The 72,089-nt window shown below is 41.7% G+C and overlaps 2 protein-coding genes across 2 annotated transcripts in view; both read right to left on the minus strand.

The window, feature by feature from the left end:
* Positions 1-7,035, minus strand: part of coro1a (coronin, actin binding protein, 1A) — an 18,196-nt gene extending 11,161 nt beyond the window's left edge. Inside the window, exons 1-2 of the mRNA XM_060902264.1 lie at positions 6,843-7,035; positions 2,973-3,176 (exon numbers count right to left, since the gene is read on the minus strand). Coding sequence (XP_060758247.1) covers positions 2,973-3,170 — 198 coding nt within the window. The 5' untranslated portion in view covers positions 3,171-3,176; positions 6,843-7,035. The remainder of the gene's footprint in view (positions 1-2,972; positions 3,177-6,842) is intronic.
* A 27,140-nt stretch (positions 7,036-34,175) lies between these two features.
* Positions 34,176-59,456, minus strand: paqr4a (progestin and adipoQ receptor family member IVa). Its single transcript, XM_060902265.1, has 3 exons — positions 57,735-59,456; positions 45,166-45,384; positions 34,176-39,700 (listed from the first exon to the last, which is right to left on the minus strand). Exons 1-3 carry the CDS (start codon positions 57,922-57,924, stop codon positions 39,267-39,269), a joined length of 843 nt encoding a protein of 280 aa, XP_060758248.1. The 5' UTR covers positions 57,925-59,456; the 3' UTR covers positions 34,176-39,266.
* Between the last annotated feature and the right edge of the window lie 12,633 nt (positions 59,457-72,089).

The raw sequence follows: 72,089 nt of genomic DNA on the forward strand, positions 1-72,089 counted from the left end.
AACCTGCCAGGAATTTACAGTAAGAGTGAGACAGAGAGGGTGAGACAGAAAGTAAGACAGACAAGGTAATACATTGAGAGTAAGATGCAATAAAAAAGTGTGATGAAGAGCATGAGACAGGGAGGGAGAGAGAGGGACAGACAGACAGGGTGAGGCAGAGGATGAGACAGACAAGGTGAGGCAGAAATAGTGAGACAGGGAGGCAGAGTAGGTGAAATAAAGTGAGACAAAGAGGGTGAGACAGGAAAGGTGAGACAGAGAGTGAGACAGAGAGGGTGAGACTGAGTGAGACAGAGAGTGAGGCACACAGTGAGACAGAGAGTGACACAGAGAGGGTGAGACAGAGGGAGTGAGAGAGTGTGGCAGAGAGAGTGAGACACAGAAAGTGAGTCAGAGAGTGAGACAGAGAAGGTGAGACAGACAGTGAGACAGAGAGGGTGAGACAGAGAAGGTGAGACAGACAGTGAGACAGAGAGGGTGAGACAGAGAGGGTGAGATAGAGAAGGTGAGACAGACAGTGAGACAGAGAGGGTGAGACAGAAAGTGAGACAAATGGTGAGACAGAGAGAGTGAGACAGACAGACAGTAAGACAGAGAGGATGAGACAGAGAGTGACAGAGACGGTGAGACAGAGAAGGAAAGACAGATAGTGAGACAGAGAGGGTGGGACAGAAAGTGAGGCAGATGGTGAGACAGAGAGAGTGAGACAGACAGTAAGACAGAGAGGGTGAGACAGAGAAGGAGAGACAGACAGTGAGACAGAGAGGGTGAGACAGAAAGTGAGGGAGTTGGTGAGACAGAAAGTGTATGACAGAGTGGGGGGGGGGTTGCACTTTCATGAACCCTGGTTCTTATTTAAAGCAGAAGTTAAAGAAGCTGAGAAGCTGGGAAGTGTTCAGTGCGTGAACGTCATTTCTTTGCTTTAACACTGGATGCTCATGTATGCTATATGACCAAAAGTATGTGCCCCCGACCATCACATCCGTATGTTCTTGTTGACCGTCTCGTTCCAGATTTATTCCCCTTTTACTGTTACAATGAGCTCCACTCTTCTCTTTTGGGAAGGCTTTCCACTAGATTTTGGGGCGTGGCTGTGGGGATTTGTGATCATTCAGTTCAGCTATTAGTGAGATCAGACACTGATGTTGGGATTTTGAGATGATGAGGCTCCAGTTCCGGTTCATCCCAAAGGTGTTGAGTGGAGTTGAGTTCAGTCAAGGTTCTGTGCAGGACACTTGAGTTCTTCACTCCAACCTTCACACACCATGTCTTCATGGAGCTCCTGTGCTTTGTGCACAGCTGCACTGTCGTGTTGGAACTGGAACAGGTTTGGAGTCTGAGTTCCAGTGAAGGGAAGCAAAAAAGTTTCAGTGTACAGAGATGTTCTATACAACTGTGTGCTTCAAAGCCTTGGAGAATATGTGTGAACACAAAATATTTAAAAAGCATAGAATGACATCAAGCCCTTTTTGCTTTCTTTAAGTCAGAAGGTAAAGGCTATACACACACACACACACACACACACACACACTGAATTAAATTCACATGGGGAGAAAAATCTGATCATCAATATGTTTCCATGTTTAAGAAAAGTTTGATTGTTTTATTTCATGTTAAAAAATTTTGTGCTTAATCTTTTAAATAATTTCAGCTGTTAAAACTTTTGTCTCTGTTTCAGCGTTACATCAGTAACTGATGTGTGTTTCTGAAACAGGCAGCTGTCCTTCTCACACACTCAGTCTGCTTGCTTGCCATCACCACATCCTGTGCAGACGTGCAGATATACAAACTGCCCAAATATGGCAAAGAAAGCGCGCAACGTGTGTGTGAGAGAAGAGAGAAGGAAAAATACAGACGCGTGAAAGATCTGATGACACTTGATGAAGAAACCTGACTTCCTGATTTGCATATGATGAGTGATTCGGTCAGATGAGTCAAGTGATATGTCGACTCTTTTGACTTGGCTCTTTCAGGTGAAAGCTGAGAGCTGATTCACATACAGGAGCATCTTCTTTCTTTTCTTCATTTAAAAATTATTTTTTTGCAAATATAGTTAATGACATTCATCATCAAAATGCTCCCACCAAAATAACATTTTCAAGTTGTCACCTGTTTTCAGCATCTGTGCTGACTGAATGAATCAACATGAAAATGTAAAATGCAGTGCACTTAAATGTTATTTTGTGAATAAAAAAAAAGTAGAGTACGAAAATACAAAACAATTTCAGTTAAAGCAGAAAAAACACAACACCACAAAATTAGTTTTGTTTTGAAATAAATAGCAGTTAACAGAAAGAGTCGACTCACTGGTGAGCTGAATCAAATGATCTGATTCATTGAACAGAGCTGGAGCTTTTTTCAAATTCAAATGCTGACACAGAGAGAGAGAGAGAGAGAGATGTGCAGTTTTCTCAGATACAAAACTGATATGAGTTTAGTTTTTCTTTTAAATTATTTTATGAATGAAAAGTGCACTGGTTCTTATAAACTCTCCTTAGCACCTGTTTGTGTTTTTCTGCTTTAACAAACTCAGCTGATAAAAAGCTGAATAAAGAATCCATCAGGAAATGTGTCAAAGCAAGAAAAGACAGGAACAGCTGCAACATGAAAACGTGAGCTAGTCATCATCACAATTAATTGTTTGTTTGCTTGTTTACTATTTAATCAGGGCCTTTAAGATGGCTCCATTATGAAAACATAAATACATTAACTACAAAAGATTAAATAATACTTAAGTATTAATTCACTTCCAATGGATATTAGTATTAAAGATATTAATAATATTACTGATTACAAAGGAATACGATAATCCTCTCTGAATGCTACAGCTCTGTGAGTGTCTATTAATTCATTGCTGTGTTGCTGTGATCCCATCACAAGTTCACCTGTATTTGGTTTTTAATTTTGGATAATGTCTTATAACGTCTATTGCTATACGTTATTTTAACGTTCCTTGTTAACCTGGTGCTCACCTTGCTGAGCGGCAGGACGATGAAGGCTCCTCCTCCGCTGGCGTCCACGATCATGGCCACGAACTTTGGGTTGACGGAGCAGAAGTTGCTGTCCCACGTCATCTGAGAGATCCTGATGTCATCGTAGCACTGGTCCGCCTTCACGGCTTGACCGAAGACGTGACGAAATTTACTGGACCTAACGACTCTCCGGGACATGATGAGCTGCAGAGACGGAGAGGAAGCTGGAGCGTTAGCGAACAAATCTTTGTCCGGCGTCCTCAGATTTACAGAATTTCTACACTTTTCTAAGATGAGGATGAACTACGATTGCGAATTTAATCGTCTTTTATCCATGATCAGATTCAGACTCAACTAACTGACTAATCGACTTCATCGACGATAATGTTATGAACTATACAGGGTGTCGGTTTGGTTGCACACTGCAGAGGAAAATATATTTCATATATATATATATATATATATATATATATATATATATATATATATATATATATATATATATATATATATTTACTTACTTTACTTGCATTAGAAGATATTTTATCTCAGATTATGTTTCATGTGTGTGAATAGTGTGTTCTCGTCCTCGGTGCGGTTCTTTAGTCAGGTGGAAACACAATGATCTCATTCTGAATCTCAGTCCACTTCTGAGAAAACTCAAGTGAGAAAGTGATTCTGAATTGAATCACTGGATGAAGTGAATCAGTCATGCCATGTGTTTTGGGTTGTAGCATTAATTTACTTCTAAACTGAGCCAAAGGACAGAGCTGTAGTGCTGCAGAAACACCATGATTTCTGGAGATTTGAGAAATTAAACACAGGATGTGAAGCAGAAAACATTATAAACTCATTCTCTATATCACTAATGAATCATTTATTGAGCTCCAGCTCCATGTTTCCCACGATCTGGTGATTTTTACACGTATTTCATTTCATACACGTTTAGCTTTGTCTCATCAGCGTATTTCTGACCAGTGAAGATGTTTTCAGCTCTACATGCACCTCAGGCTAATTTTTATTATTATTATTTTTATTAGGTTAATTATGTGCAGTGTGAAACCAAACAAACCAAAAGAATCAATTTCACTCTGATTCAGATTCAGCAAATTAAATAGTTGTAGAAGCATTGTTATTCAGAAACTAGTCAGTCAAACTCTCACATTTTTTAATCTGATGAAGAAATACACATGACTGGAAGACCTACAGTTTAAAAAAAAACACTATACAGGGTATGAAGGGGAAAATAGTTTGTCAGTGAGGTGTGTCTATCTTTGGAACATCATTAACATGCACAGATGCTTTCATGGTTTATTGTCAAAGGTAATGAAATTGCAGCCCACTTCAACATTACAGAACCATTTGCCGCTGTTTTACCTTTGACTAAGTTCAAAGATTATTAGAAAGGAATATATTATGATGTGTGAAGCACCAAAGCCACTGGTGAATTCATTAAAAACAACAACAACAACAACAACAACACAGATTTGTGATAATAATCGCTTCTATATTTACATGCACTGAAATCAACTTGGGGAAAAGAGTTCTTCAAGGGTTATTTCAAGATATTTAAGGTTCATAGCTTCCAAAAATCAGAAATCAGTGATAAGGGTTCTGTGCAGAACCTTCATAAGCTTTCCTCAGAGGAACTGAAGGACAGTTAGATGAAGTGACTAAATGGTGGAACAGAGCAGGTTCATTTTGGGTTGCACATGCCCTGGATGCATGAAGGTGCTCTTTTTTTTTTTTTTTTGCTCAGTGGTAAAACTGTTAAACAGGAAATGTCTTAAAAAGGAAGTGCACTGTTCAAGATGGCAGACAAGAAAAAGGAGAATAGAGGGCAGAGTGATTTTATTTCTGCACTTTCAACACCAGACCGTAACAAAATAGTGCTAAAATGCACATACTGTAAATCCCGAATATCTCTAAAATCCTTCATAACTTTTTTAAAAATCTTTGAGTCTTTTTCATTTGAGTGTTATGAGTTCTTTATGCACAGAGCTTCATCCTGCATCATCACAACTGCATGAAATAGAGGAAGGAAAGAGAAAGAGGATGCTGGTGCATTTTATTTTGTCTTTTTTTTTGTTTTTTTCTTTGCATTCTCGTCTTTCTTTACTGTCAGAAAGTAGACTTTTGGCTCATCACGGTGTTAATCGAGGTCTTAAAGAAAATCTGATACAAAAGAACATTTGAAATTCACACTGGAAGTAAACTCATTCTGAGAAGGCTTACACACCCGCGTACACACACGTTTCTACAACGTTGCCAAAGTTCCAGAAGGTCTCGTGTTCTGAGAATGTTATTCCTGACCTTCAAATAATGTTCTCTGTGAGCTGATCTTTATTATTGGTTTTCAGCATTTCTCACGAAACACAATACAGTGTTCATGGAGGCGAGTGTGAGATTTCCGTTAAACCACATCCGACTGAACAAACACACCAAGACCTGAGACACGCCTGTGTGTCCTCTACAGCTTGTTCATGTTTAGCATTGGTCTTTACGGTATGTAAATGAGCCTCTAAACAATCATGTACGTCATTGTGGTTAAATTACGAATGAATAAGTATTAATGCTTCCATAATAACATTATTATGCAGCACTGACTTCATGGTTTGATGGTTTGAACTTTGTCACGCCATTTTTGAAAGCATTAATGGTGAAAAAAGATGTAGCATTAATGACACCATGTCAGTGATGATCGTTTGTATCCGAATATCTTCGAATTCAGCATCACATATCCATTATATCAGAAAATGACCAACACTAACGCTTAACTGCACACTTTTACACTATTTCCAAGTGTTCAGTTATTCATCTGCACTCTTGGAAATAAAGGTACCTTTATTTCAGTACTTTTCCTTGTGGGTAACATGGTACCATCAAAAGCATATCATTTGTACCTTTAAAGCACATACTTCTCATCTCATCTCATTATCTCTAGCTGCTTTATCCTGTTCTACAGGGTCGCAGGCGAGCTGGATCCTATCCCAGCTGACTACGGGCGAAAGGCGGGGTACACCCTGAACAAGTCGCCAGGTCATCACAGGGCTGACACATAGACACAGACAACCATTCACACTCACATTCACACCTACGCTCAATTTAGAGTCACCAGTTAACCTAACCTGCATGTCTTTGGACTGTGGGGGAAACCGGAGCACCCGGAGGAAACCCACGTGGACACGGGGAGAACATGCAAACTCCGCACAGAAAGGCCCTCGCTGGCCACGGGGCTCGAACCCGGACCTTCTTGCTGTGAGGCGACAGTGCTAACCACCGTGCCGCCAAGCACATATTTATACCTTTAAAAATATTTTAAGGTACATAATTAGACCTCTAATTTACTTTCAAAGCTTTTCTTGCTTCAAAAACACTACATGCACATGAACAAGTAAATGATAGTACACATAAAACATACAAATATTACATCCTTGATGGTACCACATCAGCAGCATGGAAAAGTACAGTCTGGTACCTTTAGTTACTCTTATCATTCATGTGGATAAAGTGACCTTTAAAATGATTTAAGGTACATAATTATCTTTTCCATGCACCTTTTTAAGTACACTGAACTAAAGGTACTGAAGGAGTATGGTTGGAGTACCCTTTTTTCTGGGAGCGTAAAACTAAACATGTGCACCATTTATTTGTTTTCGCTTTGGACCTTCTATGCATGCCACCAGTGCACATGATGTCAATTTTATCATTAAGGCTTTTTTTTTTTATACCCCAAAACATAATTTCTGAACATGCAAAAGTTTCAAACATCTCATATGTACACATTTGCATATCTTTCTTTTTCATGTCAAAAAAATAAGTGACGAGACTTTAGATTCGCTCACACTGATTCACACCGGTTCACTGTACCTGCAGCTGGAGGCGGGGCAGGGTTCGGATCCGGTTCTGGTTCTGGCTGCTGTCGAAGTGGACAGCAGGTGAGAATAAGAACAGAGAGACAGACAGATGGACAGAAAGAGAAGTGTGTAGGAGCTGGGAGACTTCTGCTAAATAACAGAGGAAGTGAAAGTTTTACGGTGCAGATGAAAATGGGAGGTGTCTCTCGTTCTGTCGCCCTGAGCCACTTCTGCTCTTCTTTTTTTCCTTTTAAAGAGTTGCTCAAAAAGCCTCCCATCGTCTCTGTACCATGTGACTTCCATTTAGTGACTGATAAAAAGCCACACTCGAGTTCTTTGATAGTTTCTTTCGAAGCATCAACACATACAAACAGAGCACCAACTTCAAAATTTCTTCATGAAACAATATAAACGTAAACGTACACATACAGTGGTGCTTGAAAGTTTGTGAACCCTTTAGAATTTTCTATATTTCTGCATAAATATGACCTAAAACATCATCAGATTTTCACACAAGTCCTAAAAGTAGATAAAGAGAACCCAGTTAAACAAATGAGACAAAAATATTATACTTGGTCATTTATTTATTGAGGGAAATGATCCAATATTACATATCTGTGAGTGGCAAAAGTATGTAAACCTTTGCTTTCAGTATCTGGTGTGACCCCCTTGTGCAGCAATAACTGCAACTAAACATTTGCGGTAACTGTTGATCAGCCCTGCACACCGGCTTGGAGGAATTTTAGCCCGTTCCTCCGTACAGAACAGCTTCAACTCTGGGATGTTGGTGGGTTTCCTCACATGAACTGCTCGCTTCAGGTCCTTCCACAACATTTTGATTGGATTAAGGTCAGGACTTTGACTTGGCCATTCCAAAACATTAACTTTATTCTTCTTTAACCATTCTTTGGTAGAACGACTTGTGTGTTTAGGGTCGTTGTCTTGCTGCATGACCCACCTTCTCTGTAGATTGAGTTCATGGACAGATGTCCTGACATTTTCCTTTAGAATTCACTGGTATAATTCAGAATTCATTGTTCCATCAATGACGGCAAGTCGTCCTGGCCCAGATGCAGCAAAACAGGCCCAAACCATGATACTACCACCACCATGTTTCACAGATGGGATAAGGTTCTTATGCTGGAATGCAGTGTTTTCCTTTCTCCAAACATAACACTTCTCATTTAAACCAAAAAGTTCTATTTTGGTCTCATCCATCCACAAAACATTTTTCCAGTAGTCTTCTGGCTTGTCCATGTGATCTTTAGCAAACTGCAGACGAGCAGCAATGTTCTTTTTGGAGAGCAGTGGCTTTCTCCTTGCAAACCTGCCAAGCACACCATTGTTGTTCAGTGTTCTCCTGATGGTGGACTCATGAACATTAACATTAGCCAATGTGAGAGAGGCCTTCAGTTGCTTAGAAGTTACCCCGGGGTCCTTTGTGACCTCGCCGACTATTACACGCCTTGCTCTTGGAGTGATCTTTGTTGGTCGACCACTCCTGGGGAGGGTAACAATGGTCTTGAATTTCCTCCATTTGTACACAATCTGTCTGACTGTGGATTGGTGGAGTCCAAACTCTTTAGAGATGGTTTTGTAACCTTTTCCAGCCTGATGAGCATCAACAACGCTTTTTCTGAGGTCCTCAGAAATCTCCTTTGTTTTTTGTCTCATTTGTTTAACTTTATCTATTTTTAGGACTTGTGCTTTTGCTCCGCCTACTCAAGCGAGTAGGACGCTTCTTTGCTTTGCTCCTGCTTGATCTTTATTTTATTTTACTTTTTCACTTAATTTCCACTATTTCTTCATTTTATTTTTCACCTTTACAAGATAAGTTAGCTTTTAAAACAAAATACCAGGAGGCAAAAAATCCAGGAGATCCTGTAGAAAATGCACAGAACTAGAACAGAGGATTTCTATCCTGGAATCAAAGATTGATGCCCTGCCAAAGACAGACGAACTAAGAGCGATATCTCAGGAAAGGAGTACAGAAACAGTGGCTGAGAATGCAGAGATTGCACCCCGACAGGCCGATGGCATTGCAGATCGAGTGGATGAATACATCGATCTAACAGGGCAAAATGTGAGTACAGAAAACTGGCACATGATGGGTGGCAGGCCCAAAAATAAAAACAGAAGAGTAATTACCTCAACACCAGTTTGTTCTGATACTATGCAACCCATGCTCCACAGCCATGCTATTAGAAATAGAGCCAGGTCTACAAACTACAATAGGATTTACAGTCCTATGGAAAATCCACAGCCCATAAGGCTTCAGAACAAATTTGAATGCCTCAGGGATGTGGAAGCGGAATTTTCAGGTGGACAAGCACATCATAGAAAGAGATCGCACCACAACCAAAGAGCTGTGGGAAGAGGCAAAAAGCAGCTCGTAACACCACCTGATCCCACAACCCTTGTTCTTGGTGATTCCACTGTAAGACATTTAAAAGGACATGGGATGATTATTTACTGCCTTCCAAATGCATCCATCTCTGACACCAAAGACAGCATTTTGAAACTCATGTCCAAGCATAAAACTATCAAACGTATTGTTGTGCATGTGGGAGCAAATGATGTTTTCAGAGAACAGCTGTTTGTCCAAGATGATTTCAGAAAACTTTTTTCTGATCTCTATAAGACTGGAATACAATCTTTTATCAGTGGCCCACTCCCTGCAAGGGGAAGCTTTGCATTTACTAGACTCTTCAGTCTTAACACCTGGCTTGGAAAAACTTGTTTTTTATTTGGTATGAACTTCATAGACAATTTTAACCTTTTCTGGAATCGCAGAGAATTCTTCAAGCCAAATAGCACTGAACTCAGCTGGATTGGGACCAAAGTTTTAGCTGATCACTACAGCCTCTCTCTCCAGCATGCATTCTTTTCTCAGCCAACATTGAGCAGAACTGCTGATAAGATATCACAGACTGACCCAGTTACAGATATCAACAATACCTCTGCAAAGTCAAAACAACCATCCATGCAAGCACATCAGAGATGCTTCAACAAGGACACACAGCCATCTGGGGCAGACTGCCAAGAACCATCTGGGGCAGACTGCCAAGGACATCAACAATCACATGGAGAACATGTTGTTAACAATGGGCAGCCACAGATATTTGCATTGCCCATCCAGATTGAGGATCTGACCAAAGACAATCATGCCAAGGCTGCATCATCCACATCTCGACCCCATGCAAGTATCACAGAGACTGTCAGGGAGACAGTCACCACAGAGACAGTCATGGAGACACTCACAAAGACCTCACCAAAGTCCCAATCTCAGTCTTGCTCTTCTGACTTTGTTGTACCATTTCCATCTCCCCCCTGCATGGATTTCCCTAAAAGTATGCAGAGATTGCTGCCAATGGCTGCACTTTCTTTTTCCAGCCCAAATCATTCACGACAAGCAGTGTACCCAGTTCATCGAAAATCAACCAACAGACTGAATTGTGTTCGCCCAGGACTTTCAGCTGGCTACCAATCTTTTTCACCATCTAAAAAATACATGACATCTCCAATCTTTCCCCCTCCCAACCTCATGGAACATACAGAGAGTCTTGTATGATGTGCTGTGGCTCCCTGCATTGGGTGTAGTTTTGAAAACAAGCTGGGACCCAGTATGCCTATGCCATTCTCTATTCCTGTGTTGATAAGAAATAGAAAACATAGAGCATATTTAACCCAGGGAGTAAACCAGTCTATTCTCCTTCCTGTTTCAAAACAACATCAGAGTGCCCAAGCAGATATTACTTCTAGACTTTCTGTAAAGCTAGCTCTTCTGAACGTTAGATCACTTTCAAACAAGTCATTTTTAATTAATGATCTTATCTGCAAACACAATCTTGATTTTTTGCTTCTAACTGAAACATGGCTGGATCAAGCAAAGAGTGCTACCACCCTTATTGAAGCAGCTCCCCCAAATTTTAATTTCATGAGTGCTACCCGACATGGGAAAGGTGGAGGGATCGCAAATATATTCAAAGCCTCTTTTCAATGTAAACAATCCTCACTTGGTGATTTTACATCCTTTGAACACTTATGTGCACTTGTTACATGCTCTCCTAACATATTGTTATTAACTATTTACAGGCCTCCGAGACATTCAGCCAAAGTTTTCTGGAAGAGTTTGGTGAACTGTTGTCAGTCATTTGCTTAGAGTTTGACTGTCTTATTATATCTGGGGATTTTAACTTGCATGTAGATAATCCTGAAAACACTTATGCCAGAGAACTACTTGCACTTATTGACAACTTCAACCTAGTACAACATGTACAGGGGCCGACCCACTCTCGTGGTCATACCCTTGACCTCGTTATCGCAAAGGGTCTTACTGTTTCTACTACTGTTGTTGACCTGGCCTTATCTGATCATTTCTGTGTTTTCTCTGATGTTTCTATGTCCCCTCACATTCAGAACAGCTCAACGACTATGGGTAGGAGAGTCATAAACGACAACACGTGTTCTCTTTGAGCAAGCTCTCTCTCGGATCTCAACTAAAATGTCAGACTCTGTAGACGACTTACTGTAAATTTTTAATTTAAATATAACCCAAATTATGGATAATATTGCTCCATTCAAAATCAAAAGAGTCAATGACAAGCAGAAAGCACCATGGAAGCAACACCCAGCTGTTAAATTGCTAAAGAGAGAATGTAGGAAGACTGAAAGAAAATGGCACAAATCTAAACTTCACATCCATTATCAAATCCATAAAGAGATGCTTTGTAAATATAATTATGAAATTGGTAAAGCAAGACAGTCTTTCTTCTCCAACATCATCAACAGGAATATGAACAATGCCCGTGTGCTATTTTCAACAGTAGAGAAGCTAACTAATCCCCCACCACAATTAGCACCTGAACTTCTCTCAGTTAATAAATGCAATGAGTTTGCATCCTTCTTCAAAGGTAAAATTGATAAAATACGACAGAATATTGCTCATAATATATCTCAGTTGCAAATAACTGAAAAACTGCAATCACCAGTGACACAGACAGACAATTTCAACACAATGTCAGAATTTTGTTTGACAGATTACGAGACTCTTGAAAAAACTGTACAAAATCTCAGTTCCTCAACATCTGAATTGGACATTCTGCCCACCAACTTTTTTTTTAAGTCTGTTCTTCACCTTATAATTACAGATGTGCTTCAGATCATAAATACATCCCTAGAGACTGGCATTTTTCCTGTGTCCCTGAAAAAAGCCGTTGTAAAGCCCCTACTTAAAAAGAATAATCTGGATGCTTCAGTATTGAACAACTACAGGCCAATATCAAATCCACCATTCATCGGGAAAATCCTTGAAAAAATTGTCTTCAATCAATTAACTGCCTTCTTGATATCAAACAGCCATTTTGATAACTTTCAGTCAGGATTTCGTGCCAATCATAGCACTGAAACAGCGCTGATTAAAGTTAGAAATGACATACGGTACGTCTTAATACTGATGCAGGCAAAACATCGGTCCTGGTGTTACTGGACCTCAGTGCAGCTTTTGATACTGTTGATCACAACATACCGCTATATCGACTTGAACACTGGGTTGGGTTGACTGGTAAAGTTATCAATTGGTTAAAATCATACTTAAAAGATAGAAGCTTCTTTGTTACCATGGGAAATTGTACCTCAACATCAATGTCCTTGACCTGTGGTGTTCCCCAGGGTTTGATCCTTGGACCATTACTATTCAACCTTTATATGCTCCCACTTGGACAAATTATCAAGAACAACTCAATTTTGTATCACTGCTATGCAGATGACACCCAAATTTATTTTGCTCTATCACCTAATGATTATGCCCCCCTTGAATGTCTCTACCAGTGTATCGACCAAATCAACAACTGGATGTCACAAAATTTTCTTCAGCTGAACACAGATAAAACAGAAGTAATTCTATTTGGGAAAAAAGATGAAAGACTCAGGATTACCACTATTCTTGACACAAAGGGGATTAAAACAAAATATATGGTTAAAAATCTTGGTGTTTTCATTGACAGCGAGCTAAACTTTGACAGTCACATGAAAGCAATCACTAAATCGGCATTTTATCACCTAAAAAGCATTTGCAAACTAAGAGGACTTATGTCAAAAAATGATCTGGAAAAACTAATACATGCCTTCATCTCTAGTAGGGTTGATTACTGCAATGGCCTTTTCACAGGCCTGCCAAAAAAGACCATCAAACGACTTCAGCTGGTTCAAAATGCAGCGGCGAGGGTTCTCACACGAACAAAAAGAACAGAGCACATTACTCCAATTCTAAGGTCCCTTCACTGGCTTCCAGTGAGCTACAGAATTGACTTTAAAGCATTGCTGCTGGTGTACAAATCTCTAAATGGTCCAGGGCCCAATTACCTCTCTGATATGTTGCAGCGGCCTAACCCAATCAGATCTACCAGATCGCAGCAGAAAAATTTACTGGTAAAACCAGTTGTTAAAACAAAGTGTGGTGAAGCAGCTTTTAGTTACTATGCAGTACAGCTATGGAACCAACTCCCAGAGGACATCAAAAATGCTCCTGCTGTTGGCAGCTTCAAATCTAGACTAAAGACCAAGCTGTTCTCAGATGCTTTCTGCTAACTGATAAATATCATCTTTACATGTTTTAAACTTTACTTAACTTTTACAGTCTCTGCATGTCTTAAACTTTACTTAACTTTTATTCCATTTTATTCTGCTGTTTTTACTGAACTTTCTATCTTCTTCCCCCTTTATTTTATGTAATTTTATTTTCTATTGTTTACTGTTTGCCTTTACCTCTGTAAAGCACATTGAACTGCCACTGTGTATGAAATGCGCTATAGAAATAAACTTGCCTTGCCTTGCCTTGTGTGAAAATCTGATGTTTTAGGTCATATTTATGCAGAAATATAGAAAATTCTACAGGGTTCACAAACTTTCAAGCGCCACTGTATCTGAAGAACAACCCAGGAAGTAGCCGCAGTGTAATTCAGCTCAGATTGTGGAAGTAGTAAAAGTGTAACAAACACAACATTCTCAAGGGAAACTGGACGCTTTTTTTTTTGTTTTATTTTTTTTGAAGCAGCAAAGTTTTGCCTGCATCTTTTTCTTTAAGAAGATTTGTTTACTACACTTACCTTTCACTAATTATACACTGTGTCCAAAAGTATGTGGACACATGACCATCACACCTATTTGAGCTTGTTGGACATCCCATTCCAAAGTCATGTGACTTTCATAATATAGCAGTAACGGCCTCCAATCTTCTACGAAGGCTTTTGACATGATTTTGGAGCATCTCTGGTCTGTGGGAATTTGTGTTCAAGACAAAAAGGTCTGGTTAACAATCGACCTTCCAGTTAATCCCAAAGGTGTCCAGTGGGGTTGAAGTCAGAGCTCCTCTACACTAAACTGTTTGTTTGACTTTAAGTTGCGAACTCTGAATACAGCTCAATGTTTCTTCCTTCTTCCTTCCTAATAGTTAGAGAACCAGCTTTGGGACCAAAAGGTTGCTGGGTCAATTCCTTGGACCAGCAGAAGTGGCTGAAGTGGCCTTGAGCAAGGGACCAAACCCCGAACTGCTCCCCAGGCTGCTCTGGGTGTGTTGTACATCGCTCTGGATAAGAGTGTCTGCTAAATGCCATTAATGTAATATGATGAAATGTAAACTCATCAAACCATGTGTTTATAGAGCTGACTTTGTGCACAGGGGCGTTGTCATGCAGGAACAGGAAAGGACCTTCCCTAAACTGTTGTCACGAAGTTAGAAGCATACAATTGTGCAAAATGTCTAGGTAAGATGTGGCGTTAATGTTAACATTAACATTCCCCTTCTCTGAATCTGGCGCTGTGTGAGACGGCTGCCTCTCCAGTAGCTTTGTAGTTTTTAGCTTTTTAAGCCTCTTTTTTCACTTTTTTACTTTTCTGCTCTTCTTACGAAGACAGTGTGTTTTTCTTCATATCCCATGGATATTTTTAACTTTAACACACAACCAGGAGCCAGTTTTCTCGCTTATTCGAGAGAGGAGCTGCTGGCCCTGAAAACAATGGGACTAGCCGGGATACGACACCCAATCCCAGCGGAGCTGAGGAGGAAACCCAGGGGCTGCAAAGCCGGGGCTAAGCTAAAGGCTAGGGTAGCGGACAACCAGCGGTGCTGCAAACCATCCATTCCCTCTGTTATCATGGGGAATGTGAACTCGCTGCCGAATAAGGTCGACGAGCTATCCGCACTGAACAACCAGCGGATTTACCATGAGAGCAGCTTATTTATCTTTATGGAGACATGGCTAACCCACCTCGTACTGGATGCTAACGTGGACCTGCGGGGAGTCACTGCTGTGAGAGCCGACAGAGACACTAAAACATGCGGGAAAAGCAAAGGTGGGGGACTCATCATTTACGTGAACAACCGCTGGTGTAACCCGGGACATATCTCTGTAAAGACAGTCTTATGTTGCCCGGACTTGGAGCTGCTAGCCGTTAGCCTGCAGCCATATTATCTGCCAAGGGAGTTCAGTCACGTGATCACCATCTGTGTTTACATCCCTCCAAGGGCAGACGCAGCCGTTGCATGTGAGAGGATTCACTCTGTCACAACAAGGCTGCAGACACAGCACCCTGAGGCATTTATGATTATTTCTGGGGACTTCAATCATGCTACTTTGGACTCTACTTTGGCTGCTTTTTACCAGGTTGTGGACTGTCCAACAAGGAACAACAGGACAATTGACTTGCTGTATGCTAATGTGAGGGATGCATACAGAGTCACACCCCTCCCCCACTAGGGAAGTCTGACTACAACCTGGTTCGTCTACAGCCGAAGTACACCCCCCTGGTCCAAAGGCAGCCCGCAACAACTAGCTCCATCAGGAGGCGGTCCCCTGAAATAGAAGATGCCCTCAGAGACTGTTATGATACCACGGACTGGGATGTGTTGCTTAGCCCACACTGTGAGGACATAGAGGGGCTGACACACTGTCTGACGGATTACCTCAGCTTCTGTGCAGACGTGGTCTCCCCTGCTAAGACTGTACGGTGTTACCCTAATAACAAGCCATGAGTAACACAGGAAGTCAAAGCTGTCCTCAACAGGAAGAAGGCCACCTTCAGGAGCAGGGACAGGGAGGCGATGAAAGCAGCACAGCAGGAGGTGAAACGCTGTGTGAGGGAAGCTAAGGACAGCTACAGGAGAAAGTTGGAGCAGAAACTAAAGGAGAACAGCATGAGGGAGGTTTGGGAAGGTGTGAAAACCATCACAGGCCACAACACAAAGACCAGAGTCGTGGGGGGACAGTGGAGAAGGCGAATGAGCTGAATGACTTCTTCAACCGGTTCAACCAGCCCACTTCCCCCCACCCTCCCCCTCACTGCAGCCATCTCTCCTTCTTCCCTCAACACACCTCCCCCCAGTCATCGCAGCAGCCCCCTTCTCCTCCTCCCCCACCTCAACACAGACTCCTCCATGCATCACTGCAGACCAGGCCAGAGGTCAACTGAGGAAGCTTCACCCCAGGAAAGCAGCAGGCCCGGACAAGGTCTGTCCCTGACTACTGAAGACCTGCGCTGCTGAACTGGGTGAACCACTCCAATGCATCTTTGACCTCAGCCTGCAGCTGGGGAGAGTGCCCACCCTTTGGAAGATATCATGCATTGTTCCAGTTCCTAAGAAGAACCGGCCCAGCGAGCTGAACAACTTCCGGCTGGTGGCACTCACTTCACATCTGATGAAGACGTTGGAGCGGCTCTTCCTCAGCCTCCTCAGACCCCAGATGCAACATGCCCAGGACTGTCTGCAGTTTGCATATTGGGCAAGTGTTGGTGTGGAAGACGCCATCCTCTACCTGCTACACTGAGCCCACTCGCATCTGGATAAGGGAAATGGCACAGTGAGGATCTTCTTCTTGGACTTCTCAAATGCCTTCAATACCATCCAGCCCCTTATGCTTCAGGACAAATTGAACAGGATGCGAGTGGAGCCCTGCCTGGTCACCTGGATCTCCAGCTACCTCACCGACAGGCCGAAGTATGTCAGGCTGAAGGACATCATGTCTGACACTGTGATTAGCAGCACTGGAGCACCCCAGGGCACAGTGCTGGCCCCTCTTCTCTTCACCGTGTACACCGCAGATGTCTGCTACAACTCGGAGCTGTGTCACATTCAGAAGTTTGCCGATGACACAGCCATCGTAGGGTGTATCAGGGACGACAGAGAGGAGGAGTATAGGAGCCTGGTGAGGGACTTTGCCATTTGGTGCAACAGGAACCATCTGTAGCTCAACACCTTGAAGACCAAGGAGCTGGTCATTGACTTTGGGAGGTCCAGACCAAAGTCACGACCAGTTCTGATCGAGAGAGTCGAGGTGGAGGCTGTGGATTCCTACAAGTACCTCGGGCTGTGGCTGGACAGCAAGCTGGACTGGACTTGCAACACCAACCACCTGTACAGGAAGGGACAGAGCAGACTCTACTTCCTGAGGAGGCTGCGGTCCTTTAACATCTGCAGGAAACTCCTGTGGATGTTCTATCAGTCCGTGGTCACCAGTGTCCTGTTTTACACCATGGTGTGCTGGGTGGGGGGGGGGGGGGGGGAGCACATCCAAGAAGGACACATCCAGGCTGGACAAACTGATCAGGCGGGCCGGCTCTGTGGTCGGCATGAAGCTGGACTCTCTGGTGACAGTGGCAGAGAAGAGGACTATGGACAAACTACTGAACATCATGGATGATGCCAGTCACCCTCTGCACACCGTCATCAGCAACCAGAGGAACCTGTTCAGTGACAGAATGCTCCTTCCCAAGTGCAGGACGAACAGACTTAAAAGCTCCTTTGTTCCTCACGCCATCAGACTGTACAACTCCTCTCTGGGGGGGAGGAGGGGTAACAGGAGGACAGAGAACGGGAAGGAGCAGTAGCCTAGCCTGACAAAAAGCAATACTGGACAATGTGCAATATAATGTACAATACCTCTCCTGCTGGACTTTTTTTTTTTGGTATATGTAAATATTTATCTAGAAGTTTTCTCTATTTTCTATTCTCTGTTTATCCTGTAATGATGCTGCTGGAATTTTAATTCCCCTGAGGGAACCCTCCCAAAGGGATCAATAAAGTTATATTTAATCTAATCTGTAACTAAGGAGTCCAAACCCTGAATAAACAACCCCAGACCATCATCCCTCCTCCACCACATTGTACTGTTGGCACTCTGCATGCTTGCAGGTAGCGTTCACCTGGCATTCACCAAACTCAGATTCATCTATCAGGCTTCCAGATAGTGAAGAGAACACATTTTCTCTGCTCTAGAGTCCAGTGTTGGTGCTTTACACCACTCCTGCCCACACTTGGCATTGCACACAGCATTTACACCTTAGGTTTATGTGCAGCTGCTCAGTCATGTGAAGCTCCTGACTCACAGTTCTTGAGCTGATATTGCTTCCAGAGGCAGTTTGGAACTTTGGAGTGAGTAATGCAACAGATGATGGGCAATATTTACATATCTTGAAGAAGAAACCCTTATTTGTCACATGCACACTTCAAGCACAGTGAAATTCATCCTCTGCATTTAACCCATCTGAAGCAGTGAACGCATGCACACACACCCAGAGCAGTGGGCAGCCACACCAGAGTGCCCGGGGAGCAGTCAGGGGTCAGGTACCTTGCTCAAGGGCATTTCAGCCCAAGGCCGCCCCACGTCAACCTAACTGCATGTCTTTGGATTGTGGGGGAAACCAGAGCACCCGGAGGAAACCCACGCAGACACGGGGAGAACATGCAAACTCCACAGCCAGCCGCTGGGTTCGAACCTGGAACCTTCTTGCTGTGAGGTAACCGTGCTAACCACTACACCACTGTGTCACCCAATTGGAGGCCTATTCTATGAGTGTGTGTGCTCTATATATACACAACCCCAAATCAGAAGAAAATTGTGACAGTGGGGAAAATACAAATAAATGTACTTTGACTTGTATTTCATTGCAGGCAGAATGAACCCAAGACATTTCATGTTTTGTTGGTCAACTTCATTTCGTTTGTGAATATCCATCCATTCCTGCGTTTCAGTCCTGCAACACATTCCAAAAAAAGTTGTGACAGGGAAATTTAGGGCGAGTAATGAGGTACAACAATTAACTAATGATGTGATTTGAAATAAGTGATGTGAACAGGTGACTGTAATCATGATTTGGAACAAAATCAATTTCCAGGAAAAGGTCTAGACTTTGAGGAGTAAAGATGGGCCGAGGATCTCCAGTTTATCAACAGATGTGTGAGAAAATTATTGAAATGTTTCAAAACAATGTTCATCAAAGAAAGATAGGATGGGATTTGGATATTTCACCCTCTACAGTGCTGAATATCATTAAATTATTCAAGGAATCTGGAGCAATTTCAGCGCATAAAGGGCAAAGGGCTCAAGCCTAATTTGAACCCCCAAGATCTCCGATTCCTCACTGCATCAAGAACCGTAATTCATCTACAGCTGATAGAACCACATGGGCTCAGGATTACTTTGGCAAACCTTTATCAAGCTACAATACAGAGTTACGGCCACAAACACCAGTTAAAACTTTACTGTGCAAAAAGGAAGCCTTATGTTAACTGTGTCCAGAAGCGTGGTCGACTTCTCTGGGCTCGAAGGTGTCTGGGATGGATCATCACACAGTGGGAATGGGTATTGTGGTCAGACGAATCAGTATTCCAGGTCTTTTTTGAAGAAATGGACACTGTGTGCTCTGAAGACGAAAAGTGCCATCCAGACTGTTACAGGAACAAGTCCAAAAGCCAGGGGGTGTCATGGTATGGGGTTGGGTCAGTGCCCTTGGCAAAGGTAACTTATACTTCTATGATGGAGCATTAATGCAGAAAAGTACACTGAGATTTTGGAGCAACATCTGCTGCCTTCAAGACGACGTCTTTTCCAGGGAGATTTCAACAAGACGATGCAAAACCACATTCTGCTCACATTACAAAGGCGTGGCTGTGGGAGAAGATGGCGTGTCCCCTCTGTCCCCATCATAATATTGGCTGGGTTTTTTTGTGGTCTATCAGATATATTCCATTCAGCTACTTGTCTTCAACTGGTTCAATATCATGCTAGCTGAATGGAATATACCTGATAGACCACTCAACGCCAGCCAATATTATTTAAATAATAACCTCATCTTTGTCATGATTATTATTCACCAATATTCACTGAGCCTGAGGCAAATAATTGTTAAATAAAAATATTTGTCGTTCTCTTTTCATTAGTGGATGAGGTGAAACAGGAGCAATGTTTTTGTGAAGCAACAAATGGACTACAGTTCGTAACTGTACAGCACAAAAAGAGATTTATGGTTGGCAGAGTTGAAAATATCCAACAAGCATAGATTTAATTTTAACAAGAAGAAATCGAGTGTAGATGCAAGTCAAAATGACGAAAATAAAAACGATGGATTATTGCGTTCACTGGGTGTTTAATGGGTTAAAATTGTGTGAAAGGATGGCACAAAAAAAGAAACACATAAAAATATGAAAACAAACATAAACGTGTGTGAAGATAAAGTCATGTCAAATCCAAAAATGAATAAAATAAAAAAAAGGATGCTAAAAGTAGAGAACAGAAAACACAACATGCCCACAGTTTCACTGCTCGAGTGTAATGTAGAACTTTCATCTAGATGGAGCCAAACAACAACACTGTGGAGCACAGAGCAGTGATGAGAGAGCTTCCGTTACTGGAATAAGAAAAAAAAACACCAGTAATTGCTGTTATAATCATAATAATTAATCTAACGATCAGGGAATCCAGGACCTGCGTATTATCACAAATATTATAAAATACATTAATAGTGTTTCTTTTTTAGAATATTTGTATGAGATTGTGTGCTGTACAGGTAGTTCTCCTGAATGACTCAGAGACGTCACATTATTCACAGCTCAGATCAGTGACTGCATTTTCAGCGTAGCACGACTGCAACACAGTAGCTATGTTTACATACACACACATTTTTTACATTCAGAATGAATTAATTCCATTCGGCGATTCTGAACGTACCATGATGCATGATGTAGTATCTTGAATTGGGTCATGATGAAGCAGGAAAAAATAGCGGTGAATTTAGGGCCACATGGCCCTAAATTCATTAATTGCTCTATTTAAGAAAAAAAAGAATAAAATTGGAAGTCTGTGATTCGAATTCAGTAGCTTTCGGTCACTCAACAAAAATAATTGGGTATCGGGGAAAATTCTTTTTATGACCTACACTTAAAAAATCTGAAAGTCCGTCTACCTTTAATTCTTTACAAAAAACAAGTGATCGATGTGCTGGAAGTTCTGCTTTTCAGTCCGGAGCGTTCTCTGCATGCCAGTAATGAAAAGCAAGACTGACTGTGCAAACTATTTTGCTCTGTTTTATACCAGACATCATATGGACATGATGTGGTTGAAGAAACTGGCTCTCAAACTTTTCTCAGTAATGCACCTGCTTTGAAATATTTTTTCAGTCACGTTTCCCCTGACCAGCGCAAAACATATTTGGAAAGAAAAGAAATGTCTATATAAAGAGGAACAATACTGCACTGTGTGTCTGATTTATTAAACAACAACCTTGTAACTGGAAAACACTTAAATGCAACGTTTCGAATGTTTAGAATCCTTCACTAAATTCATGGCAAGCCAGTTTTTTGTCATCATTGCATAGACACAAAGACGGCATTGCAATTGCATTGAACAGAGTCTTTTTGATAAGTTGCACTTACAGTTTAGTGAGGAACATGGGCTTGTGCTTCACTGAGGATCTTGGTCATTCTCTGCAGCGATCAAACTCTTTTCCAGTCTGTTTCTTTGCTTTGTTTGGATGAGAGTCGTTGCAACAACAACAACAACAACAACAACAAAAACGAGGCCTCACACAAATCTGTGGATCCAAAGCTTTGTTCCCAGCTCAGTGTGCTCCTTCTTCACACACACACCCAAAACTGTGTGAGAGTGGATGTCAAACTTCATCGTTACGCCACGGTTAGAGGACACATCCTCAAGTTTTACCAGATGACTGACAGGAAGCATTCTTCTGTTTGCTTCAGACAAGAAAGATGGGTTTCTCACCATCCAGTCCAGCTATGCAGGTTTCTCCTCCATGTCAGGGAAGTTCAGAGTTAAAACCTCCCATCAAGGCCCTCACTGGAGGTATTTCCATATCCTCATGCCTGGAGATGAAAGCATCTACCTGAGGGAAGCAGGTGAAATCCCTCTCCCACACACCCATGTCCTTTTCTACAGCTCTGCTTTCTTCAGGAAACCACCCACCGTGTCAGACACGTCAGTCTGTGTCCTCAAACAAGGTGCCATGGGGACATTCGTACTCATCAGCTTGTCATCGGTGCAGCTGTGTCAGTACAGACACTGGTGCAGGATTTCCAGTTCAGGCTGTTTTCACAGAAGAAAGCATCAACAACATTAAAAACATCCTTGCAAGTTGTGTCCCCCTCCAAACTCCTGCAGAAACGTACTGTATATGTTACAAATGTCATCAGGATCAGAGTTGTGCAGTGGTGAGCTCTGTCACGTCACAGCAAGGTTCTGGGTTTGAATCTCAGGGCTGACTGGGTGCTTCAGTTTCCTCCCAAAGACATGTGGATTAGGTCAACTGGCTTCTTGAATTCCCCAGAGGTGTGAATGGTCATTCATCTGTGGATTTGCAACCAACCCCGCCTCTTACTTGAAGTCAACTGGGATTGGCTCCAGACTTTCCATGACCCTGATAGATAAGACTTGTAGATGATGGATGGATGGATGCCATCAATATCAAAGTATCTCACAAAAGCAATAAGCTGTGTGTTTACACAAACATCTGTTGATTCATTGAGCCGGACTGAAAAGAACTTGATGAAAAGGTCAGTTCTGATCGTATCATTTGATGAAGGTACAGTTTTTGTCCAGCCGAGTCTCGGTCAATCCAACAGGCGCTGGAAGTAATCCATCTTCAGCTTTTTAGCTTCAGCTACAAGTAAAGACACAGGAGAAGAAGCCTTGGGTGCTTTGGATGATGCTGTGGAAACTTCTTGCGATCTGAAGTCAAAGTTTTCTCTTAGAAAATTCTGGTGGCTTATGAACATGACATCGATGTTTTGTGCTGCATGTCATAGGGAGGAAGGATTTCAGCTCTCAAGGAAACATCTCATTAAAATATTCTTCCTGATGCTGATGGTATTTTGTTGCTGTTTTTTTTCACTTCTTTCTCCATGTTTTCAGATGCATCACTGCTATGTTTCAACAGCAAATCCATTGTCTTGATTTTTGTGTCATTCAGTATCGAAACTGTCTTCTCATACACGACTGCATTGAAAATAGGACTTCTTCTTCTTCTTTTGGCTGCTCCTGATTAGGGGTCGCCACAGCGGATCTTTGGTCTCCATTGCTCCCTGTCTTCCGCATCCTTCTCTACCACACCTGCCACTTTCATGTCCTCTCTCACCACATCCATGTATCTCCTCTTTGGCCTTCCTCATTTTCGTGTGCCCGGCAGCTCCATCCTCAGCATTCTCCTTCCAACATGCTCTGCATCTCTTCTCAGGATGTGCCCATACCATCTCAGTCTCATCTCTCTTAGCTTAATTCCCAAGCTCTCCACATGTACTGTCCCTTTGATGTGCTCGTTCCTTATCCTGTCCAACCTTGTCACTCCCATCGCAAACCTTACCATCCTCAACTCCGCCACCTCCAACTTTGCCTCCTGTCTCTTCGTTAAGGGTACGGTCTCCAATCCATACATCACAGCTGGTCTCACTACTATCTTATACATCTTACCTTTCACTTTTACTGGGACTTTCCTATCACAAATGACTCCCGAAATCCTTCAACTGCTCCACCCTGCCTGCACTCTCTTTCTCACCTCACTATCGCAGCCCCCATTTTCCTGCACAGTTGACCCCAGGTACTTGAATTCACCAACTTTCTTTACGTCTACTCCTTGCATCTTCACTACACTCTCATCCCCATTCTCATTGATGCACATGTATTCTGTTTTGCTCCTGCTCACCTTCATTCCTCTTCGTTCCAATGCATACCTCCATCTCTCCAAACCCAACTCAACCTCCTTTCTACTTTCACCACATATCACAATATCATCCGCAAACATCATGTTCCATGGTGACTCTTGCCTCACTTCATCTGTCAAGCTATCCATCACTATGGCAAACAAGAAAGGGCTTAAAGCAGATCCTTGATGGAGTCCCACCTTCACCTTGAACCATTCAGTCGTTCCAACTGCACACCTCACTGCTGTTTCACTGTTCTCATACATGTCTTGCACCACTCTAATATACTTCTCATTCACTCCACACTTTCTCATACAATACCATAACTCATCTCTCGGCACTCTATCGTATGCCTTCTCCAGGTCTACAAACACACAATGTAGCTTTCTCTGGCCTTCTCTGTACTTCTCCATTAGTATTCTTAAAGCAAAAATTGCATCCAACGTGCTCTTCCTTGACATAAACCCGTACTGCTGTTCACAGATTGCTACCTCTCTTCTCAATCTCGCCTCCAATACCCTTTCCCATAGCTTCATGGTGTGGTTCATCAATTTTATCCCTCTGTAATTACTGTAGCTCTGTACATCTCCCTTATTCTTGTATATTGGGACGAGTACACTCTTTCTCCATTCATTTGGCATTTTCTCATTCTCTAGGATCTTATTAAACAATCTCATTAGGAACTCCACAGCCGTCTCACCAAAACATCTCCAAGCCTCAATTGGGATACCATCTGGTCCGACTGCTTTCCCAGTCTTCATTCTTTTCATGGCTGCCCTCACCTCATCCTTACTAACCAACTCTACTTCCTGATTTGCTGTCGCCAATGAATCTGACCTTTTCTCTCTTGGATTCTCCTCATTTAATAAATCCTCAGAGTACTCTTTCCACCTTCTTAATACACTCTCTTTGTTTGTCAGCACATTTCAATTTACATCTTTCATCACGCTTACCTGCTGTAAATTAGAGGTCTGCGCGGGACAGAATTTTCAGTCCCACTCCCGCCCACTCCCGCATTGTGCAGTCCCGCTCCCGCAAAGAATTATGATTTTCAGTCCCGCTCCCGCTCGCGCCTGCCATATTTTGTCCCGCTCCCGCCCGCAAATCCCGCATGATGCAGACGTTCACGTTATTTCTTACGAAAGTTCTTGTCATTGGTTTGGGGAATTAAACATGCTGAGCTTAGCTGAGCTCTCCACTGACCGATCCTTCATTTATTGTAAGTTTATTGTTTAGACTCTGACATTCTGCTGACACATTCCAAGTTGAGCGCTGCATGCGTTCATGATTGACAGCTCTCGTTTTGATTGACAGCTCTCGCTTTGCGCACTCGCACTCCCACTTCCGAGTCTGTGGCGTTATGATTCCAACCGCGATTTCATTCTCCTCTCATATGAAGTGCTGCGCAACCACAACCAGCTCCTCAGATTATACACTGTCTATTTCTAGCTTTAAATTGAACAATCTGTGCGATACACAGTCCTTTTTAATACTAGTTAATACTTTTTAATACTTTTTTAAATACTTTTTAATACTTAGGACTAATACTCTTGACTTTTTAATGGTAAATGTACCTCTTTTTAAAGCAGCACTTACTTCTGAAGCACTGTGAGCTTCAGTAGAGGAGCTCTGGTCTTCTGCCATGATCGGAGATCTCAAACACGGAAGAGCGGAAAGGAATCGGAAACGTACACGAGATTAGACCACATCCGCAAATTTAGGCATCTTAAAATGTTTTTATTAATGCCAAATAAAATATCCAGCACAAATTATATACGATAGACATAAATTAATAATTTATAAATTTTAAACACGTTTTTAGTTAGCGGGACTGCAGCTTATCACCGCTCCCGCCCGCGCCCGCATTGTGCACTCCCCCTCCTGCCCGCACCCGCAATGAGCTTTCAAAATTTGTCCCGCGCCGCACTGCTTTGCGTCAGGTCCAGTGGGTCCCGCGGGACTCCCGCGGGAGTGCAGGGCGCTACTGTACATCCCTCGCTTCCCTGTTTCTCTGCCTAGCTAGTCTGTACAGGTCTTTCTCTCCTTCTTTGGTCTCCAGTCTTTCGTACAACTCCTGGTATGCATCTGCTTTCACCTTCGCTACCACTCTTTTTGCCTTCTGTCTCGTCTCTCTGTATAACCGCCTGCTTTCCTCATCTCTCTGATCATCCCAATTCTTCTTTGCTAGCCTCTTCTCTTTTATAATTTCCTGCACTTCTTTGTTCCACCACCATGTCTCCTTGTCTTCCTTCCTCCTTCCCGATGACCACCCTAGCACCTTCCTTGCTGCCTCTCTTACTAGTACAGCAGTAGTATTCCAATCTTCTGGCAGACTTCCATGACCACTCAATGCTCGTCTCATTTCTTCCCTAAACTCCTTCTGATGTTCAACCTCTTTTAGTTTCCACCACTGTGGCAGCGGGGGCGTGGCCAAGCGCCGGTCTGTGACAGGAGGGCGGAGTCAGGGAAGGTAAGTGGCAGAATCACTACACCTGTTGTCAATTAACCTGTGTTTGTGTGTGTCTTCACAGTGACCGCGCCCTATTTAAAGAGGGAGAGCAGAGAGCAGAGAGCTCATCCCGGAACCAGATGCCGGTTGTGTGTTGGTGTGTGTCTGGGTTCTAATTTGTTCACTGAAAAGTGTGGCAATAAAAAATCGTAGTTTCAAACCTGATCTCTGTCCTGCCGTCCTCTGTGCTCCACCCCTTCGTGAGAACTGTTACAGTGGTGCTGAAACCCGGGACCTGGAGCACAGCAGCCTAACAGCCCCATGGAGTCCTCCCTGTTCGCCGAACTGGTCCACGCCCTCGCCACGGCCCAGCAAAGCCAGCACCAGGCGCTACTCACCCTCCGAAAGGAGCAAGAACAGCGGTTCGAGGCCCTGGTGTTGGCCCAACAAGAAGATTGACAGGTGTTCCGGCACCTCCTTGTGTCGGCGGGGTCCTCCAACGCTCCCACCGCGGGCCCGTCCCCCCTCACCCTAACAAAGATGGGCCCGCAGGACGACCCCAAGGCATTCATCACGCTCTTCGAGCAAGTCGCGGAAACCTCAGGGTGGCCGATGGAGCAGCACGCGGCACGCCTTCTCCCCCTGCTAACGGGAGAGGCACAACTGGCCGCGCTACAGCTCCCCGCCGACCACCGGCAGGCCTTTGCGGACCTTCGCCGGGCCATCCTCCAGCGCGTGGGGCGCACCCTGGAACAGCAGCGGCAGCGCTTCAGCGCTTTGCGCTTGGAGGAAGTCGGCCGGCCGTTCGCGTTCGGCCAGCAACTCCGGGACGCCTGCTGGTGGTGGTTGAGGGCCGACAACCGCGACGCCGAGGGGATCATCGACCAGGTGGTGCTGGAGCAATTCATCGCATGCTTGCCAGCGGGAACCGCAGAGTGGGTCCAGTGCCACCGCCTGGCGTCGCTGGATCAGTCAGTCGAGCTGGCGGAGGACCATATGGCGGCTGTCCCGGTGGCAGGACAGCAGACAGCCTCTTCTCTTCTCTCCTCTTCTCTCTCTCTCCCTCTCCTCCTGTGTCTCGTCCTCGCCCCATTCTCCCACCGCGGAGGCGGGGGCCGGCGCCACCTGTGCCGGCCCACCGCACCTGCGGTGCCCTCCCGTTTCTCCCTTCTGTGTCTGTCTCTCCCCCCCCTCAGGTGAGTGAGCCCCAGAACACCGGTGCGGAGAGGAAGCCCGGGCTGGCTTGCTGGCGCTGAGGGGAGCCGGGCCACCTCCAACAGCAGTGCACGGTCATGGAGGTGGGCACGGTGGTTCGGATCCCCGACGCGCCAGGAGCCGCCCTCGATCGGGCCGGAGCGTATTGCATACCGGTGAGTATTCAAGGGGATACATATCAGGCGAGCCCTGTGATGACCTGGCGACTTGTCCAGGGTGTACCCCGCCTTTCGCCCGTAGTCAGCTGGGATAGGATCCAGCTTGCCTGCGACCCTGTAGAACAGGATAAAGCGGCTAGAGATAATGAGATGAGATGAGACATATCAGACATTGGTGGATTCTGGTTGTAATCAGACCTCCATCCACCAAAGCCTGGTTCAAGACGAGGCATTGGGGGGAGCACAGGGGGTAAAGGTGTTGTGTGTGCACGGGGACGTTCACAGCTACCCTTTGGTGTTGGTCCACATTTTTTTCAGAGGGGAAAAATTTATAGTGAAGGCGGCGGTTAATCCTTGCCTTACCCACTCTTTAATTTTGGGGACAGATTGGCCGGGATTTCAGGATTTAATGACACACTTAGTAAAGAGTGGGTCCTGCCATTTAACAGGGGGAGGGCCCGGTGTCACTTTGGCGGGAGCAGCTGTCACAGAGCCGTCTACGTCATCTCCGCGTCAGAGTGAAGAGCAGCAGGCTCCTCCTCTCTCTGTTGGGGAATCCCTCGCAGATTTCCCATTAGAGCAGTCGCGAGACGAGACTCTGTGGCATGCGTTTGACCAAGTGAGAGTAATCAATGGTCAAATGCTCCAGCCGAATGCCACCCCGTCCTTCCCCTACTTCGCGATTATGAAGGATAGGTTATACTGAGTGACGCAGGACACTCAAACTAAGGAGCGAGTCACGCAGCTTTTAATTCCAAAGAGCCGCCGGGAATTGGTATTCCAGGTGGCTCACTTTAATCCCATGGCTGGACACCTAGGGCAGGATAAGACACTAGCCCGAATAATGGCCCGATTCTATTGGCCGGGGATTCACGGTGACGTCTGTAGGTGGTGTACGGTGTGCCGCGAATGCCAGTTAGTGAATCCAGCGGCCATTCCAAAAGCGCCTTTGCGCCCTCTACCATTAATCGAGACCCCGTTTGAAAGAGTTGGGATGGATCTCGTCGGGCCATTAGATCGGTCAGCATGAGGGTACCGCTTTATATTAGTTCTGGTGGACTATGCAACGCGATACCCGGAAGCAGTGCCTCTGCACAATATCTCAGCATGCAGTATTGCGGAGGCGCTCTTCCGCGTTATCTCCCGAGTTGGAATCCCGAAAGAGATTCTGACTGATCAAGGCACCATGTTTATGTCACGGACACTGCGCGAACTGTATGGGTTATTGGGGATTAAGCCGATCCGCACCAGCGTGTATCACCCACAAACGGACGGTTTAGTGGAACGGTTCAATCGCACCCTCAAGAATATAATTAAAAAATTCGTAAGTGAGGACGCACGTAATTGGGATCAGTGGCTCAAGCCCTTGTTGTTTTCAGGGCGAGAGGTTCCCCAAGCCTCCACGGGGTTCTCCCCATTCGAATTATTATATTGGCGTAAGCCACGCGGCATTCTAGATGTGCTGTGCGAAAATTGGGAGGAGGGACCTTCACAAAGCAAAAACGAAATTCAATACGTTATGGACCTGCGTGCAAAACTCCACACGCTCACCCACCTAACCCAGGAGAATTTGCGTCAGGCCCAAGAACGGCAAACCCACCTGTACAACAAGGGTACGCACCTTAGAGAGTTCGCACCGGGAGATAAAGTACTCGTACTGTTGCCCACATCGAGCTCCAAATTGGTCGCCAAGTGGCAAGGACCCTTTGAGGTCACACGGCGAGTCGGGGACGTCGACTACGAGGTGAGGTGAACGGACAGGGGTGGGGCGCTACAGATTTACCACCTCAATCTGCTTAAACTCTGGAATGAGGAGGTCCCCGTGGTGTTGGTGTCAGTGGTTCCGGAGAAGGCGGAGCTGGGGCCGGAGGTCCAAAAAGGGGCATTGGTGTCATGTATCCCTCCGGTCCCCTGTGGAGACCACCTCTCCCTGACCCAACTCGTGGAGGTCGCCCAGTTGCAGACTGAGTTTTCGGATGTGTTCTCGCCCCTGCCCGGTCGCACTAACCTCATAGAGCAACACATAGAGACACCCCCGGGGGTGGTAGTGCGTAGCCGCCCTTACAGGCTACCCGAACACAAAAAAAAGGTGGTTCGGGAAGAACTCGAGGCCATGCTCAAAATGGGCATCGTCAAGGAGTCCCACAGTGACTGGAGCAGCCCGGTGGTCTTAGTACCCAAGGCTGACGGGTCAGTCCGGTTCTGTGTGGACTATAGAAAAGTCAACGTGGTGTCTAAATTTGACGCGTACCCAATGCCTCGGATTGATGAGTTGCTCGATCAACTAGGCACGGCTCGCTTTTATTCGACACTGGATTTGACAAAGGGATACTGGCAGATCCCCTTGACTCCACTATCCCGAGAAAAAACTGCCTTTTCCACACCGTTTGGATTACACCAATTCGTCATACTTCCATTCGGGCTGTTTGGGGCGCCCGCTACATTTCAGCGGCTGATGGACTGGGTCCTCCACCCCCACGCCACCTATGCGGCCGCCTACCTTGATGACATCATCATCTATAGTAATGACTGGCCGAGGTATCTCGAACATCTGAGGGCCGTCCTTAGGTCACTGAGGTGAGCGGGTCTCACAGCCAACCCGAAGAAGTGGGCGGGTGGAAGTACGGTATCTGGGCTTCCACTTGGGCAACGGGCAGGTGCGGCCCCAAATTAACAAGACCGCAGCAATTGCGGCCTGTCCGAGACCCAAGACCAAAAAGGGGGTGAGACAGTTCCTGGGGCTGGCTGGCTATTATCGGAGGTTTATACCTAATTATTCGGACGTCACCAGCCCGCTGACTGATCTCACTAAAAAGGGGGCACCAGATCCAGTCCAGTGGACGGAGCAATGCCAGCGGGCTTTTTCTGAGGTAAAGGCTGCACTGTGTGGGGGGCCACTTTTACACTCCCCTGACTTTTCTCTCCCCTTTATATTACAGACCGACGCGTCGGACAGAGGGCTGGGGGCAGTTTTGTCCCAGGAGGTGGAGGGGGAGGACCGCCCAGTCCTATACATCAGCAGGAAGCTGTCGGTGCGTGAGGGGCGCTACAGCACCATAGAGAAAGAGTGCCTGGCAATCAAGTGGGCGGTCCTCGCCCTCTGTTACTACCTGCTGGGGCGCCCTTTCACCCTCTGTTCAGACCACGCGCCCCTCCAGTGGCTCCACCGCATGAAGGATGCCAACGCGCGGATCACCCATTGGTATCTGGCACTCCAACCCTTTAATTTCAAGGTGGTCCACAAGCCGGGGGCGCAGATGGTCGTGGCGGACTTCCTCTCCCGTCGGGGGGGGGGAGTCGGCTGCAGGCCGGACGGCCGCCCGGCCTGAGTCGGGCGGTGGGGGTATGTGGCAGCAGGGGCACGGCCAAGCGCCGGTCTGTGACAGGAGGGCGGAGTCAGGGAAGGTAAGTGGCAGAATCACTACACCTGTTGTCAATTAACCTGTGTTTGTGTGTGTCTTCCCAGTGACCACGCCCTATTTAAAGAGGGAGAGCAGAGAGCTCATCCCGGAACCAGACACCGGTTGTGTGTTGGTGTGTGTCTGGGTTCTAATTTGTTCACTGAAAAGTGTGGCAATAAAAAATCGTAGTTTCAAACCTGATCTCTGTCCTGCCGTCCTCTGTGCTCCACCCCTTTGTGAGAACTGTTACAACCACTTAATCATTGGTTCCACTATTTCACGCTTCCTTTTTTTCACTTTCAAGCTCATCCTGCACACGACCACTCGATGTTGTCTAGCTACACTCTCCCCTGCCATCACTTTACAGTCTCCAATCTCCTTCAGGTTACCCCTTCTGCAGAGTATGTAGTCCACCTGCGTAGATCTTCCTCCACTCTTAAACGTCACCCTGTGCTGCTCTTTCTTCTTGAAGTATGTATTGACTATTGCCAAATTCATCCTCTTTGAAAAATCAACCACCATTTGCCCTTCCACATTTCTCTCTCTTACACCATATCTGCCCATCACGCCCTCATCTCCTCTGTTTCCCTCGCCAACACGTCCGTTGAAATCTGCTCCTATCAGCACGTGCTCCTCCCTCTGTATACTTTCTACCACTTCATCCATCTTTTCCCAGAAAGACTCTTTCTCTTCATTCTCACATCCAACCTGTGGGGCGTACGCACACACAACATTGATTACCACTCCTTGAATCTCCAACTTCATGCCTATCACTCTGACACCCTCTTCACATCAATCACACTATTGACCAACTCTCCCTTCAAAACAATACCAACACCATTTCTCTTTCCATCGACTCCATAATAAAACAACTTGCATCCATCCCCAATGTTCTTGGCCTTGCTTCCTTTCCACCTCGTCTCCTGCACACACACAATGTCCAACTTCCTTCTTTCCATCATACCTGCTAACTCTGCATTGAAAATAGGAATATGGAATATAAAATGTGGTTTATCAAATGTACATTTAAATGTTTAAAATTTAACTTATTATAGTTATAGAGTATTCATTTTAGGAATTATGCATGACTGGTATTTTTAAAATTAACATCTTTTAAAAAAAAATATGATGTACCCACTGCAGTACTTGAAAGTACCTCTAGGGGTCCTCATAGCCCCATTTGAGAAACTGGTTGAGTACACAGTGACACTCATGTTATCTACACTCACCGGCCATTTTATTAGGAACACCCATGAGGTACACCTGCTGTTTGATGCAGTTTTCAAATCCCACAGACACAAACCAAGAGCTTCAGTTAATGTTCAAACATCAGAACGGGAAAAACTGTGATCTCACAGTGTGACTTTCTCTCACTGTGGTATGGGTGTTGGTTTGAGCCAGATGGACTGGTTTGAGTATTTCAGAAGCTGCTGATCTCCTGGGGTTTTCACACACAACAGTCTCTAGAGTTAACACAGAATGATGCAGAAAACAAAAAACACTGAGTGAGTGAGCGACAGTTCTGTGGGTGGAAACAAATGCCGTGTTGATAAGAGAGGGTCAGAGGGAGATGGACAGGAAGGATATAGTAACTCATAGCAATTCTTTATAACCGTGGTGAGCAGAAAAGCATCTCAGCATGCAACAGCAGAAGAACACATTGGGTTCCACTCCTGCAGCCAAGAACAGGGATCTTAGAACCAACAACAAGTTCCTATTAAAGTGGCCGGGGAGTGTATAAACATGAACATGAAGTGAACTTCACCGTGTTGCTCAAAGCTGGAACGTTATTGTTATCGATGATCATCAGTCACTGAAAGACAGCTTGAAATGGAAAATCAAACTTTTTTTGTCCACAAAGTGCCATATTTCAGAGCAAAACAGCTCCTTCTGGAGGCACCTACAGAAACAGAAGCAGAAGCGATGTGGACAATCACTGTGATTGATTGAGATTAGATTAGAAACTCAGAAAACATCTCTCAAGATGAACTCTTGATTAAGGCTCTTTTTTTATCCAGAAGAAGTGAATGCAAGAAATTTGCAAGAGATTTACTTAAAAAAAACCACACCAAAATGCTGGAACATGGATTTGGCCTTGAATCATTGTGACGATAAAACAAATAAACAAACAAAACAGGGCAGACGTACAGACTGGTCCAGGATCAGTTCCAGAAAACATGAAAGGAATGAATATCTGAGTGAAATTATACGTTTTATAAGTTTTCTCATGAAAGAAAAACAAATACACACGTCCTTGTTGTTGATATTTGCATAGGTGTCATAGTTTTATGTTTCATATGTTCTTCACACTTAGGTCTGAGAGCGTCTGAGCTTGGTGTAGGCATCTCAACATGCTTTCTAGTCAACTCTAGTGAGTCAGTGATTCGACTCTGAATCGAGAAGTGAATCAGACACACCATGTGTTTTGGCAAACTGCTGTGGTATCAGAGGAATAAAATACTGTAGGACGTGTTGTTCTCAGAAAATAATCAACATCAGAGTGGCAACAGTAACTCTGGCTTCATCAGTTGATTAATTTCCTTTAACACCACACCCCGAAGTGTTGTATTCCTTGCACAATTACATGACAACAACAACAAAAAAAAAGCTCCAGGTGTGTAAAACCGATTTCTATAAATAAGAGTCGCAGAAATGAGGTTAACTACAAACTTAAAAACCAACAAGTCAGCGTTTCTGCTCTAAGAAAAAAGTTTGAGAGATCTTTTGCCCTTCACAGTTTGCTAAACCCCAGAAGCACGACTGCGTCACCATGAGATATGGTTATTGTTTGGTGGTTAGCGTGTGATCAGCTCAAACGCTGCACCCAAAGCATGTCGTGCATTAAAATTCCGACAGGTGTTCCTGTCATTTCTCAAAGATGTTAGAAAAACATCGGGTTTAAACCTGGACACACAGCGCAGACTCGAGGCATGTGCCGATTGATCTTTTTTTTTTAATATATATTTAATATTTAAATATTTGAAACATATAATAATAATAATAATTATTATTATTATTATGGAAATCTAGGTATCAAAGTATCACCAGTAGAAAAGCTATGACACATAATTTGCATAATATTTGCATATTATAAACCATTTACATTTAATTTTAAAAAGGAAACAAGCAAAAGAAAGACTTCAGAAAAATAAAGTTTATTGGTCTTTAAACAGGTCATTTTTTCCTGTAATAATAGATATCATAACAATTATCGTGATTTCAACATCGGCACATGCCTCATCATGACTACGTTCCATATGTCTCTATCTACAGTTCTGTATTATGACATCACACTGTTATATATAAATGATCGTAATAAAGTTATGGCGCTAAGTTGTGTTTTTTTTTCATTTACAGTACAGTATAAATGCCCGTTTTTAATCCCAAAACACATTCAAGTTCCACACCTTCTCTTTGTATACCTCTGCTTTATATATTAATGCGTATCAAAACATATTAGTGTGTGTCGTGTGCACACCGTATGCATATACACATATCTACATTTACACATTTACATTATTCATTAGGTTTTCGATAATGATATTCACATTGATCCAAAGCCCTTTGTTGTTAAAAATAAATGTAAAAAATAAAACCTTAAATAAAAGAAACAGTACATTTTTTGTGGTTGTTGTTGTTGTATTGCCTCCATTTCATCACACACACACACACACACACACACACACACACACACACACACACACACACACACACACACCTGTGTTGAAGCTGTAAGCTGGGCTGATTTGTGTACAGTGTATCAGCGTTAATAATTATATTGCACATGCGTAATGTAAAAGTGCGACACCGTGATGAACTCACGTTTACTCTGAGCTCCTGGTGGGCGGGGTCTTCCACAAAGCGAGCTCACTCAATAATCCAGGATCATTTAAACAAGGCTAATTTTAATCGACTTTCAATCTACGAAATAATATTGCCACGTTTACTCTACTGACTTAACGTCACTATGGCAACATGCGCGTTTGGACAAACCTTAGCTTCATTCCATCAGAATAAACCGAAGTTCTGTCTAACGCTTAATTCCTATTGAGTTTGCACATGAAAGTGTAGCATAGGTTTGCACATAACATTTCCGAATAATATATCGATATATTTGACATCGACATGCGCTTCGTCCGTGTCACTTCTCTTGCTTCTTAAAACATCAGTCCGATTTTAATAATTAACAAATTATTCATTAATTTGTTAGAATTATAATTTAATTCCTTTGGCTGTTTAAAATTTTCCAGAATTATGCTTAAGTAGCTATTATTAGCCAAAAATCTAGAAATGTTCTAACTTATGTTTTCTTACGCATTATACTAGATCACAAGTGGTCAGCTCACGTAACATGCATGGTCTTAATGCTAACGAGTAGTCATTATTTCACTACTAATCATATTTATTTATTACTTCATATTTATTTATTATTTCATTTCAATTTACTCTTATTCATAAATCATATTAGTTCATATTTATAAATAAATATGACAGTGTCATGTTTTTATATTTTGCTTTATAGTGGGACTTCACTGTCCAGTCAAATTTTAAACCGTCTGATTTCATTGTGGATTTTTTTTTAATAAACAGACCATGTCAGCTCATGAATCAGACCAGAGAGAGTAAAAAAAAAGAAAAGAAAAGAAAAATCAATTCAATACAAGAGAACCCTATGTAATCTTTCATCTCGAGCTATCCACCCAGTCTCTGGTCTGATGAGCTGCCTTAAGCTAAATAATTTGCATAAATGCACCTGACTGGCTGTAGAGTTTTAAAAAGTTTCCACTTTGCTGAAAAGTGGACATTTTGCTGTTTCCGCAATCACGACTGGTTAGTTTTAGTGAAACGATTTCAAGTAAGCCTGGAGGATGCTCGCTCGCATCATGGAATCCCCTCGACCCAGTGATAGTGCACGTGTTCTGCGATGGCCGTGTGAGGAGGGTTCAGTGTGTAACGATGTTAATCAAGGCCCTGAATCTTTCACTTAGCAATCAGTGTATAAACGAGTCACATGTCTACGAATAATTAACATGCACTAACCGTTTTTAATCCACACCCCAAATTCTGAAGTGATTTTCAGTCACTAATAGAAATCTTCAAACATGCGTTCAGTTATCACTGGTGAAATACATATTACATCTAAAATCATGTAAGGTAGCGTGTAAACAGTATAAACACTACACACAATATGAACAAACTAAACGATAATGCTTGTGAAAAGTAAACAAAAAAATCAGCACTTAAAATGAGTATGATTGTAAAATAAAATATACATCTACGCTCAGCACAGTGGTGATGAATGTTGGACAGGACGATGCTAAATGCTTAGCAAAGTGAAGGGATTCAGTCGTCCTTAGTGCGCTTTACCCACTTCAGCACGTGCAGATATTAGATTTTTATATCAACAGACTGTTTAGTGTTTCGTATCACATTAAACTCTTTTTTTTTGTCCAAAACTAGCCAAATCCAGGCGTGGTTCCAATATTTTTGATATTACACAAAATCCCATGATACAACTGAATATTCCAATATGGTGTACAACTGGTTATCAGTACATGACTGGCACATCCAATCAGAACAAGTCTGATCTCACTGGCGTAATCTGAAAATAAACATACATTTATTTGGACATGTATTTTCCACCGTATCGCCCACATCGAGATGTAAACTTTGGCTTGACACCAAACAGACACCGATCTCAGAACACTGCTGATGATTTTGGCAAATAAACGTCATACGCGTTCAAGGATTTTCTCGTCTACGTTTGGGAAAGCTAGCTGGTGTGCAAAGAGCAAAATCTGAAGCTACATCTTCAAAAAAAAGAAAAGAAAAGAAAAGCCACTATCCAAATATCACTATCATTTTCCATTTACACATCATCATTACACAATCTTTAATTACTATATTTTATGGATTATATGGCACAGGATTGTGATATGAGCTTTTTTTAGTGTATTTATGGTAAGCACTTTATTCTAGAATATATGGTAATTCGTTGGTAAATACTTCTGCTCGTTTGACACTAAAAGAACATAAAAAATATAGAAATTATTGTATGAACTGATTAGAGAAACCAAATCTACTCATATATGGTTATATTTGCTCGCAATTTATTTTAAATTAATTTAAAAAATAATTAATGTCATCTAAAAGTCGTAACAGAACCTGTGAGGTCCTCTGTGAATTTATTTGGATTGTTTTTCCTGGTCGTGCTCCAGTAAAGATGTGAAATATAAAAACACACTTCTAGTGGAAATAACGTCTAAAACTTGTAACCATGCAGTTACATAAGATTTGTTCCTTACAGAACGTCCAAATAAGTGATGAAGGTAACTGAATGGCGACAGTTACCTTTGAAACAGAGGAAAGTTGAATGATTTAGTTAACGCTTTTTTTTAAGTGGCGTTTCATGTTACCATTTTTGACGACTTTTTTGCCAGGGAATCAGAACGTTAACTGTGAACTTGAGCAGAGTAAACAAACACTTCACTTCTCCGTCCAATCATCATTAAGTATTCTGTTTTCATCAGCACGCAAAATCATCAGGCCGGAAAAAGGAAATAAAACAAAATCTATGAAAGACTGTTTCCTTTCTCGAGCGCTGTAGCTAGACTCTGATCTGATGAGCTGCCTTCAGCTGAATAATTTGCATAAAGGCAGCTGATTGGCTGAAACTGAAACACAGGATCTGCTCCAGAAGCCGAGCTGCTTCATCGCAGAACTATGGCTATTTATTTATTTATTTTACATTAATTCGTTCTTTTCAAGTACTCGGTTTGGTCCGCTGCTAATATTTCCTAGTTCATGACTCCTTGTCTGTAATCACAGCTGTTGTAATTAAAAACAACAAAAACAAAACCACCTTACTTGGCGAAAACATATATGGCTAATTTTTCTGCACTGCAGCTATTAGTGATATGGATATAGAGTTAGCATAAAAATGAGTCATTAGAGCGCCTACATGTTGACATGCTGGTTAAATAAGTGCTGTATGACACCCTGCGAAAAAGGAACACTCCAAAATGCTGAATGTTACGCAAGATAAAAATGGCACTTATAAAACAAAGAGAAATTTTGTGCGTCTTGTTTGGCAAATACAGTCTTTTTTTTTTAAATTCTCTTCCTCAGTATTGTAAAAAAAAGCACCATAATCCCTGTAAACCTCACAAATCAAAATCGCAAACAAAGGAGGAGTGACCGCTTCCCTTTGCCTCGGATCAAACAGAAAGACAGGAAATAAAAAAACAAAAACAAAACAAAAAAATGTAGAAAGCGCGGCGATGATAAAATAACGAGGGAGGAGAGGTGGATGTGGATGTGTATAATTATTTAAATATATCTTTATGCTTAAATTCAAGTGTGGACTTCACTACTTTACAATAGTAGTGCATCGTGTGTGTGTGTGTGTGTGTGTGTGTAGCCTCAGAGCAGAGCGTGCATTTCCAGAAGCCATGCTTTCCACCAGCTGCTGTGAGCGATGAGTGGCTGTACAATGCAAATGCACATTGTGCGATGCAAACATTTTTTTCTGAGCCGCCCGTTTCAACAGCTCCACACGAAAACAAAAAACATCAGGGTTCCTAAAGTTAATGCTCTGAAGGCTGGTGTAAATATATAAATATATATATATAATGTTTCAGAGTGCGTACGCAATCCGTCTGTCTCCCAGCAACTCCAGGAGTACGTTCTTGCATTTGAGGACACGGACACGCCTGAACTTCTGAACACACATGACGATCTGTCATGTCTTTAACATACAAGTCCATGCCCACCCCCCAAAAAAAAATTTTAAAAATTAAAACTGTCCCCAGAAACTGAGGTCAGAGGTCAAATGTTGTGTTACACACACACACACACACACACACACACACACACGCACACACACACACACACACACACACACGCACACACACACTCCCTGCCCCCCCCAGTGCTTAATGCATGTTGAACTGCGAGGATGAACAATAATCTGCACCCCGAGGTCAAAGGTCAGAGCTCTACATAGGAATCCAAGTTTGCAAATGAATCCTATGAATCACAAACCCCCTGGATAAAAACAAGAGTCAGAGGTCAAATGTCAGAGCTCGTGACCCCTCCCTGAGTCTAAAGAAAACCTGATGCATGTCAAATTCTAAAAACAAAACCAAAGAAAAGAAAAGAAAGAAATCTCCAGTCCAGTTGTATGATTCCTTGGAAAACCCCGCCCCAGAGGTCAGAGGTTAATCGGAGGTCAGTCTGCCGGACAGTCGTAGGTGTTTATCCATAGCAGGTCGTCCAGGACGCCCCAGTGCAGTGAAAGGATGGAGCCAACCACCAGCACGTGCATGATCTGGTGGCTGTTACACCAGTAGTCAAAGAGACCCGGGCAGAAGCGCTCGGGCACACGGGCGATGTTGATGACTCCGCCCGACACCGCCAGCGCCTCCATGGTGAGGAAGTGGCGGAGCGATGTAGGGCTTCCCCCGCCCACGCCCAACCACCGCAGACCCAGGAAGAAGAAACGAAAGAGCGCCTGGCCGGCAAACGAGCGCAAACGACGCACGCTGCTCCGCGCCGTCACTGCGCAGTAAATGGCGTAGCTAGACAGAGCGATGTAGGCCAGCAGGGCGGTGCCGCGTAGCCACGGGTAGCACAGCAAGGTACTGTAGACAATGGGCAGAGCACCTGAGGAGAAAAAGAAAAATAATGACTCATACAGGTCAAACAGTATGCTGATCCAGTATGGAGATACACACATCCTCCTTCGAGAATCCGTTTATTAGCGATAGGTTTTAAACTATGAGACACGCTCCCAAAGACATCGCAAGTCTGACTTTTCATTTCAGAACTACATTGTCCAGAATCCCAACACGAAAGCCAAAAATCAGTATATAATCATGTAACCAGTAGCATGTTAACTGATGCGACACCATTTTGTATCACAGTATTCGTCCAACATTTTCTGAAAAGAAGATCACTTTGCGAATTCTAACAACTCTGAAATCAGGCTTTGAGAAACTAAAAACATTCGAAAACTGATCTGGAGAAAATACATACACGATACAGTGTGTTTGAATCAATGACATTATTCGCAATGCACTCTGGGAACGATAGCACTTTCCCTTATAAAAGGCAATAACCGCTTTGTCTTGTCCCGCTGCCTTTTTTCAGAAAGCCACAATTCATCTTATAGCTGGTTGATTCAGTTCAAAGTTTTAAACATGAACAGGGAGGGAATTTATTTTCGAAACTGAAAGTGCTAGAAAAGTGAGGCGTATTCAGAGTTAAGTGAAGCCTCCATTAATTCAAAGAGTACAGAGATAACTGTCAGAGCATGAAACAGAAAAACGAATAATAACAAGCTGTGCTGGATCAAGTGCTAGTCTATGTGCTGCTGATGAATGAGTCTAAGAGGCCGTCTTATTTAAACTAAATCAGTGATTAATGTGATCATTACAAGCAGAACTGTTCATACAACAATATATTGGCAATATACTAGACTTCTAAAACATCCTATAGTATATCATAGTATTTTTTTTTATTTTTAAATCATCTGTTGCTTTTATGTTGCATCGCATCACATTTGACAGTAAAAAAAAATAAACGCTATCTCCTTCTCCAGTGCTTTTTTGCTTCCTGAGTTTGGTGGTCCAGACCAGCGGTTCTTGACTTGGGGTTCATGAAGCACAGCCAAGCGGTCTGTGATTTTTTTTTGGAAAGGACAACCTACCATGACCTGAGTTATTATACATGTGGAGTTTTTATGGTTTGTCAGGAATAAAAAGCTTCATGATACCAACGAATGAGCAGTTCAAATATCATATGTGGTTCTGAGGGGGTTTGTGGAATTTATTTTAGAGCTAAAGGGCTCTCTGGCCGCAAACAAATTTGAAATACAGATGCTATTGGAAAAAAAAGTCCTTCTCAAAGTATACATAATAATCAGAATGTGAGAGATCAGAAAATCCATTAAAGCAGTTGCCTAACCCGACTCTGAATACAAGGAACTTTCTCCCACATAAATATAGATGTATCTTTCAGATTTACGGTATGTCGCTGATATAAATTGACCTGACGACGACCAATAACAATAACACAAATTAGGATTGTTATTCAATCACTGTTTTAATCTTCACCGTAAATAAACCCAGAACTTCAGGCTGGCTCAAACAGCTTATATGTGTAATCACTAATTAATCATTTTCCTGATTTTAATCATTATTATTCTGCGTAGCCACATCCTCCATCTGCTCATGACAGCTGATGGACCTTTATTGCTTCACCCTGTTAGCGAGTTAGCGAGCTGAATGACTCAAAGGACGGAGTGTGAAGAGAACTGGAGTGTAAATCTCCACGGAAATCTCTTCAGCTACACGGCTGCAGCTTCCAAGGTCGAGCGTGTCCCTGGTGGAAAACTCCACTGGCGACACACACACACACACACACACACACACACACACACACACACCTTCTGTTGTGCTGGAAGGGACGGAGGTGAGGGAAGCTGAGGAAAGAGGAGAGTGTGAGGCTGAACGCTGCAGCAGCTTCAAAGTCATTTCAGGAAATGTGTGTGTGTATTAATATAATCTAAAAGCAGGTTTTATATTTGTGAAGTCATTTCCATCAGCGTCCTAGAGATCTGAAAGTTCAACACATGTCGAGCTTCTCGATTTAATTACTAATAATAATAATGAAAGGAATAAAACTTTAGAACATGCTCTTATAGCAAAATAACTATCCTGCTGCGGTGCAGTCTGTGCTGTGGTGACGATGAATGCACTGATTTTTTGGTGCAAATCCTCCAAAGGATTTAATTCTAGAAATGAATTCCCTGATTTTATTTGATCAGTACTGCTTTTTACCCAATTAACGCCTCCAGAACTTTTATTCTAATGGATTTTCATCCACTGTGGGGACAAAGCTCTGAATAAAAGCCTCGGGGTTTATGCTGAACAAACCCATGCTCATCTTTTTCTTATCCGCCGATCAGAGAGGACGTTTCGACATGACAGAGAGGAAGGTTCTGGAATCGAGGAAGACAAATCAATCGGTACTAGAGAGCTAAAACTGGACCTGGGAAAAAAACAACTAATAATAGTGCATGAGAGGAGCGCGGAGAGTCAGCAGGAGGAGGAGGAAGAGAAAAAAAAGAGGTGTGGCTTGATGGTGTGATGTAGCGAGTGCGTGTTACAGATTCACCATGACGTTGTGGGACTGGATGATGAGGTCATCTCACAGCAGCATTAAAAAAAAAAGTCATGAATTAAATTTATTCTTTATTAATAATACATTTAAATATAATTCATTTTTTATATTTTTAAAGGTTGTAAATTTTTTTATTTATAAAAAGAGAATAAAATTAAGTTGACAATTTTAAAGATTATCTACAAAATTTTAATACATCAGTTGCTCCCAGTCAGTGCGCAATTATTTAAAATAATAATTAAACTGTTATTAAAGATATCATTATTTACATTATATCTCAGAAAATTGTATCATTATCATTATGGTTATCAGTATCAGTATCGTTATCAGTATCATTATCAGTATCAGTCTCATTATCGTTATCAGTATCGTTATCAGTATCGTTATCAGTATCGTTATCGTTATCAGTATCATTATCAGTCTCATTATCATTATCAATATCGTTATCAGTATCGTTATCAGTATCAATATCATTATCAGTATCAGTATTGTTATCAGTACCTGTATCGTTGTCATTATCATTATCAGAATCAGTATTGTTATCAGTATTGTTATCAGTATCGTTATCAGTATCATTATCAGAATCAGTATCAGTATCATTATCAGAATCAGTATCATTATCAGTATCGTTATCAGTATCATTATCAGTATCGTTATCAGTATCGTTATCAGTATCATTATCAGTATCATTATCAGAATCAGTATCAGTATCATTATCAGAATCAGTATCATTATCAGTATCGTTATCAGTATCATTATCAGAATCAGTATCAGTATCATTATCAGTATCAGTATCAGTATCATTATCAGAATCAGTATCATTATCAGTATCGTTATCAGTATCGTTATCAGTATCATTATCAGTATCATTATCAGAATCAGTATCGTTATCAGTATCGTTATCAGTATCGTTATCAGTATCATTATCAGAATCAGTATCACTATCAGTATCATTATCAGTATCATTATCAGAATCAGTATCATCAGTATCGTTATCAGTATCATTATCAGTATCATTATCAGTATCATTATCAGAATCAGTATCAGTATCATTATCAGAATCAGTATCATTATCAGTATCGTTATCAGTATCGTTATCAGTATCATTATCAGTATCATTATCAGAATCAGTATCGTTATCAGTATCGTTATCAGTATCGTTATCAGTATCATTATCAGAATCAGTATCACTATCAGTATCATTATCAGTATCATTATCAGAATCAGTATCATCAGTATCGTTATCAGTATCATTATCAGTATCATTATCAGAATCAGTATCATTATCAGTATCGTTATCAGTATCATTATCAGAATCAGTATCGTTATCAGTATCATTATCAGTATCGTTATCAGTATCATTACCAGTATCATTATCAGAATCAGTATCGTTATCAGTATCATTATCAGTATCGTTATCATTATCGTGATCAGTATCATTATCAGTATCATTATCAGAATCAGTATCATTATCAGTATCATTATCAGTATTGTTATCAGTATCATTATCAGTATCATTATCAGTTTCTGTATCGTTATCAGTATCATTATCAGTATCGTTATCATTATCGTGATCAGTATCATTATCAGTATCATTATCAGAATCAGTATCATTATCAGTATCGTTATCAGTATCATTATCAGTATCGTTATCAGTATCGTTATCAGTTTCTGTATCGTTATCAGTATCATTATCAGCATCGTTATCAGTATCTGTATCGTTATCAGTATCTGTATCATTATCAGCATCATTATCGTTATCAGTATCGTTATCAGCATCTGTATCAGTATCAGCATCGTTATCATTATTGTTATCAGTATCATTATCAGCATCAGTATCAGTATTGTTTTCTGTATCGTTATCAGCATAAGTATCATTACCATTATCATCAGTATTGTTATCATTACTTGTCTCAGTATCATTATTAGTATCATTATTGTTATCAGGATCAGTATTAGTAAAAGCATCAGTCTCGTTATCAGTATCGGGCCGATACCAGCCAAAAAAAATGGTGTCTCGGGTATCTGAGAAAACACATCAGATCTTGAACACTGTAACAGCTTGCGAGGTTTGGAATTGAACTTGGTAAAGAAATTGATTTTAAGCAGATTGATTTTTTATCATATTTATACTTTATATTTACAGAGTAAGTGATTTCTGTGTGAAGGAGTTTAACTGTGAAATGCAGTTAAAAACATTTTAACATAACAATGGAATATTATTAAGGAACAGTACTGGTTTCAGAAACGAAGAAGTGGTACCGAGTTAAAATATACAAACTGCGCACTTTATGCAGTTGTCCGTTATAGAACTGTTGGGGTATAATAACGTGTAGAGCAGACAGCTGGCAGTGGACGCACAAAGTAAACATTGTATATTCAGTTTTTGGCTGTGTGTGAACATATAAATTATAACATCTTTGAAAAAGCACTACAGGGTGGCAACTGCTGAGCGATTGACTGAAAAAACACATCTCTGTCCTGGGGGGGAAATGATCGACTGAAACATCATGAAGTAGCTAAAATGGCCGACTTCCGTCGCCTCATTCTCCTCACATCATTTAACAGCTGCTGCAATCTGAAGCTTTCATTATCAGTCACTTCACAAGTGCAGGTGAATCCTGTGATCACATGACCAGTGCGTGCTCTCTGTCTTTTACTTACATGGCTGCCCTCTAGTGGAGCAAGAAGGAAATGCAGGTGAGAAAGGAAATATCAAAAATAACCTCTTCAGACCGATCAGCCTTTTTGTTTTTTGTCTTCTTTTTAAAGGGTGCTCTGACGCGGTGAAACGGATACATGTTTTTACTTCATTAATGTGAATTAAAGACTTTCAATTCTTTCAAAAACTAAGACAGGTAAATAAATGTATAATATTGGTGATCTGTAATTATTATGGACGTAAATAATAATAAACAATGCACGGTCGGTGCTGAGGCTCTTACCCAGCGTGGTAATCATGCAGATGCCACACATGTCTAAGGTGAGTAGTTTTTTGTAGACGGGTTCTCCGCCCTCGTGGTTCATGAATAGGTGATACAGGACGGAGCCGAGCTGAGGAGACAAACAGGCCAGGAAGTGGACCACGCCCAGCCACGTGACACTGATCTGAGACCAAGGCATGTTGAGGGGGAGCAGCACCAAGAAACACAGCAGAGGGATGCCTGTCGACAACACACACACACGTAAACATGTCAGATGATTACAGTGCAGGAGAGCCTTGAAGAAGATGGAGGATGGAAGGAAAGAAAGAAGCAAAAAAATGATGCACTATGATGTAAGGCGTGCGCGTGTGTGTATGAGCACTCGATGATTAGCTTATGCTGAGCTTTATGGTTTAAGCTGAATAATCACAATGTGCACACACACACACACAGAGTTATAGAGATGAGTGGAACAGTGCAATGCTTACAGAAATCATTAATAACCTTTACACACCTCAGCACTGCCAAGTTCTGGACTCTGATTGGTCAGAAGGTGTTGATTAATTTTCTAGAACAGCAGCTCGGACACTAGTGCAGCTGCAAATCACAGCAAATCTCAGACACACGCCAAATAAACAAATGTTAAAAGGGTGACATTTTCTGTGTGGAGACATTTATTTTTTGAAATTTATGTCAGGAGTCTCCAGCATCAAAATCCAGAATTCAACAGCACTGTGCGAAAGCCGGCACAGCGTGATGCTAACTTCGGAACATATTTTAGTGTTCTTTAACGCAACATGATGTCACACTTTAGCTTCATTTACAGTAGTTTAGAAATGACTGTGCTTTTATAATAAATAAATGTTCTAAACTGCCTTCTGTTCTGAATTATTCATCACTAATCTGTCTCTCTCTCTCTCCGCCACTCTGTGCTCTAACCCGAGCTCCTAATGGACAACGATTTTTCCGAGGCAGGTAAAAACCATGCCGTCCATCCAGTATATCTATTTTAAGGCGTTTATTTTTCCCTGAGAGAAGAAACCCACAGCTGGGCTGCTAAATATAGAACACACAAAGACAAACCTGTGTGTGTGTGTGTGTGTGTGTGTGTGTGTGTGTGTGTGTGTGTGTGTGTGTGTGTGTAAGAGACCACAGATATTGTTGCATTAGGAAGACTAATGAAACTCAACCCAATTTATTAGATAGAGGTTTCTATTAGATAACATGTTTATTAGTGTGTGTGTGTGTGTGTGTGTGTTAGCTCTATTTCTCCTCCTCTGTTTAAACAGTGACACTAAAGGACACAGGTGAACAAAAGTGGAATCTGAGGTGATGAATCATCCCGGAAACCGCGGACGTTTGTGTCGATTATGATGATAACGCGGCGTACGGATCAGATGGCACACCAGATGGACGTTTTGAGCAGAGTTAAGTACACATAGACAGGAGTTAATACTGAAAACATACGCGTCGGTATTCAGACCTCAGACGTAACTACAAAGTTAAGTCCTAGACAGATGTTATGTAAGAGTTATGCACATGTGGGCAGAGTTTATGATCGTGATCTCTTTCAACACGGGCTCGGAGCAGCGTTCAGTCCAGAGCCCCAGTCTGGCAGCTTGACCACAACATGTCACACTGAAATGTATGTTTTTGGCTGTAAATAAATTCCCTGAAAGAGGACAACATTAAATACATAAACATGACACTGTGGAATAATTAATTGTTCCTGCAGGGACGACATCAGAATAGATGCAGTTTAATCCTTTCTCAAGGACAGAATGTTTTATGGATAAAATGATGATTTCTCTGTAAGCATAGCAGATGAGCGCTTGGTCAGATTATCCTTCAAACCATGTGCATGTTTCCTATACAGAAGAGCACATCAAATTAACAACAGCAAATTAAAAGGGTGATAAAAACATCATGCACAGTATCTCAGAAAGTTTTGACTTCATTAAGCTGTGCACACAAGTAAAATTTGGAGCATGATAAGAAAAAAAAAAAAAAAACTAGGAGGGCACTTGGTAGAGCGCAAACCTCCACCAAGCCACAGATTAGAACATCCAGTCTATAATAACAACATGCTTACTGTGTTTACATACATGTCCGGATTTGCATCAAAATCTAATCAATAGTTCCTCAATTATTCCTCACATTTCCTCAAAATCTGTTCACTACACACGCAACGATTTCTTCACACGATTCAAGAACTGTTTTTGACTATAAAAACGCCGATTGGGACAGTCTCTTTGCTTCTTTAACATTTGCTGATCTTTCGCCATCATCGACATCTAATATTGACATCGACTCAGATTGGCAGTGCTGGAGTGATATTTTTTTAGCTGCTGCTTCAGAATACATTCCATCGAAGACGATCAAAAGGTGCTGCTCTCCCCCGTGGATCAACAGTGAAGTTAAGCATCTATTAAAGAAGAAAGAGAATGCTAGGAGAAAAGCCAAAGCTAAAACTACAATTAATCTACGTGAAAGATTTTGCACACTATGCCGACAATCTAAGGTACTTATCACCCTTAAGCGTAAGGAATTCTTTGAAACTCTACCAACTCTGTTAAAATCAAGCACTAAGAAGTTTTGGTCTATCTTTAAATCAACATCTAAACAGTCAAGTGTACCTTGCAAATTGGTCTTGAAAAGTGACAATAGAACAATCAAAGAAGCTGCTAATAATCCTGTTGAAGTGGAAAATTTGTTAAACAACTACTTCTATTCTACACTCAAGTCTCCGCTGAATCCTGAAGATTATCAAAGCCATATACCATCTGAAGCTGTAAAAGCTCCTTTGGTTGACACCATAGATGATCTACAACTTTCTTCAAATGATGTAAAAGACGTCCTACTATCGCTAAACGTAACAAAAGCTACTGGTCCTGACAAGATACCAGCTCGATTGTTGAGGAGCTGTGCACTATACATACGTACACCACTACGTTCCTTCTTCAGTAAATGTCTAACATTAGGCAAGGTACCAGCCGAATGGAAACTTTCGAACATCGTCCCGATATTAAAGAATGGCCCAGCTAATGAAGTCTCTAACTACAGGCCAATTTCCTTACTACCGCTTGTCTCAAAGGTAATGGAACGCTGTGTTTACAATAAAATCATCGATCATATCTCTTTTAAGCTACATCAACTCCAACATGGATTCTTAAAGGGGAAATCCACGACAACTCAGTTTCTTTCAGTTCTGCATGAAATTGGCAAATTGCTTGACAAAAGAGTGCAGACTGATGCCATCTATCTCGACTTTGCCAAGGCCTTTGACAGGGTAGACCACCATCTACTTCTTTGGAAACTCCAATCTTTTGGGATCCGTGGTAATCTTCTGAAATGGTTTGAGAACTATCTCTCAGATCGTTACCAAAGGGTTACAGTTCTTGGTGTTACATCTCCACCACTTAAAGTTGTATCTGGAGTTCCTCAAGGCTCAATACTTGGGCCTCTTATCTTCCTCGTTTATGTTAATGACCTTCCTCAAGTTGTCTCCTCAACATCTGTTGCATTGTTTGCTGATGACACCAAGTGCTATCGGACCATTAAGACCTTAGAACATGAAGTGATTCTTCAGCGGGACCTCGATTGTATATGTGAGTGGTGCAAACAGTGGCGTATGGATTTAAATATCTCTAAGTGTTGCCTTCTTTCCATTACAAGGAACACTGAGTCTGTCAATTCATCTTATCATCTAAATGATGATCAGGTAAAGTATACAAATGCTTGGGATCCTTGTGTCATCTGACCTCAAGTGGACAACCCATGTATGCACAGTAATGGCCAAACCAAATAAAATGCTCGGGTTTGTAAGAAGATCATCAATTGGTATCCACGACTCTTTTGTTCGTCTTATTCTGTACACCACTCTGATCCGGAGCATATTTGCTTATTGTTCTCAAGTCTAGGCCCCTCAAACTGTCTCGCTCATCACCACCATGGAAAGAGTTCAACGACGGGCAACCAAATACATCCTATCCCTGCCTTTCAGAGCAGAGGTCAGCTATAAAGATCGACTCCTTAAGCTTGGACTACTTCCAATAACTTATTGGCTCGAGTACTTGGATTTAGTTTATCTTTTCAAACGTCTAGCAGTTGATAGCGACCCTAACATCTCCATTAACATCTCTAGAAGGACAACAAGGAATACTGCCAAAGGTCCTTTGTTAAAGGTTCCTACATCACGAACTGTAACGTTTCAAAACAGTTACTACATCAGAGTTGCAAGAGTATGGAACATCTTACCTGCACATATCAGACTATAACCAAACTAAGCCAGGTCAAGAAGGAACTATACGAGTACTATATGAATATTACTGAACAATTTTATAATGTAAATGTCCCTCAGTCCTTTAAATCTATATGCATTAAGTGTCACACGTGTCGTCAAATTAGTGATCGCCTTTGTTGTTAATTATTACTATCGTCTTTGTTGTTAATTAATATTATTATTGTTTTTGTTGTTAATTACTACAATTATAATCGTCTTTGTTATTATTTTTACTATCGCTTTTGTTGTTAATTATTAGTATTACTATTGCTTTGTTGTAATTTTTTTTCTTTTGTTGTAAATTTTCTATTATTATAATCTTTGTTGTCAATTACTATTATCAATTTTTTTTTTTTTTAGATTGGGTCCCCATAGTGGAGCTACGCTCTGTGGGGTCGCCCTGCCTTTGTGGCAAAGCTTATAAATAAATAAATAAATAAATAAAGTACTTTTTGAGTTATGTTGTAAACAAAGAAACAAACGGAGGCGACAACATAACCTTCTCCACGAAGCTGGCAGAGGTAATAAAATGAGAAATAACACTATGTGCTGGATCAAGTGCTATTCTATAAGCCTGTGGAAGCCATTTTGTTAATTAATGTGATCATTACAATTAGGAACATTCATGCAGTCATGTACTCGACTCCTATTACATTTATTATTTCAGAGCTCACCATCCATCCTCTCATTCATACATCATTGTAAATATCTTTTTTAATTAATTTACTTTTAATTCTCTTGCTTTTAACAGCAAAAAATATATAAATGCTTCTAAATTTCCTTCTACAGTCTGCATCTTCTATCCCAGATTTTTTTAAAGTCAGTTTTTTTGCATTGCACATTTAACAGTAGATGCTGTTGCAAAGCAGCTTTTACAGAAATATAAAAATACCTGATATAAATTTTAAACATATGAATTTATAAATGTATCCCTTCGGGGTTAAAGGTGAGTATTTGATTGGGACACTTGTATAAAACCCCAGATGCTTATACTCAAGAAAAAACTTCAGAGATGCCTACCCCAAATTTTGAATTTCAGTATTCTTGAAAACATTTTTCAGTATTTTGGAATGACTTTCAGTAACATTAATTTATGCGCATTTCCATTATAAAGAGGTACAGTGGGGCAAAAAAGTATTTAGTCAGCCACCAATTGTGCAAGTTCTCCCACTTAAAAAGATGAGAGAGGCCTGTAATTTTCATCATAGGTACACTTCAACTATGAGAGACAGAATGGGGGGAAAGAATCCAGGAAATCACATTGTAGGATTTTTAATGAATTAATTGGTAAATTCCTCGGTAAAATAAGTATTTGGTCGCCTACAAACAAGCAAGATTTCTGGCTCTCACAGACCTGTAACTTCTTTAAGAGGCTCCTCTGTCCTCCACTCGTTACCTGTATTAATGGCACCTGTTTGAACTCGTTATCAGTATAAAAGACACCTGTCCACAACCTCAAACAGTCACACTCCAAACTCCACTATGGCCAAGACCAAAGAGCTGTCAAAGGACACCAGAAACAAAATTGTAGACCTGCACCAGGCTGGGAAGACTGAATCTGCAATAGGTAAGCAGCTTGGTGTGAAGAAATCAACTGTGGGAGCAATTATTAGAAAATGGAAGACATACAAGACCACTGATAATCTCCCTCGATCTGGGGCTCCACGCAAGATCTCACCCCGTGGGGTCAAAATGATCACAAGAACGGTGAGCAAAAATCCCAGAACCACACGGGGGGACCTAGTGAATGACCTGCAGAGAGCTGGGACCAAAGTAACAAAGGCTACCATCAGTAACACACTATGCCGCCAGGGACTCAAATCCTGCAGTGCCAGACGTGTCCCCCTGCTTAAGCCAGTACATGTCCAGGCCCATCTGAAGTTTGCTAGAGAGCATTTGGATGACCCAGAAGAGGATTGGGAGAATGTTATATGGTCAGATGAAACCAAAATAGAACTTTTGGTAAAAACTCAACTTGTCGTGTTTGGAGGAGAAAGAATGCTGAGTTGCATCCAAAGAACACCATACCTACTGTGAAGCACGGGGGTGGAAACATCATGCTTTGGGGCTGTTTTTCTGCAAAGGGACCAGGACGACTGATCCGTGTAAAGGAAAGAATGAATGGGGCCATGTATCGTGAGATTTTGAGTGAAAACCTCCTTCCATCAGCAAGGGCATTGAAGATGAAACGTGGCTGGGTCTTTCAGCATGACAATGATCCCAAACACACCACCCGGGCAACAAAGGAGTGGTTTCGTAAGAAGCATTTCAAGGTCCTGGAGTGGCCTAGCCAGTCTCCAGATCTCAACCCCATAGAAAATCTTTGGAGGGAGTTGAAAGTTCGTGTTGCCCAGCGACAGCCCCAAAACATCACTGCTCTAGAGGAGATCTGCATGGAGGAATGGGCCAAAATACCAGCAACAGTGTGTGAAAACCTTGTGAAGACTTACAGAAAACGTTTGACCTCTGTCATTGCCAACAAAGGGTATATAACAAAGTATTGAGATGAGCTTTTGTTATTGACCAAATACTTATTTTCCACCATAATTTGCAAATAAATTCCTAAAAAATCAGACAATGTGATTTTCTGGATTTTTTTTTCTCATTCTGTCTCTCATAGTTGAAGTGTACCTATGATGAAAATTACAGGCCTCTCATCTTTTTAAGTGGGAGAACTTGCACAATTGGTGGCTGACTAAATACTTTTTTGCCCCACTGTATATATACCAATATGTTTAACATTTAAATTATTAAAAAGAACTGTTTTGTGTGAATTGAATAAACAAAATGCGAGCAGCCATCTCAACTGAATTTCCACTCAACAAATTTCTAGAGCATACAATATATCACATTTTTATAAATACAATAGTGTTCCCTGTTTGCAGACATTACGGTTGACTACCAATCATTGGTATTGAATGTAACTCCTCAAAAGTATTATATTATATTGCCTGGCAAAATGTTCTACCTGTTAACGAATTCTAATAAAATTAAAAAAAAATTTCTTATTTCATGCCAAAGAGAGTCCGACATTGTTATCTTAATGTCCCAATATATAAATACTTCAGCATAATGCTTCAGAAGAGACATTGAATAAAATGACATTTATAATTGTATTTAAAACAGTGGAATGATCAATTTTTTGCCACAATCCCAACAGTACTAATCATAAAATTCTGTTTTTGATCATACTACATGTATATTTGTACTTGCAACACTGAAAAGACTTTGAATTAAAGAAGTACAGCCAGTGTTTGATATTTCAGTGAATAAAAATCATACATGTAAAAAGAAACTGAATAAGTTTAACTCACATTTCATGGCACTAATCGGCAAGTTCAACTCCAAGCACAGGTCAACCATCACCGCTTCAGCACGTGTCACGTTCCGTGTCTTTTCATCCACAGATTTCATAAAAAACTGCTGGATACCCCCAGATTTACTTTCCGCCTGACTCGCCATTTCAGCATACTCCATATGTTTTTTTTGTAGTTGACATGCCAGCTGCAGTCATCGCGACCATTAACATAATGATGTTAATGTCAGTTCTACACAGTTTGCAGTGCGCGTATCCATTGCCCTTTTGACTGGGTGTAATGCACGACCATTCTACCGTATTGAAAATAGCGCGAACAAATGTGCGGAATCTGCGCATGTCACACACAGCATGTGTGGCTGTCGTAAAAATAAATAGCCTAGCCGTGAATCGTGCATGGATTGAAAAAGTCGCTTGGACATTTAAAAACAACTCACTGGAATTTTTTAAGACTTTATAATAATTCCATACAGAATAACACTGTTTGCCGTAACATCGTATTTACGTAACTTTTCCGTACAAAATACGGCCAATCCGTACTAGTAGGCATCTCTGAAACTTTGAACCCTAGGAAATGTGATCTACAACACACAGGTGATTTTAATAATCTGAAGGTGGAGTCCAGAATTTGCGTAACCCAACTCTGAATACGAGGAACTTTCCCTGCATGAATATTGATGGAAATTTTGGATGTAATTCAGATGTAATTATTCATCCTTCTACACTGATCATTATCTTTGTCTGTCTGTCTTATCCATATTCTAAGGAACTTTAAAACGTTCTAATCATGAAAGACCAGGCATGTCGGAAATGTTGTTCCATGTTCCAGAACAACACAAAACAGAAAGTCTAAAAAAAAAAATCCATGGGACTCTGAGTTTTGCTCTCGTCCACATCCGCCTGGTGATGTGGAAAGCAAATGTGAGCTCCTGAAGCGTGTGTTCAAACAAAATGCATGCAAAAACACTAGATCTGCTTACACACACACACGCACACACACACTTCAGCTAATCGTTATTTACAGATTTATGGCTCATCGGTTTTGAACTATATCTTGTTTTTTATACGTTCATTAAGCCTCATTAAATCATCATTGATCTCAACATGAGCTTAAAAAAAGTAACGTTTTTCTCCACACAGGAAAGAAATCCTGCAACACAATGCGTTTATTCTCTCGTTTCCTGAAGCAACGTCAGCATGAGGCTCAAGTTCAGCTGCGTCACTCATTTAAACATGGACTTTTCCTGCTCGCATGACAAAAAAAAAAAAAAAACACAGTGATCGCTCGCAGAACAGAGAACAGAAAATGCAGCGAATGTGACAGATTTTAACGCATCATCAAACTCGACATAAAAGAGGCAAAAAAATCGAAAAGATGAAGGTGAAGTCGTGGTGACACTGCAAAATAAAATTAAATACAAAAATCCTCAAGTATAAAAGAATAAACCTGCAAGAAGTTGGCAAATGTTGAAATTTCTCATTTACATTCATAGCTAACTGCAAAATAAAATAAAAAAAGAAACTTTAACAAAATTAAATATAATATAAATTTGCAATAAAAATGAAATTTTAAAATATTAAAATAAATAAACAAATAATCAACTTTAAATAAACTTAAACAAATTCATAAACTTGAAAGACTTAGAGAAATGCTGAAGCCTCTTATTTGCAATGAATTAATTTTTAAATAAAATAATTGTATTTGTAATAAATAAATAAGTAAATAAATTTAAATCTAAATTAATAAACATAAGACAGAACCCATATTAATTACATGAACTGAAAAAAAAATCTGTTAATTTTTTTTTTTTTGCATTTGGTTTATTTAACATGCTTCTTTATTTATTGCTTGCCTGATCTATTTATTTATTTAGTGCATTTTTTCACATCTCGATTTCATATAGACAGATCAACTTTACCACATCACTGTAAACAATAAAAAATAAATGTAAAAAGTTTTTTTTGCAATATTTTTGGGGTTTTTTCTGAAAATTTTTGGCATGTTTACTGATTTTATTTGCCTAAAAACAGGCCAATTGAAATATATTTGTACTGGTTAATAAATAAATAGTATTTAGAAAAAAATTCCTCAGCAGTTTGTACTCATGCATAATAATCAATTATAAATCAGTTTGATGTTTCAAAGGGAAAAGAACATCTTTTATATTCAAAGCAATCTGTTGCGTAAAACTCAGCGATGCATAGAATGAAATATGGAGAGAAGTGAAATTGTGCAACAAAACTCCAAAATTTCGTCAGTGTTTTAAATCAGGATGATGCAGTTTGGAGCCTGTACATCTGTGAGGATCTCAACACCTCACGCAAAACCCCACGTCCTTTCAAATGTCATCTGTGTTTAGTGCTCTGAGCGTTAAACAGCGAGCGCTCCCTCTGGATTCATAACGCCATCTTTACCGACACGTCCGTGAACCCACGATTGGCATCACCTGGAGTTATCTGTACAGCTTTTAGATTTTAAACACACAGTCTGTTAAAAAAGTTAGTCACATCATGAATTCGTACTCAATTTCCTAAAATTTCCTTCGAATCGTGTGTCGATGAGTTCCTGTGGTTTTATATCCCGATTACACTTTCGAGTTTAAAGCGATTATTATTTATTTCACATCAATTTAATGACCGTTTTGTGACTCTCAGTCACTTCACATTAACGAATCCAAAATTCATCCATAAGATAAATGAAGACAACTAAGACTAGCCGTTCAATGTTCAGGACAAAAGTAATGGTGCCTTATAAAAGGAGGAGGAGTCAGTGTGTGTCTGTGGTAGGTGATGCGCTGCAGTGGCTCAGCTGCGTTACTGGAAGACTTAGCGCATGCCGTGCTTAGCAGGTGCATTTTCACTGTTTTAGTTTTGTCAGCATTTTGTTGTTTTCAGCTCCCCTTTCCACCAACACGAACCAGGTGATGGGGTTAGTGCTGGTTAACTGTTGGCTCAACTTGTGAATGTTTTAAGAACTGGATTGCTTTTCCACGAGCTAGCAAGCCACCATAGAGCCGCGTCATTACGTCACTGTGTATGTCTGTATACATTCGCACTTTCCCAGCAACGCTAGCACCAAACACAACACCACCACCAACAGGGAACTACTGGATTAGTCAGGCTGGACGCTCCACTAGCTCTGTTTTTTTTTTTTTTCCTTTTTAAAATAGCGGCCACAAAGTTGGTCATGTCATTCGTGATAGTCCCACCTCCAGCCTCTGACATAAGCAATTCTTAGTTCTAGACCAGCAAAGTGTTGGTGCCCATTTGTCAACTCTAGAGCCAGTTTTCTTGGCCCAGAGCCAGTTCTTTGGCTGTCGAGACGCGAAGAACTGGTGTGAGGTTAGGAACCGGCTGTGAACGTGCTTTGTAATTTTTTGCAAACGTGGTGTGATTATTTTTAGTTCATTTTGACCAGAAAACATTTACACACAACTTCACTAACAGATTAATAAATGAGGTCCAGTGTAGAACTGATGACAAGCACAAGCCTGAACTTCAGTCTATTAATTTCGACTTAATTTAAGAACAAACCATTTTTAAATCTGTTCACGTAACAGGAGTTAAAGCGTTTTTCTGAGAAATTCACAGAATGAAGCAGATGATATTTCAGTGTGTCATTTTCTCAGACTGAGAGAATGAAGAAAATCATAAACACGGATGATTTTGGACATAAACAAACTCACACAGGTCTATATTTAAACCTAATCCCATCCAAATAGGGCTTCACATCATGAAGAAAGCTAAGACACAGCCAAAGGAGTTTATTTTGGCTGATGTGTCTCAGGTGTGACGCAGAAACTTGTTTTTTACTTGCAAATTCCATATGGAAAAAAAATTGTGAATAAATGAAGCCAACCGTTTTGAATAGAAAACGAGCTGCCATATGACACTGCTGAGTTACAGGACAGTCACGATACACTTTTCAGAGGTTTGAATTTAAATAATTTATCATCAATATGTAATTGATTTCAAATGAAACAAAAACATCACACGTGTGGACTTTTTTTTTTTTTTTACCTTTGTGAGAAATGAAATATCAAAACAAAATATCAAGAAAGTATCATGTTGTGATGTTTTTGGCACATCATCCAGCCCCTGATGGCAAAGTATTTCAGTTTAAAATTCATTTGTGTATTTTTTTTAAATATGTATTATATTTAAATGTAGGCGGCACGGTGGTGTAGTGGTTAGCGCTGTCACCTCACAGCAAGAAGGTCCGGGTTCGAGCCCCGTGGCCGGCGAGGGCCTTTCTGTGTGGAGTTTGCATGTTCTCCCCATGTCTGCGTGGGTTTCCTCCGGGTGCTCCGGTTTCCCCCACAGTCCAAAGACATGCAGGTTAGGTTAACTGGTGACTCTAAATTGAGCGTAGGTGTGAATGTGAGTGTGAATGGTTGTCTGTGTCTATGTGTCAGCCCTGTGATGACCTGGCGACTTGTCCAGGGTGTACCCCGCCTTTCACCTGTAGTCAGCTGGGATAGGATCCAGCTTGCCTGCGACCCTGAAGAAGGATAAAGCGGCTACAGATAATGAGATGAGATGAGATTTAAATGTAAAAAAAAAAATCTTTGGACTTTTTTGAGTCCTTTTTCTTTACATTTGACACTTTCCATTCCAAAAGAAGTGGAATCAAGGATGAGTAAAAGAAAAAAATATCGAGAAAGTATCATGATGTGATGTTTCTACCACATTGTCCAACCCTTGAAACCAAAGTGTGTAAATCAACATGTTGAAGTTCTGAATTAAACATTAAGACCGCTCGCTGAACCCAGCCTCACCGTGTCGCATGAATAATAAATGTTTAAGTAGTGTTTACAGTGTGTAATGAGCAGGCACTGGTTTAACATCTTTCAGAAGCCTGCACAGGAAGCTGAAGCTCAAAAAATCTTTGAGTCGATGGAGTTAATAAGGATGCAGTGCATTTTCTCCAAGCTGTGATAACGCATCGAAACCTTTTGCTCTGGGTTTTGTTCAGGCTGTTGTTACACTCACCGTGTGTGTAGATGTTTCCCAGCTCATTGTGCAGGTAAAACAGGCTCCTGATGCAGTCCTGCATGGAGGAGATGGGTCTGTATCCGGTCAGGACGTATCTATTGAACTGGAGGTGAGGAGGAGAGTTCGCCCAGTCCAGTAATCTGGGTCCATTTAGATAGGCCATTGCACACAAAACACATACACACATACAACACAGCACACTGGAGGATCTCCCAGTCTGGGCTAATTAAACACACTGGTGAGAGGTGCGCGTGCATGGGGATGTGGTGGAGCGCGTTCCCGTGGCCATGGTGAGCTGAGGAAAAGCCGGATGAGGAAAAATTACCAAAAAAATACGAATCGAGCTGTTTTTTTTTTCTGACTTCAGCCACAAGTATATCAAATGACTGATTTGTTTTCAACAAAAAAAAGAAAAAAAAAGAAAGAAAGTCACCTGTCACCTACAAAGAAAAACCTCACACATCTCCACAGAGCAGAGCGCTAACTCTGACAGCTAGCTACAGGCTAACCTGTGACTCCTGACGAGCTCGCGCCTCACGGTCATTTGCATAAACGCTGATTAGCAACATTAGCATGTTGGGACGAAAGGACGGTTCATAAAATAAAAATAATAAAAAAAACACTACTTTCTACTCGAATTGACTTATTTATTTATTTCCTTCCTTTTTAAACTACCCACTTGGCTGGCAAGTTTGATTTAAAAAAAAAAACTTTAAAATTTAATGAAATCGGGAAAGTTTTTGTCATCCGTTTAGCTTGACTGACTTCACATTCACGGCACCTGCTGTGGTGATGCTAGTAATACGAATAATACTAATAAATAACAACCTTCAAGTTTATTCTGTTCACCGTGACCTCAGATCCACTTAAAACCTTTCAAACAACATCTTAAGTCTTTAGTGACGAAAGTAATAAAACGTAGCAAGGACTGAAGAGTTGATTTCGGTGAACACAAATTAATTATCCGTTTATAACACGGTAATTAACCAACAATTATAACTCATTCCAGTGATTTACGGAACGATACCGAGGTCATTTATTTATTTAATCTGATCAAGTTAGTTCAAGTTTCCGATGTAAATTGAATGAGATTAGCTTCATTAACGCGCTCTCTCATAAATATTAACGCTTCAAAAATATTCTTTTATAAAAAGAAAATACCAAATAAATCTCCATTCAATCACATCCAGTCATAAGCGGGCTGTCTCTCCACACACACACACACGTACACGCGCACGCAGGTACGCGCGCACGCGTACAAACACACACATAGCTAGCTAACAGTAAGATGTAGCCGCATTTGCTAACCCAAAGCTAGCGGATTCGGTCAAACTGGCGAAATCATGACGTGAGATTTAATCAATATTCCTACAGAAAAAAAATGAAGAAGTCAGAAAATGTGGTACAGTTCAAAGCCGCCGGTCATGCCCGGTTCTGTGTGCCGCTATGGGCCGAACTGGAGCCGGGCAAAAACCATAACACACTCCCCGACTCGCTTGATTTCACTCCGGAGAAAGGAACTTGGCGCAAAAACACACAGTCACAGGATCCCACTTTCCTGTGTGATTATCCTCGAAGCAAATTTCGACCTCCAATCTGCCTAAAATCCCCCGAACACCTCTCTTCTGCCATCTTCTCTACCGGCGTCCATATCACTCGGTTTACACTCGAGTCGGTGCAGCGATGAACGAATCGACAACGAATCTGTTCCGTCTTGTTGAACGACTCTTTCAAGTGATTCGACTCGCAAGCACAAATCATGTTTGTTTGTTTGTTTGCTCATATAAAAGCGCATTTTGTTATACTATCACACATTATTCTTTCGTAATTAAGATAGAAAAACGTTTTAGGTCAAATCGACTGATGAATTGGATGAATCAAAACTCACTCGCTCTATTGACTCATTTAAACGAGCGGGTTCAAAAGAATCGAATCAGTAATGAGTAATAATTGCAAGCCGTAGGAAGCGCTGATGATCCGGATCAGTTCCTCCTCTATGGAAGGACTACAGTGATGAAATACTCCACACTCTGTTAACGACTTGCATGCTGTATCAGATCAATAGATGATATTTTTAAATTATGCAGTTAAGCATTTTGAACCTAGTGCTGTGCATAAATCATGTGAACTAACAATAACAACATGCAGCATCCATGGTTCAAATCCGGCCTGTGAGTAAAATGTCTGAATTAAGCAGAAGTATAAATGAATTTATTGTGATTGGGGTTCAGGAGATTTAATAACCTATAGAGAGATTTAAGTAGGGTATGGGGCAAAGCTGTATATCATCAGCGCATATTCTCAGTTCTCACCTTTTCCGTCTCTCTCTCTCTCTCTCTCTCTCTGCTAGACAAATGGCAACAAAAAAAGTTTTCTTTGTAATGTCAGAGTTTAAGAACAGAAATCAGATATGTACTTTGAAGAAACAATACAAATACAAACTAGACTGTTTAGTATACCATTAATACACTAATAATGAAGTCAATATATAATGAGAGCAACACAATATGGTTTTATTACATATTAGAATAAAATAAATTGTTTATAACACAGGGTGGCAGGATGGTTATCACTATCGCCTCACAGCAAGAAGGTTCTGGGTTCGAGCCCAGTGGCCAGTGGGGGCCTCTCTGTTTGGAGTTTGCATGTTGTCCCCGTGTCTGCGTGAGTTTCCTCCGGGTCCAAAACCCCACGGTCCAAAGACAAGTGATTAGATCAACTGGCTACTCTAAATTGTCCATAGGTGTGAATGTGTGTGTGTGAGAATGGTTGTTTCCCAAGCCTGGAAATGGGAGGGTTGCAGCAGGAAGGGCATTTGGCATAAAACTATGCTCCAATTAATATAACGTGGCTCAATAGGGTCCACATGGCAGCAACACCACACACATAAGTGGGATAAGCTGGAAGAAGTGAGTGAGATTGTTTCTAAAATATATTCACAAATTGGCATTGTAGACATCTAAATTCTGCAAGATGGAGCGACAGAGGAAGAAACCTCAACACTGAGCCCAATGTCCTCTGGCCAAAGTTGTGAATCATGAGCTGGATTAATATCAGATAGTCTAGGAATCCTAATTTTTCTGAAATATAAAGTAAAGTTAGCTATAAGGACATGAAAATAATAGTTAATGCTGAAATCATATTGTATATTGTAAAAGGACAGATGAGCCATAGTCAACTGTCAGTAAAGGAAGAGGAAGCAGGAACCCGAATAAAAAGATGTCAAACTCAAAGATGTCGCACATGTTTATGACTGTAATTGGCTCAGATTCTTATCAGCGTGACGAATCCTGGCCTCCATTATGTCTGTCAGGGTTACAGGTAACTCAGAGCTCAAAGATAAAATGATTAGGTAAGAAATTAATGTGTGTATCGATATTTTACAGGGGAATCACAGTGGATCCTTGAAACATTTTAAAATAATCCACTAATTAAGAATTAAATGTTAAAGATAAATGGCTCATTCTACAGGACCCGACCAACTGATATGTCTTTGCAAACTCTGTGATAAGTACCGAGTGGACTTTGGTCAAGAATGCAAAAACAGCCATTTTCTTTCTATCAGCTGTTGATTGTACGAACACCTTTTTAAAAATCTTTTGTCATCCTCAGACCTTTTAAACCTTCTAAATTGTTTGTTTAAGGCATTAGGCTACTGATTAAAAGGTTGTAAGTTTAAATCCCAGCATCACCAAGCTGCCGCTATTGAATCCTTGAGCAAGGCTTTTAACCCTCAACTGCTTAGTTGTATTCTGTCTAAACTGTAAGTATAAAACCCTCAGCTAAATGAAGTCATTGTAATCCATTGAGATTCAAAAAACATCACCTCCACTTCACCTTGTGGAAGTGGGGGTGTGGTCGAGCACTGGTTTTTGAATGAAGTGGTAAAGATCGACACCTGTGAGCAGTGAGAAAGGATAAAGAGTAGAGAGACAAGAGCTACGGCAGAGAAAACTGATTCAGTAGGCTCCAGCTTCATGACCCCCAAATCTCTGCTGGTACCTTGTATAGTGAATAGAGGTCGACCGATCTATCGGCCGGCCGATTTAATCGGCCGATTTTTGCCATTTTTTAATGAATCGGCATCGGCCGATTTTCTTATTTGGTCGCGCCGATTTAAAGTCAGGCACGACAGCTACGTAGAACGCAGCGTGCAAAAGACCCAAGCCAACAAACGTTTCAGGAGTCAGCAGAGATAGCCTACAGGTAAGGCTTCAATTCTTACATTTCAATGTCCTAGTTGCCGAAATTCGTTTGTGTCTGAGAGCCTGAGGCGCCTGTTGTTTATTTTGAATGAACCCTAAGGACACGGGAGCGGATTCGGAGCTGTAATTTCCACACAAACCGCGTTCTTAACAAGAGTGTTTCTGGCGGCGCGAAGGTCTGGGTATTGTACTGTACAAACCGCCATTTTTAATATGCGGGCTGCCTGAGGGGGAGAGAGCGCGAGCGCGGTGTGGTGTTGTCGTGACGGAATGCACGCGCTGTGGGAATGAGTGAGTGAGCGAGAGTGCACACGCGCATGCGCTCAGCAGACTGTATGTATGTATGTATGTACACTCAAAAAAAAAAACACTGGATTTACTTAACCGAGTTATGGCAACCAGTCCCACGAAACTGTGTTAATTTAGATGTATTGAATACAGTTATGTTGAGTTATTCAAAACATAACTGTATTCAATACATCTAAATTAACACAGTTTCGTGGGACCGGTTGCCATAACTCGGTTAAGTAAATCCAATGTTTTATTTTTTTGAGTGTATGTATGTATGTATAGTGATCCAGGGTGGGTTTGTTTTTATTTTACATAAGCAGAGACTGCAGTGCGGGGGTCAGGAGGAATCCTGGCGTGTCTCAGACACAACTCGGGATTTCTTTCTGAAATAACGGAGGTAATGTAGTTTTTGAGACAGCTCGCGAGGACGTCTGGCTCAAGCATGTGCTCGCCATGAACCTTGATTGATGATGAGAAAATGATTCCCCTGGCATTACTATTACCCTGCACTACTTTTCTTCCTCCTCCTCCTGTACGTAGACTATATTTCTTAAAATTGCACGACAGGGATCACAAAGCTATTGCTTTTCTCCTATATAGTAACATGGACTCTTGCATCCATCCCATAATTCATCTCATTCAGACCTGGATCACATCACACCCAGTGTTGTGCGTCCTCTTACTAGTATGATATTTTAGCATGCCAATTAAGGACAATATCGGCATATCGGCCCTAAAAATCAGCCCAAAAAAATTGGCAGCTCATATCGGCCATCGGCTGACTCTGACCTCTAAATATCGGCATTGGCTTTAGAAAAACCCATATTGGTCGACCTCTAATAGTGAAGGCTACATCAGGGGGCAGAGCCTTTTCTTCCCAAGCCCCACAGTTATGGACCAGCCTTCCAAGTAGTAGTCAAGACTCAGATACAGTCTCAGTGTTTAAGTCTAGGCTGAAAACATATCTGTTTAATCAAGCCTTTTGTTAATAATTTTATTAGATAAAGGAGTAGATCTGGAGGGTCCTCAGGCATAAAGTGTTTTGGTAAACTGGGATGTATGGATGCTGTCAGTCCCCACTCACTTGCTCACTCGAGTTTGTTGACGGTGTAGTGGCTGCTGCTTTATGTCCCGGGGCTCCCTCATGCCTGTGTTACCTTCTGGCTCTCCCCTTTTAGTTATGCTGTCATAGTTAGTTTTGCCGGAGTCCCTGCTTGCACTCAGCACAAAATGTATACTGTTCTTACTCATTAGGTGACATTGGGCATACCTGCTCTCTCTCTCTCTCTCTCTCTCTCTCTCCCTTCCCCCCACTCTGTCTGTCCCTCTGAGTGACATGCTGATCCTGAGACCGAGATGCTGAACCTTTTCTACTCCTTGTACCAACCTGATCCATCCTGATGGCCTATGTCTGGCTGGAGTCTCATCACATTGCTCCTGTGGAGGAAGGCCCCCATATGGACAGTCAAAAGTCACACTTGGAAGATGCTCTGTACACTTACAGTAATGCTTTTATGGCCGAAGACTGCAGTTGACTTGCTAACTTTAGGACTGCAGTTGTCATGAACAGTTTTGCACTCAAGTTTCCATCAATGAACAGTTTACAACATCAACAAAATAGACTTAATGTTAAAACTATAATGAGTTTCCTTGTTTCACAGTTATACTTTATGACTATATAGGACACCGTTATAGAAGCGAGTTATTTATAATCACGTTGTCTGTTATCACCCAAATGAGGATGGGTTCCCTTTTGAGTCTGGTTTCTCTCGAGGTTTCTTCCTCATGTCGTCTGAGGGAGTTTTTCCTTGCCACCGTTGCCACAGGCTTGCTCATTGGGGATAGATTAGGGATAAAATTAGCTCATGTTTAAAGTCATTCGAATTCTGTAAAGCTGCTTTGTGACAATGTCTATTGTTAAAAGCGCTATAAAAATAAACTTGACTTGACTTGATTCATAGAACTGTGTGTGTTTGCATGCATAGAGCAATAAAGCCACTGAAAAGCAAAAGTGCAAGCAAATAAAATGTACCCTTTGACTTTTGCACATCTGTCCCACACCTCTCCATTTTCTACACAAACGAAGTGTCACAGTGGTGCTGAAACCCAGGAGTGAAGAAGATTCACCATCATGGGGCCTTCATACATCTCAGAGCTCACCCTCACCAGCATCCACCAGACAGAACACCAAACCTTTGTTATGCTGAGAATGGAGCAGGAACAATGGTGCCAGGCACTTCTCCAGGCCCAGGAGCAGAATTGGCAGCTGTTAGGTACTCTAGCAGTAGCCCCGGCGAAAGCCGCAGGCAAGCCCCATGTTATGCTTACAAAGATGGGTCCACAGGATGACCCAGAAGCTTTTGTAGAACTCTTCAAGGACCAGCTCATGGCCCAACAGCTTCCTCTCACCAACCTGCTGGAATACCCAGAGCTAAATCTTGCAACAGGTCGATTGCACCCTGGAACAGCATCACTGCTTATTGATGCTTGGTGAGCTCAGCTGCCTGTTTGCTTTTGCCCAGCAGCTCCATGATTTCTGTTGATGACAGCATGCTGGGTTAAGGTGAGGTGTGTGTATGGAAACATGCAGGCATGTCCCCGAGTGTCTGTCATTATTCAATTCTGGGGACAAAATGATAGTGTGGAGGCAGCAGTTCGCCCTGAACTCATCCATTCACTTATTATGGGGACATATTGGCCAGGGATTAAGGTATTAGTTAAGCATACATTTGTGGATGGGTCCTGCCATAGTGAAGTGTGGGGGGAAGCCAGTGCAGCATTGGCTGGGGAGGTAGTGCTGGGGCTATCGACATCAGCTCTGAATCAGGGGACACAGAGGATGGGAAGGGCTCTTACCCATCAACCTTTTGCAGGGATTCCCCTTGGAGTTTCCATCTGGAGCAGTCACATGATGAGACACTGAGACATGCTTTCAATTAAAAGTGAGAGCAAGTAATTGCCAGAAAATCCAGCCTAATGTTGTGCTAGCCTACCCATATTTTATGGTTATTAAAGAGAGGTTATACTGAGTTACACAGGACACTCAAATAAAAGAGGAAACAGCCCAATTATTGGTACCAAAGAGCCATCAGAAACAGTTATTACATGCGGCAAACTATAATCCAATGGCAGGGCATTTAGGACAGAACAAAGCACTGAACCTTCTCATGGCCCATTTCTATTGGCAGGGCATTTATGGCATTATTCGCAGGTGGTGTGCAACATGCCACGAATGTCAGCTGGTAAATCCACCAGCTGCTCCAAAAGTGCCTTTGCGCCCTCTTCCCTTACTCTAGGTCCCATTCAAAAGCATTGGTATGGACCTTGTTGGGACATCGTTTTGTGTTAGTATTAGCATTGCTTTCTGTTAGTGTTAGTGAACTATGCAACACCATACCGGAAGCTGTGACTCTACACATTTCTGCATGCAGTGTTGCAGAGGGGCTCTTCTATGTTATCTCCTCACACACTCTTCATCAACTGTACGAATTATTGTGGAGTAAATTAATCCATGGGGCGACACAGTGGTGTAGTGGTTAGCGCTGTCGCCTCACAGCAAGAAGGTCCTGGGTTCGAGCCCCGGGGCCGGCAAGGGCCTTTCTGTGCGGAGTTTGCATGTTCTCCCCGTGTCCGCGTGGGTTTCCTCCGGGTGCTCCGGTTTCCCCCACAGTCCAAAGACATGCAGGTTAGGCTAACTGGTGACTCTAAGGCCCAATCCCAATTCTAATTTCTACCCCTTCCCCTCCGCCTTCCCCTCCCCCTTCCCCTTGGCCCTTCCCCTTGAAACTGAGCTACAAGGGATAGGGCTTGAAATTCAACCCTTACGTATTGGGATAGCCCTTCAACGATCGCATACGTCATCGCGTACCTCCGTCAGCGTTTACATTAGCAAAACGCGACGCGTCATTGGCTGCGACCAGCCGCTACAGTCAGAGCCAGAAATCTCTGCTGGCAGGGTGTGATTTGTTAACTAACACCACTGAATGGGATATCTTTGGCGCTTCGTGCACCACATCCGACAGAATGAGGTGTCAGAACACTCTTGTAAACAATAAAAGCGAGAATAACAGAACAAAACGTACGCAGTCAAGCAACCGAAAACAATACTCACTCCCAAAGCTTTTTAGCAGCAGCTTGGATTTCAGAAATCGCTGCTCATTCTCAGCTCGAAAGCGAATCAAGCGGCGTGTTTCCTCTGGATAACAACTTAAAACACGTAAATAATGGAGAAAATACATTTATGACAATCTTTCGCTGCGGGAACCGCCATCTTTATGAAATCCGCATGAAATCTCGCTGAAATCCGCATGGCATTGTGGGAAATCACTCAAACCCCTTCGTTCGGAGTCAGCTCCAGGAAAATCTCCGTTTGGAGGGGTACAGAAGCCCTCCCCCTTCCCCTACCCCTCCGCGTTAACTGGGATTGGGATACCCCTACCCCTTCACGTGAATGCGCAAAATGGAGGGGAAGGGCCAAGGGGTTGGTCCAAGGGGTGAAATGGGATTCGGCCTAAATTGACCGTAGGTGTGAATGTGAGTGTGAATGGTTGTCTGTGTCTATGTGTCAGCCCTGTGATGACCTGGCGACTTGTCCAGGGTGTACCCCGCCTTTCGCCCGTAGTCAGCTGGGATAGGCTCCAGCTTGCCTGCGACCCTGTAGAAGGATAAAGCGGCTAGAGATAATGAGATGAGAATGAGATGAAATTAATCCGTACCACTGTGTACCATCTGACAGATAGTCTGGCTGAATTATTTAAACAAACGCTTAAAAATGTGATTCCTAAGCTCATTCACGGTGCTGTTCAGAATTGGGATAAGTGGCTTGAATTCCTATTATTTGTAGAATGAGAGGTCCCACAAGCCTCCACAGGGTTTTCCCCATTTGAATTATTCTATGGGCGCAAGCCTCATGGCATCTAAGATGTCATTTGGAAAAAAAAAATTGGATGAGGGAACTTCTAAGAGCAAAAACCAATTTCAGTAAGTTCTTGACCTGGGAGCAACTGGAAACTGGAAACTCCACACAGCTGAAGACCGATGGGTCAGTCTGGTTCTGTTTGGACTTTAGGAAAGTCAACACATTGTTAAAATTTGACACGTACTAAATTCCTTGCATTGACAAACTGCTTGATTGACTAGGAGTGGTTTGCAGATCCCCTTGACTTCCTTATCATGTCAGAAAATGGCTTTTTCCACTCCATCTGGGTGACACCAATTCATCACCCTTCTGTTTGGGTTCTTCAGGGCTCCTGGGATGTTCCAATGACTCATGGACAGAATCCTCAGTTCGCACCCAACCTATGCCATTGCCTATCTAGTTGCTATTATCTATATTAACGATTGGCAGTGGCATGTTCAGCATCTGAAGGCTGTCCTGGGATTGTTAAAACAATCAAGACCCATGGAGAACCTAAAGAAGTGTGTAATTAAATGGGGGGAGGTGGGGTATCTGGGCTTCCACTTGAGCCATGGGCAGGTGCATCCCCAAATTGATAAAACTGCAATTTTCAAGTGAACAAAATGCACCTTTTGTGTTTTGCACACGCTTGTTCAAACACTTCATTTCCTCCATGAAACAACAAGCGTGTTGATGCTGCCCTGAAACACCCAACACCTTTTATACACAACATCCTTTCACACAATTCTATCCAAACACAAATGTAGACCTGTAAATCCTGCCCAATTTCCTGTACATGTATAAATACCCATGTAGAACTGAATAAGAACATTTCAAAGTTTCTCAAAGGTTAATTTAGAAGACCTATGTGGCATAGGTTTTATATATAGGTTATATGCACATCAAGGTAAGTGCATAAGGTTGAATTACAGCCACTCTAATTTTATTCAATATTTTTGGAGACAAATTGCTCTCATTATAAGCTACACCATGCTGATATTGATCTACAAATTAATAAAGTGAGGACATAATAGTAAGAACAATACTGAGACACTTAAAATAAAATGAGTAAAATGTGACACACTAATGTTCTCTACTTTTAGTCCCAGGGGTCCTCAGAAAGAAGAGCTATTTCTCCTGTACTACACACAATTTAATTACAGGCTGATACTGTAATTAATTTTGTACATTTATCTTAGATGTATAATGCAGGAAGCAGCACAAAAGTCACCAATAAAACACATGAAGCATTGCAGGGCTGAGAGGGACAAAAAGTGTCCATGTAGAGTTAAGTATGATGAGACACACCTCATATCTGTTGTGCCGTACAGTTTCTCTATCTTGAATATCTACTGGATTGATCTCCTACAGCCTCAGAAGCACTTTGCTTGCACAGCTGATGAAAGATGTTTATCCTGAACAGCCTGTTTCACTGGAAACTTTGGGTACTTTACTTTGAGTACAGGAACAATCTGTGCTAAAGTTCACTACTTATTTAATTACAACCCCGATTCCAAAAAAGTTGGGACAAAGTACAAATTGTAAATAAAAACAGAATGCAATAATTTACAAATCTCAAAAACTGATATTGTATTCACAATAGAACATAGACAACATATCAAATGTCGAAAGTGAGACATTTTGAAATTTCATGCCAAATATTGGCTCATTTGAAATTTCATGACAGCAACACATCTCAAAAAAGTTGGGACAGGGGCAATAAGAGGCTGGAAAAGTTAAAGGTACAAAAAAGGAACAGCTGGAGGACCAAATTGCAACTCATTAGGTCAATTGGCAATAGGTCATTAACATGACTGGGTATAAAAAGAGCATCTTGGAGTGGCAGCGGCTCTCAGAAGTAAAGATGGGAAGAGGATCACCAATCCCCCTAATTCTGCACCGACAAATAGTGGAGCAATATCAGAAAGGAGTTCGACAGTGTAAAATTGCAAAGAGTTTGAACATATCATCATCTACAGTGCATAATATCATCAAAAGATTGAGAGAATCTGGAAGAATCTCTGTGCGTAAGGGTCAAGGCCGGAAAACCATACTGGGTGCCCGTGATCTTCGGGCCCTTAGACAGCACTGCATCACATACAGGCATGCTTCTGTATTGGAAATCACAAAATGGGCTCAGGAATATTTCCAGAGAACATTATCTGTGAACACAATTCACCGTGCCATCCGCCGTTGCCAGCTAAAACTCTATAGTTCAAAGAAGAAGCCGTATCTAAACATGATCCAGAAGCGCAGACGTCTTCTCTGGGCCAAGGTTCATTTAAAATGGACTGTGGCAAAGTGGAAAACTGTTCTGTGGTCAGACGAATCAAAATTTGAAGTTCTTTATGGAAATCAGGGACGCCGTGTCATTCAGACTAAAGAGGAGAAGGACGACCCAAGTTGTTATCAGCGCTCAGTTCAGAAGCCTGCATCTCTGATGGTATGGGGTTGCATTAGTGCGTGTGGCATGGGCAGCTTACACATCTGGAAAGACACCATCAATGCTGAAAGGTATATCCAGGTTCTAGAGCAACATATGTTCCCATCCAGACGACGTCTCTTTCAGGGAAGACCTTGCATTTTCCAACATGACAATGCCAAACCACATACTGCATCAATTACAGCATCATGGCTGTGTAGAAGAAGGGTCCGGGTACTGAACTGGCCAGCCTGCAGTCCAGATCTTTCACCCATAGAAAACATTTGGCGCATCATAAAACGGAAGATACGACAAAAAAGACCTAAGACAGTTGAGCAACTAGAATCCTACATTAGACAAGAATGGGTTAACATTCCTATCCCTAAACTTGAGCAACTTGTCTCCTCAGTCCCCAGACGTTTACAGACTGTTGTAAAGAGAAAAGGGGATGTCTCACAGTGGTAAACATGGCCTTGTCCCAACTTTTTTGAGATGTGTTGTTGTCATGAAATTTAAAATCACCTAATTTTTCTCTTTAAATGATACATTTTCTCAGTTTAAACATTTGATATGTCATCTATGTTCTATTCTGAATAAAATATGGAATTTTGAAACTTCCACATCATTGCATTCCGTTTTTATTTACAATTTGTACTTTGTCCCAACTTTTTTGGAATCGGGGTTGTATATGTATATACTGGATCTAGGGCCGGCAGAAGTCAGATGGACATCATCAGGTCAGGTTAATACAAATGGATGGATATTCTATTACAGTGGTGCTTGAAAGTTTGTGAACCCTTTAGAATTCTCTATATTTCTGCATAAATATGACCTAAAACATCATCAGATTTTCACACAAGTCCTAAAAGTAGATAAAGAGAACCAGTTAAACAAATGAGACAAAAATATTATACTCAGTCATTTATTTATTGAGGAAAATGATCCAATATTACATATCTGTGAGGGCAAAAATATGTGAACCTCTAGGATTAGCAGTTAATTTGAAGGTGAAATTAGAGTCAGGTGTTTTCAATCAATGGGATGACAATCAGGTGTGAGTGGGCACCCTGTTTTATTTAAAGAACAGGGATCTATCAAAGTCTGATCTTCACAACACATGTTTGTGGAATTGTATCATGGCACAAACAAAGGAGATTTCTGAGGACCTCAGAAAAAGTGTTGCTGATGCTCATCAGGCTGGAAAAGGTTACAAAACCATCTCTAAAGAGTTTGGACTCCACCAATCCACAGTCAGACAGATTGTGTACAAATGGAGGAAATTCAAGACCATTGTTACCCTCCCCAGGAGTGGTCGACCAACAAAGATCACTCCAAGAACAAGGTGTGTAATAATCGGTGAGGTCACAAAGGACCCCAGGGTAACTTCTAAGCAACTGAAGGCCTCTCTCGCATTGACTAATGTTAATGTTCATGAGTCCACCATCAGGAGAACACTGAACAAAATTGGTGTGCATGGCAGGGTTGCAAGGAGAAAGCCACTGCTCTCCAAAAAGAACATTGCTGCTCATCTGCAGTTTGCTAAAGATCACGTGGACAAGCCAGAAGGCTATTGTAAAAATGTTTTGTGGATGGATGAGACCAAAATAGAACTTTTTGGTTTAAATGAGAAGCGTTATGTTTGGAGAAAAGGAAAACATTGCATTCCAGCATAAGAACCTTATCCCATCTGTGAAACATGGTGGTGGTAGTATCATGGTTTGGGCCTGTTTTGCTGCATCTGGGCCAGGACAGCTTGCCATTGTTGATGGAACAATGAATTCTGAATTATACCAGTGAATTCTAAAGGAAAATGTCAGGACATCTATCCATGAACTGAATTTCAAGAGAAGGTGGGTCATGCAGCAAGACTACGACCCTAAGCACACAAGTCTTCTACCAAAGAATGGTTAAAGAAGACTAAAGTTAATGTTTTGGAATGGCCAAGTCAAAGTCCTGACCTTAATCCAATCAAAATGTTGTGGAAGGACCTGAAGCGAGCAGTTCATGTGAGGAAACCCACCAACATCCCAGAGTTGAAGCTGTTCTGTACGGAGGAATGGGCTAAAATTCCTCCAAGCCGGTGTGCAGGACTGATCAACAGTTACTGCAAACGTTTAGTTGCAGTTATTGCTGCACAAGGGGGTCACACCAGATACTGAAAGCAAAGGTTCATATACTTTTGCCACTCACAGATATGTAATATTGGAACATTTTCCTCAAAAAATAAATGACTAAGTATAATTTTTATGTCTCATTTGTTTAACTGGGTTCTCTTTATCTACTTTTAGGACTTGTGTGAAAATCTGATGATGTTTTAGGTCATATTTATGCAGAAATAAAGAAAATTCTAAAGGGTTCACAAACTTTCAAGCACCACTGTATGTTGGAGATGGCAAAGTTCACCAAAGAGGTGTGGGTTTCCTTGTAGCACCAAAAATCGTCAAAACTGTGCTGAAAGTCCAACCAACATCAGACAGAATTATTGTGATCCGGCTAAATGCAAAGCCGCAATCAATTACATTCATCCAGATCTACAT

Source organism: Neoarius graeffei, chromosome 20 (assembly GCF_027579695.1).
Source record: "Neoarius graeffei isolate fNeoGra1 chromosome 20, fNeoGra1.pri, whole genome shotgun sequence".
In the NCBI taxonomy this organism is placed as follows: Eukaryota; Metazoa; Chordata; class Actinopteri; order Siluriformes; family Ariidae; genus Neoarius; species Neoarius graeffei.

Excerpts from the sequence above, each read along its gene's own strand:
- paqr4a (XM_060902265.1), bottom strand. The coding sequence starts at position 57,924 with ATGTGTGTATGTGTTTTGTGTGCAATGGCCTATCTAAATGGACCCAGA. Across the intron at positions 45,385-57,734 it reads GGGAAACATCTACACACACG|GCATCCCTCTGCTGTGTTTC; the intron begins GTGAGTGTAACA and ends TGTTGTCGACAG. Across the intron at positions 39,701-45,165 it reads CTGCATGATTACCACGCTGG|GTGCTCTGCCCATTGTCTAC; the intron begins GTAAGAGCCTCA and ends TTTTCTCCTCAG.